The following is a 72,089-nucleotide window of genomic DNA, read 5'->3' as shown; positions in this document are numbered from 1 at the left end:
CCGCGCTGATGGAATGTCAATCCAAGCACGTCTTTCAAGAATATTGACCAAAGTCAACCTTAGGCCAAATTTCAAGGACTAAAGTGCCAAATGGCCCCAAACTTATATTGATTGTCTCGATGCTTGTGCCGACCATGTTACTAGCCTAATTTGGCCATTCCTAAGCTGATGGGACTGTCAAAATTCCGTTCTAAGGTCGTTTTCTAGAGGTTTGACCCAAGTCAATCATTCAGATTCTAAGAGCTCCAAAATAAGGAATCGAGCATAAAACTTAAACGAACGACCAGGCGATCGAACTGCCAACGCCAACAAGTCATATATGGCTTAGGGTCGCTACAGAAAAGCTCTAAACGCTAAAAAGATCATAAAAGGATGAAAATGACTAGGAGGATCATTACATGATCAAACAACACTATAAAATAAAATGACATAAGAATAAAGTCACCCATCTTACACATTTTTAAAGCAAAAGAAACATCAAATCCATAAAAACAAGTTTCTTCTCACTATATTAAGGGAAAATCACGCGGTATGGCAAATCGTACTACTATATTACACATTTAGGGTATAGTTTAAAATAATTATGGCTCGCAGCAAGCATATTTACGCGGTATGACAAATTTTGCTGCCAGATAGACAATATATATGTATATCAGCTATCATTATACAATTTTTCTGACAAATATACATATATAATTCGACAGATATACATATACAATTTTCCTCTCTCAATCTCGCTCTCCTCTCTCCTCCTCTCTCTCAATCTCGCTTGCCATATATACAAATACATATGTATACCAGTTACATATATATAATTTTTTGACAAATATACATATACAATTCGATAGATATACATATACAATTCACCTCTCGCTCGCCTCTCTCTTCCCTCTCTCGATCTCGCTCACCTCTCTCCTCCTCTCTCGATCTCGCTCACCTCTCTCCTCCTCTCTCTCAATCTCGCTTGCTAGATATACAAATGCATATGTATACTAGTGTTTTTATATTTTGGTATATAAATAATTCGTGGATATAGCGTTTGTATAATTCGCTACAACATTTGTATAATGACAAAATTTATGTTTGCCATTATAAGTAATTAACTATACTCATATGAAGTAATTATGCTTAAAAGATTTATCATATCTAAAAATATCACTATATAATATTGATGTTCGTTAAATGACCAACAAAAATACAATATGAATATTGGCAACGTAAAGACAAATCTATTACTGGAACAAAAATGCTCAAATTATACCTCCAAATTTCAAGAAAATTAAGTAAAATTCCACATCTCCTAAGCCTTGAAGGCTTGGACGCTACAATTACTTTTTCATTACATTCATGGCAAGTATGTTCCATCCCAAGACACTCCAAAAAAAAATTATATATATTGGTTATTTTGTTTTCTCTATCTCTAGCACTCAGGTGTTTGAGTACGATCTCTTTGGGGGTCACGGCAATAATCATACACTTTATAGTTTCTTTGCACCCATTCCATGACATCACTTTGCTGGCGGCTCAGCCCGCCAGCCCTCGATGGAGAGCCAGAAGGCGGGCGGCATGAAGGATTATCGTTGGTGGTGCAACCACCTATCTTGAAATTACTGTATCTTCCGACAAAAGGTTGGTACCTATTAGAGGTACATTTAAGTAATTTACTGTGCACCTTCTTATTAGTTTATTAACTTTTAGATGAGATAATTATACAATTCAACTGTACCTATAATCTGCTTTGATCCTTCCATCCTCGGTAGCCCATGATGAAGCATCCCAAATCGAACCATACACATACATTGGCCTTTGTGGAAATGTTGCATCACTTTTCTTAGGGTACCTTCTGATTGGAACATCGTCAACAAAAAATCTACACATCACAATCAAAGAGACAATGTGATAGACACGTTAGAAAAAGAAATAAAAACAACGAAAAAAGATTGTTTTCAATTATGTGTGGGGTCTTAGCTTAGTGCTTGCAGTAATGTGATAGACAATAAAAATTCACTTTTTTGTTTAGGAGAAAGTAACATAATTACCTTATGTTACCTAAGAGGAACTAAAAGAGCAGTAGGCTCTATTTTTTAAAATAATTTTTTCTTAATGATTTTGTAACGTAATTAGGTAGTCGAAAAATTATTATATTTCATTATTGATAAATTATCATGACGGTGAAAAACCTTTTGACGATGAAAAACTTTTTGTAGTACGTATAATGGTTTAGGACATACGTTATATAAGAAGACTTTTTGTAGTACGTACAATGTTCGTGTCACTTGATTAAGTCTAAATTAGTGAATTCAATTGAAGTCGCTCTAAATTGTGCATGAATTAGAGAGTAAAAAGAAATTTAAGAAGATTGAAAAACAAACGTACATAATTTGTTTGGGGTCCCAAAGGATAGCATAATTGTGAAAACCTTTAGTTGGGTCAAACCAAAGGTGAAACTTCATTTCTCTGCCAATAATATGACCATCTCCACTTCCTTTCATGTATACATTTGTTTGCAACACATATGGCTTACCTGGCGTCGTTCCAAGGAACTCAATATCAATTTCATCATGATGCCCTGGATAGTCTTCACTATTCGAAAGCTATATATCACAATAATAATTAAAAAAAATCAATTATTAGAAATGTCATGAGAATTTCAGCAGTTGTTTTTTTTTCCTGTTTATATGGTGTTACGAATTCTCACGTAGAAAGAAGTAATAATTCCAGCAGTGTAACCAGGTTGTAGCTTGACGGATGTGCCAAAATAACCAGATCGATAATCTCGTAGAGATTTAAAGCCACTGCCTGAGTTATGATCAAGCCAAATTGTTAAGGTATCTTGGTTGAGTGACTGATGTTGAGGACCCCATAAGTTTCTAAAACCTTGGCTAAATTGTAAGGATTCAACTCTAGAACTAGGATAGTAGCCAGGAGAAGGTGGACCCTCACAATTGATTGAAGCTAGTAAGGAAAGAACAAGGAGAGAAACAAGGAAAACCATGATTAACAAGTAAAAGACTCTTGAATGAGTGCTTCAATAATTATATGGCATTGCTTGAGAATGATGATGAATGCTTTTGGTTTAAAATGATAATAAGTAGACAAGGGTATATATAAGGAGATTTGAGTGGTCCCACAAAAGAAGTGATGAGTAAGTATACGTAGAGACAAAGAAGCAATTTGCTCATTAGCATCTTTTTTATTTTTATTCAAGATCTAGAAAAAGTTTGTCTGTTGGGAATTTTCATTATGTTTTCTCCGGTACAAACACCGCCAATGGATATGGTGGGATAGATTTCTTCACTATGTAATTGTCTGGTATTCAAGCTGTGAGAATGAAAATATTCCTATAGAAACCTTAAATGGGCCAAATGCAACATGAGGTCGGATGGATTAGATCATTCATTTTAAATTAAATGTCTCGAATGATAATATTCTTCGTTTAGATTCCAAATTTGTTAAACAAATAAAAACAGTGTAACAAAAAATTTAAAAAAACCAAACCAATAGTATGGATTTTCAAAAAAGATATGAGCCCGTTTGGATGGGTTTTAAGTTGGTCAAAACCAACGTAAAACCCTTTTTAGCTTTTGGACGTGTTTGTCTAATGCTAACTTTAAGTCATAAAGTTCTTAAAGTCAGTCAAAAATGAAAAGTTAGGATTCCTAGAGCCCGTTTGGATTGGCTTTAAGTTGGTCAAAACCAACTTAAAGCCCCTTTTCAGCTTTTGGACATGTTTGCCTAATGCTAACTTTAAGCCAGAAAGTTCTTAAAGTCAGTCAAAAATGAAAAGTTAGGATTCCTGACTTTTTTTTTCCTAAGTGCTTAAAGTCATTTTCTTTGACCATGGAAATTACTTTTAGATCCCTTATATTTTAACTAAATTCCCAAACTACCCTTTTTATTCTTTTAACCCTAAAGTTCACATAATTTTCCTCATTTAAGCACTTTTATCCAAACACTCAACTGCTTATTTATAAAAATAACTTTCAGCACTTTAAAGTTCTAAAAGCACTTTATACATAAAAGTTATTTTTTTAAGCCCATCCAAACGGGCTCCTAACTTTTTTTTTCTAAGTGCTTAAAGCCATTTTCTTTGACCATGGAAATTACTTTTATATCCCTTATATTTTAACTAAATTCTCAAACTACCCATTTTATTCTTTCAACCCTAAAATTCACATCATTTTCCTCATTTAAGCACTTTTATCCAAACACTCAACTGCTTATTTATAAAAATAACTTTCAGCACTTCAAAATTCTAAAAGCACTTCATACATAAAAATTACTTTTTTTAAGCTCATCAAAACGGGCTCATACTCATATTCTCAATCATATTAATGCAACCCCAAAAATGGACAGCGGTAGTGTGCAGGTACTTCAATATTTAGGAGGAGAATTGGGTATATTGTTTGTACTTCCATGTGAGCTTGTTCTCAATATATGAGCTTGTGTTCACCTTATTGATTGTTTGTTCTTTTATGTACTTTATTATCGTACAAATCCATCATATAAATGCGTGTGGTGCTATTTTTTACTAGTGAAACATATATTTATCAATGGAAAAAGCATAAATTTCCCTTGAAGGTGTATCGAAAAGTCAGTTACACACATAAATTATCATGGCGACTTATTACACGCATAACTACTTAAAAGTGAAACTATTACCCCTCTACAACTGACGTCGCAAAAAAAAGCGTCAGATTTTCTCTAAAGTAAAAAAAAATAAAAAAAATAAAATCGCCCCACCCCACACCCTTTCTTCTTCACATCCACCTCCCCTAATCTTCTTCACACTAATCTTCATTTACTCTCATTTTGAATCTTGATTTTTTTTTCTTTCAAAATTCATTAAAGTAAAAAAAATTAAAAGACAAAATCACCCCACCCCCACATCCTTTCTTCTTCACACCACCTACCATCTTCTTCTTCACACTCACCTCTATTTACACCCCATTTTGAATCTTGATTTTTTTTTCTTTCAAAATCCATTAAGAAGAAGAAGAATTCTTCTCCCCATTTTGGTGGAGAAGACGATTGGGGTTTCCGGGGGGGGGGGGGGTCGGATGGGTGGTTAATAATTAATTAAGAGTTATTAGTATAAAATATAGTTAATAAAAGAAAAATCAATTAATAAAGAAAAGAAAAAAAAGAATATACAAAATCGGATAGGTAGTTAATAATTAATTAGGAGTTAATTAGTATAAAAAAAAGTTAATTAATAAAAAATCGGATGGGTGATTAATAATTGATGGGTAGTTAATAATTAATTGGGATTTAATTAGTATAAAATATAGTTAATAAAAGAAAAGTTAATTAATAAAGAAAAGAAAAGAATAGAAATATAAAAAATTGGATTGATGGTTAATAATTAATTAGGAGTTAATTAGTATAAAATATAGTTAATAAAAGAAAAGTTAATTAATAAAGAAAAGAAAAGAAAAAAATATAAAAAATTAGATGTATAGTTAATAATTAATTATGAGTTAATTAGTATAAAATATAGTTAATAAAAGAAAAGTTAATTAATAAAGAAAAAAATATAAAAATTATAATTTCTGACGTGGCAATGACGTGGAGATGACGTGGCAGCAAGTGTAATACACCACATACTATGTGAGTGGGATTATGCGTTCAGGTGTTTAATAGTTTAACTTTTAGTAGATTAAGTATGTAATAAATCGTCATGATAATTTACGTGTATAACTGATTTTTCGATACAACTTCAAGGAAGAATTTATGCATTTTCCCATTTATCAATTTCTTTACTATGAAATGAATCAGCTATATAAATATATCTATTCGTGTTGTGCCAGATTTAATGTGCACCAGCAGGACAAGTAAATAAGAACTTATTTTTGTTAATTGTGACATAATAGCCGCTATATTAAACATATAAATCAATACAACACTATTTGGTTATTTCTTCCCATGTTTTATTAAAGTAAAATCAAATTAAATTGTATGATTTCAAAAAATATAAAATTAAATTAAATTCAAATAAAAATTGATTATTTAATTGATTTTATTCAATTTTTTGATGTGGATTAATTTTTGGAAAAATTTCATATATGACTAATCTTTTAAGCATAATTACTCCATATGGGTATAGTTTCACTAATTACTTATCATGGCAAACATAAATTTGTCATTATACAAACACGGAAGCGAATTATACAAACGATGTACGCATAAATTATTTATATACCGAAATATACAAACATTGCGAATTGTATAGCGAATTATACAAATGTTATACAAAAATTGCGAATTATATAGCGAATTATACAATGCAATACAAAAACTGTGAATTATATAGTGAATTATACAAACGCTATTGTTTAGCAAAGTATATAAACACAGTACACGAATTATATAATAAAATATGTAAATAAATTATAGCAAATCTCTGCAAAATATATCCACAAATAAAAATAAAATAAAACCATACCTATATAAAATAATAAACTAATAATATTTGTCATCTCGTGTAATTTTTCCTTAATTTTTACCCAAATCATGAGCTCATAGATGCAAGAGTAAGCCTATGCATATACTTTTTACAAGCGGCAGGTTTGTCACATGTGGCTGAATGGTGGGAACTCAAGAGAATTAACATAACCGTTACTTGGTAAGATTATGGCATAAGCCACTACTGATATTGTTGCGGTAATAATCATATAATCGAATCAATTTATTTTGAACCAAAACATATGATGGCCTGTACGCTTTTCACAATTAAAACTTGACATGGTCCCTTACTACAGTAAGAACAGTAAATAATAGAAAATAAAAATATAAGTATTTTACGTGAAAACCCTCTGCTCAAGGGAAGAAAAAAACACGACCTGTCTCACAGGATTTCAGCAGATTCTATTATCAAACAAGGAGCAACAATGATTAGAAACACTTGCAATCCCAAAGATTAAACTCTTAATCCTTTCCCATTTACTATGATAACCTGGAATCTTCAACCACTAAACAACAAATCCGCTGCCTACTTAACTAATTTCCTCAGATTAATTTAGACTTCAAAAACTCATCTTAGCTAACTGTAGCTACAGATGACAGAATGAGAAAGAGTCTGATTCAAAACAAAACATCAAGTTCCTTTATAGATCAGGACTTGATTTACATGAAACGAGCAATAAATAAAACTCAGAAACATCAAGCAATGACATTTTTGAGCTCCATTGCTATTCCTTTGTTTGTATTTCTGGAGAGTAAATGTTCTTGCCTTTTTGGTTGTGAAAGAGATGATTTCTTGAAAGGTTGTTTGTGCGCATATAGATGAGACATAATATAGGATGACATGTCCTTTTGGAGCAATTCTATTGATCAAGAGGCCTGCCACACGGGCACATCCCGAACACTCCCAAAAATAGTTACTGGCACTATTGTCAGCTATCACTTTCAGTTGCACAAAGCGATTTTATTCTAACGTGGGATCAGATCCCAAACATGATCCTAGTTTGTCAAATCATCAAAATTACTCCCTCCGTTCCTATTTACTTGTCAAATATTTCCTAATTTGATTTTGTTTTTTACTTGTCAATTTAGATAAATCAAGAAAGGATAATTTTTTTCATCCTATTATACCCTCAATTTATTAACATTGAGTTAATGTCTTTGAAAAATATAGTAAGTAAATATATTTAAAACTCTATCAATTAATAGAGGTAAAATAGTAAACTCACTATACAAATTATTGCTTTCTTAATAGATGTGTCAAATCAAAATTTTGACAAGTAAAATGTAACGGAGGGAGTACAATCTAACAACATTGTTATTGTTGTAAGAATTGTAGAACCACAGATTCAAAATTGTAAATATGCTGGTCAATGCTCAACAATAAATGCTACTTACTGCTTTAAGGAATATGATTACAAGAATACGGTATTAAAGTTGGTCTGTGCTAAACAAGTTGCCTACAAATTATGATTCAAATAATTGATTTGGTAGACTATAACTTTCAATATATCTACTAAATCGCATGTATTCACAAGCAACACCGTCTAACCCCACATGTGTAAATTATTTGTTATAATCAGTTACAAAATAAATAAGAGAAATATGTATATATTTTTAAAAGTTATTTATAAATATATAAAAAAATTGTGATAAAAAATACAACTAAAGACAAATTTATTTTAACCTACAAAACCAAGCTTAGTGTGGAAATTGAGACAAACAGTCTGTTTAATGGTGTATGTAGGTACGGCCATCCCATGACCTACTTGATGAATTTCTTGGAATTAGGGTCCTCTATGCCGACAGTTATAGGAGATCTGGCCATGATTACCTAGTGGGAACGCTCAACAGATTTTGTGGCACCAAGACAAAATCATATTAAAATGCTCTTAAATTTATCTTATAAAATTTGTACACTATCAAAAAAAAATAATTATAATTATAGTTGTAATTCATTCGATTAAATAGCCTTCATCAGTGAATATGTCAAATAATTCTTTTTAAAAATCTCAATATGTTAGATTAAACAAAAAAAAAAATCGATACATAAATGCTTTTGTGTTCATGCAATTTCAGAGAAGATGCTATTATTGTATATAACTTAGTTCTTATATAAAAAGGATAAAATTTAAAATAAAAGTGAAATAAATATACTAATTAATAAATGAAAAAAATTATCATAATTTATGAATTTATTGATAAAAAATAACCTCAAGCAAATAATAAAAAAATATACTGTAATCAATTTTATAATAATAATAATAATAATAATAATAATAATAATAATTTAAAGTAAATTTGAGGCTCCAAATTTTTTCGGGCGCAAGGCAATGGCTTCATAGCCAAGCCTTAGAGCCACGCCTAAATTACCTATGCCATATATTTTATTATAATCATACCAAATTGGGAATTGTTGACTCCCTCTTTCTTGTCATCTTTTCAAAAGGAATTAAAAAACAAATTAACGTCTCTGCATTCTTTTGTAGGGATCATAAATACAGTGAGATTATAAGGCGGAGTACCATGTTTCAAATGACATGCGCAGTTCAAATAGCCTAGAAAAAAGTTTCTAAAAATACCGAAGGAAATTCACTTAAATATATTATATTTAGAAAATATTTATCATTTATAATTAAATAATTTATATATATATATATATATATAAATTTTATTTTTAATAAATAATGTAAATTTTTTATCAAAATAAGCCTAATACATTTTAAAATATTTATAATACATCTATATTGCATGCAAATTACTTTTATACATAGTGAAATACATTTATATTATATGCATAATTAGTTTTTAATACATAATATAGTTTTTTGTTAACAAAACAAGTATAATGTATTTTAATACATTTATAATACATATATAACACATATATAATTCACTTTTAATATACAGGACAATTGCTATAAATGGTAAATATTTTCAAAATATGATATATCTAAGTAATAAATAAAAAATATGTTTAAAAACAATAAATATTTTATAAAAGGAACTCCAAAAGTAACTATCCCAATACTGAATGTAGATAGAAATAGGTGTACATGGACTGGATTGGTTCAGATTTTTTAAATACCAAATCAAATTATTTATTTTGGATTTTTAAATTTATAAACCAAACTAAATTAATTAAATTCGACTTTTTCGACCTCCGATTTTTTGGGGGTTTTCGGATTTCTCGAGTTTTCAATTTTTTTCAAATTTTTCGAGTAAAGTATTCATACAAACATATAATTAACTTGCGTTTCAAATATTTCTTTAATCTTACCTAATTATAATTATCTAAGGCGATTCTTAAGAAAATAATACAAATATGATATGAATGATGACATTAAAATACTCCACAAATATAATAATGTAATCGCATAAAACAAATATTGCAAATATAGATAGGTCAAAATGAAAATGATTATAATTTTAAAGCACTAGATCATGCTAAAATAAGTCTAATAAGTATTAATTATATGACGAAACATTAAAGAAAAATGAAATTAACTTATGTATTTTAATTATCCAAATCAATATATAATTATAGAACAAAGATTCAACATTAATTATTGTCAATAATTCTTATTATTGAGTTGATTTTTCTGGTTAACAATAGTATTGATTTGATTTTGATTTGACCTTTATTAGAGTTACTAATATATATTATTGACGAAGTTTTAAATTTTATTAAGGGTGTCCAAGATTTAATATACATTTATGAAAAATAATTTTTGACTGATATATTTCGTACAATTTTCTATATACATAATATAACTTTTCGACGAAGGGTGTCCGATTGGCCACCCTGGGCTATGTGTGGCTACGCCACTGATATATATGAAATATAATCTTTATTAGACTATTCAAAATTCTAAATCAAACTTGAAATAACATTGTCAAAAGATAAAAACTATGAAAAAGTATAAAAAATATTTATAAATTATGTCAAAGTAAATATTTTATGTATAAAATAATTTTTAAAAATTATATATATGATGTCGGATTGATTTGGTCTCGGATTGACTTTATATAGTTAAAACCAAATTAACCCAATATAGTCATATTTTTTTTTCTTCAATATTAAATTAAGTCAAATCAAACTACTAGTCAGGTTCTTTTTTCTCAATTTGTGGTTTGATGCAGATTTTTGTTCGATTTTGTTCACCCCTAGATAGCATGTTTGAAGAAAAGAATAACATAGTGTAAGGTTTCAAGCTTATGTCATATATGTATTTCGATATAAACGGCTGGGCCTGGACAATCCTTAAATCGAAAAGGATCCAACCAATTTATGCATCAATACACTTATACAAATCATGTCACTGCCCTCTAGCATAAGCTCTATGTGTTCTTGCATGTTTTATCACAAATACATCAAGGAGTCCGCATAAAGCACATCTACAAGTCCTACAAACACAACATCTACCTTTTTGTTTTACTTCAAAAATTGGCGTATAATTCGCTAAAATTTCCACAAGTGTTAATTCTGCCGATGGTTTCATTTAATCAAAACAAATAGATATTAAGATTTTAGAATATAGTGGTCAATACAACTGAAATTTTACGAGCTCCTGAAATTTATGTGCTTATCTAAAAGTACTACAATACCTTTTACGTTACTGCATGTTGAAATACATCCTCTATCAGTAGTAACTCAATAAAAAGTTCTTATCATACATTATTATTTGATAAATTTGTGATTGAAATAGAAAATTTAGGATGTTAATCAAGTTTTGTCAACAAGAAACTTTATTAATCTGCGAAAAGTATATATGTATTCAAGATTTTGGGCATGAAAGTATAAATAGATCAAATCCATTGACTTTTAAGTTTGATCACCAAATCAGCTCATGTGTTTGCTATATGTAGCACTCAAATTTTCCATCAATGGAGCCACAGTCTAGAAATTTTACAAATTCATTTATTGTTTTGGGGTTTTTTTTCCTTAACGATTATTCTTTTGTCCCATTGTGGGACATTAGGTAGAAAAATGATTTTGGCTTACAAGATTTGTCTGTAGGAAGTTATGAAATGAGGCAAATGTACGGAGAACTCCTATTCAATGCATGGTCAATGTTTATATGCATTGGCAATTTGAACTTATTAGGGCACATCCAATTCAAGCGCCAAATTCGATGTCAAGACTATTTTTTAATGTAAATCAACTCTAATTTACTGTATCAAATTTTATATTAAAAATGAATAGTTTTCTCTCTTTTTATTATTATATTATTATTTCTTACTTTATTTATATTTTCTTAAAATCTGCACACCCACAGAACCTCTGTCGTTGCAGCCCCGCAGCACCTCCACCAGCAGTGCCCCTCAACTTGCGCTCACAGCTCACTACTTCTTCTTCTTCTTTCTTTTTCTTTTTCTTTCCTTTTGCTTGTTTTCCAACGAATACCTCCAGATCTGTTCAGATTTGGCCTAGATCTATTGATTTCCGGCGTCGTCTCGCGGTTTTCCATTTTCCGGCGTGAACAATATTTTCCGGCGTGAACAGTGTTTCCGGCGTGAACAGTGTTTCCGGTGTGAACAGTGTTTCTGGTGTGAACAGTGTTTCCGGCGTGAATCAGGTTCTTTTCAACTGGAGTTGGTACCTCCGGTTTATCTATATTTTTGTTCATACAATTATCGTTGCATTTTGCTAACTTTAGATTTTTGAATAATTTATTAATTCCTACATATTTTCGTGGCTTTAGATAGTGATGGTAGATTAAGGTCATGTTCTCATTCAGGGACGGGGTCGGGGACGAGGGTAAGGAGGGGTAAGTGGGTTAAAGGAGCGTCTAGACTGAGAGTTGGTTCTTGGAATATTGGAACGTTAACGGGCAAATCCATAGAGCTAGTTAAAATTCTAAAGAAGAGAAAGATTAATATAGCTTGTGTCCAAGAGACCAAATGGGTAGGTTCTAAAGCTAGGGAGGTAGACGGGTATAAGCTTTGGTTTTCAGGTAGATCGAAATATAGGAATGGGGTAGGCATTTTAGTAGACAATGATCTAAGGGATCAGGTAGTGGAGGTTAGGAGAGTCAACGATAAAATGATGTCGATTAAGGTGGTCGTTGAAGGGAGCACATTCAACATTATTAGTGCTTATGCGCCACAAGCGGGCTTAAGAGAGAAGGATAAGAGGCGCTTTTGGGAGGATTTGGATGAGTTAGTGGGAGGTATACCACCTACTGAGAAGCTTTTCGTGGGAGGAGATTTCAATGGGCACATCGGGTCTATTTCAGGAGGGTATGATGATGTGCATGGAGGCTTTGGCTACGGGGTCAGAAATGTAGGAGGCCTTTCACTTTTGGAATTCGCAAGAGCTTTTGGGTTGGTCATAGCCAATTCGAGTTTCCCAAAGAAGGAAGACCACTTGGTAACATTCCATAGTTCGGTGGCTAAGACTCAGATAGACTTTTTACTCCTGAGGAAGGTCGATAGAGGTCTGTGCAAAGACTGTAAGGTCATTCCGATAGACAACCTTACAACCCGACATAAGCTTTTGGTGATGGATTTAGGATCAAGATGATGAGGAATAAGAGGGTCGGGGATGATCGATCTAGGATCAGATGGAGGAGTTTGACCACTGCAAATGCCCTGGAGATGGGAGAGAAGTTGAAGGCCATGGGGGCCTGGGATAGTAATGGGGATGCAACCAGTATGTGGGATAGGACGGCTAGTTGTATTAGGACTGTGGCAAGGGAAGTGTTGGGAGTCTCGACTGGTAGTCGTAGTCGGCATCGAGGAGACTGGTGGTGGAATGGAGAAGTGCAAGAAAAGGTGGAAGCAAAGAAGATGGCGTACGCAAAGTTGATAGAAAGCACAGATGAGGTGGAGAAGTGGACGAATAGGGAACTTTATAAAATAGCGAGAAAGGAGGCGAAGTCGGAGGTTTCGACGGCAAAAACAACAGCTTTTGAATGCCTTTATGCTGAACTAGAAGAGAAAGGTGGGGATAGAAAATTGTTCAGGCTAGCCAGGGCGCGGGAGAGAAGGGTACGCGATGTGGACCAAGTGAAGTGCATTAAGGACGAGCATGGAAAAGTATTGGTAGACGAGACCCTCATTAAACAGAGATGGCAGTCCTATTTCCATAAACTCTTGAATGAGGAAGGGGACAGAGACTTTGTGTTGGGAGATTTAGAACATACAGAGAGGCGTTGCAATTTTGGGTATTGCAGGAGTATTAAGGTCGAGGAGGTTAAGAGTGTCGTTCGTAGGATGCGCTGGGGAAGAGCAACCGGACCTGACGAGATTCCTGGGGAATTTTGGAAGAGCACGAGTTCGGTAGGTTTGGAGTGGTTGACTAGGTTATTTAATGTCATCTTTAAAACGGCAACGATGCTCGAAGAATGGAGGTCGAGCATAATGATCCCTCTATACAAAAACAAAGGGGATATCCAGAGTTGCAAAAACTATAGAAGTATTAAGCTACTAAGCCATACTATGAAACTGTGGGAAAGAGTGGTAGAGATGAGGGTGAGGAGAGACGTGTCTATTACAGAGAACCAGTTTGGATTTATGCCAGGACGCTCAACTACAGAAGCCATCCATCTTATGAGGAGACTGGTGGAGCAGCATAGGGAGAGGAAGAGGGACTTGCATATGGTATTCATCGACCTAGAAAAGGCTTATGATAAAGTCCCAAGAGAAATACTATGGACATGTTTGGAGGCTAAAGGTGTACCTATGGCATACATTAGGGTGATCAAGGACATGTACGAGGGAGCCAAAACCAGGGTAAGGACAGTAGGAGGGGACTCAGAGCACTTCCCAGTGGTGATGGGGTTGCATCAAGGATCAGCTCTTAGTCCTTTTTTATTTGCCTTGGTGATAGATGGATTGACGCGACAAATTCAAGGTGCGGTGCCATGGTGTATGCTTTTCGCGGATGACATAGTCCTGATTGATGAGACTCGCCGCAGAGTTAACGCTAAGCTGGAGGATTGGAGAAATACCTTGGAGTCTAAAGGGTTTAAGTTGAGTAGGACAAAGACAGAGTACTTAGAGTGCAAGTTCAGTGAGACACCTCAGGAGGTTGACGTTGAAGTTAGGCTTGGTGCTCAGGCCATCCAAAAGAGAAGTAGTTGCAAGTATCTTGGGTCTATCATGCAAGGCAGCGGGGAGATTGATGATGATGTCACACATCGTATTGGGGTAGGGTGGATGAAATGGAGGCTCGCTTCCGGAGTGCTATGTGACAAGAATGTGCCACCAAAACTTAAGGGCAAGTTCTACAAAGTGGTGGTTAGACCGGCTATGCTGTATGGGGCGGAGTGTTGGCCAGTTAAGACTTCTCACATTCAAAAGATAAAAGTTGCTGAGATGAGAATGCTGAGATGGATGTGTGGGCACACCAGGAGCGACAGGATTAGAAATGAGGCTATTCGGGACAAGGTAGGAGTGGCCTCGGTGGAAGACAAGATGCGGGAAATGCGACTGAGATGGTATGGACATGTGAAGAGGAGAGACACAGATGCCCCAGTGCGGAGGTGTGAGAGGCTGGCCATGGATGGTTACAGAAGAGGTAGGGGTAGGCCGAAGAAGTATTGGGAAGAGGTGATTAGACAGGACATGGCGCAGTTACAGCTTACGGAGGACATGACCTTAGATAGGAGGGTGTGGAGGACCCATATTAGGGTAGAAGGCTAGTTCATAGTCTCGTTATTCTTCTCTATTCATAGGTGTAGTAGTGTATTACGATCTCTTGCGCTTTGACTTCTGATTTCTGTTATTTCTGTTATTATTTATTACTTTCTATGCTTTGATTACTCAATTTTACCTGTGACGCTTTCATTATTTATTTAATCGTTATTTGTTATTAGTATTTATTTATTTGTATTTATTTGTTATCTATTCGTTATTTGTTTGTTGTTTTTCTCATAAAACTTTTAATTTTCTATTCTTATCTAACATTTTTTATGCATTTATGCTTTTACTGAGCCGAGGGTCTCCAGGAAACAGCCGTCCTACCTTGGTAGGAGTAAGGTCTGCGTACATTCTACCCTCCCCAGACCCTATGTTGTGGGATTTCACTGGGTTGTTGTTGTTGTTGTTGTTGTATTTATATTTTCTTATTTCATAAAATAAAATTATTTCTAAAACATTCACTATATATAATTTTCATATTGTTTTCTTTTACAGTCGTTTAATATAAAATTATTTTATATCATAATTTTTTAAATAATATAAATTGCTAGCAAATATTATATATTATACATAATAATAGATAACACTGTAATAACCTAGCTCGTCGTTACTAGAAATATCTACGGTAAAGATATACGAATATCTTTCGTCATAAGACTAGGAACAAATCCTTGGCATGCGAGTGCATTAGTTGTGAATTAAAGTCATACTATGCTCCTATCTCAAAGTTGAGTTGAAAGTGTCTTTCCGATTTAGTTTTGGACTTGAGTTCAAACTAGGGTCAACTTCAATCGACTATATCTCTCAACCTATAATGAATTAGGTGGCTCATGATCTATACAATTAAAGGCCTATGATTCTTCTTTCCAACACCACTAAAGTTTCCTCATTCGGAGTTTGGAGTAAAACATTATGCCCTTTTTACTGAGCATTGTACGTGCTGAGCCGTCGGAGCAGGATTTGGCCGCTTGAGCAGTATTCGACGGGACAAAAATTAAAAATGACGTATTTTTATTATCTCAATCTTCCTCTAAGTGCCAAAATAGATGAGGGTTACCCTAGAAACCCCCCATGAGGCTGTTCTAGTCTTGGAGAGAAGGGAAAAATAGCTTCCTAGCGCGAGGAAGACTACAACCCATGAATTTCAGGCCCGTCTTCATAGTTTCTTCCTACGAAAGTCAGGGATCATGCTATAATCCGTTTACAACTGCTTGACGCCACGGGACTACTACATCTATCTTTGTTCTTTATAAATTTGTATATTATTTGTTTACTATGTTGTTCGAGCTGCCTATTACTTCGTTACTTACATACTTCTTCATTCCTATTCTCAGGTAGACCTCTGTTTGCTATGTTTTTGCCATTGCACTGCGTTAGAAAAATATAAAATAATATTGCACAAAACAGACACATGACGCTCGATATTTCAACAAGGTACATCACGACTAACAACACTCTTTTCTTACTACGATGTACATCACCAATTTAAAATGTTTCTCCTTCCAACTGCAGGTATTTTGTCAACTATAGCGTCGCATCAAAATAACCTTTTTTGGCTGCCTTGAAGAATATGTACATACATAACACATACAGGCAGTGCAACTACAAATGTATTACCCCGTACCATATTAGATGGACATCTTACTAAAAATATTTGTCCCATATTATTTGATCACTTACTAAATCGAGATAAAATTTATTAAATTTTTCCTATTTTACCTCTACAATTAATATGACTTTTTGAATGTAAACAATTCTCAATACTAGTTATTTCTATACTCTATGTATATTGCATTGATATAAACAAAGGACAAAAATGTAAAGTCTTTCAATAAATTAATAATTTCTTAATCACCGTGCAAAGTTTGAAGTGTCCATCTAATATGTAACGAAGATAGTAATATAAAAGCAACATATGCATGTATATATTATCAATCTATGTATATGTTATCAACCTCTTACTATTAGTCACCTCAATTTTCGTCGGAATATGTTGGGCCCGTGCGCGCACAGGCAACCACGTCTAGTTCTATATTAGAAGAGTGGGTTTAGGGGAGGTAAATTAGAGTGGGTTTAAGGGAGGTATCAACATGTTAGTTATTTGTCAAAAAAATTAAAACTGAGGATTGTTTAGTTATGTATAAACTAATATATTAATGGTAGCTAAATGGTGGTGGCTTATATTCAAGAGCCATTGGCCGTGGAAATATATTATTACTACTTTGCCATCGCATGTCTCTACAAATGAATTATTACTACCTTGCCACCGCATGGCTTTGGGAAAATCCTCTATGTTGAATTATTACTATTTCCTTTATCTTGTTATAAGATAAGAGGTAGATGTCCTTGTAGAAATTCATCCATCTTTTTCACATATTAATCATATTTTTTTTTGGTGATTGAAGAATTATTATACTGATTTGGTTTTGGCTATAAATAGCAATGGTTTTGTTCATATATTGATACAGATAATACTCTCCATTCTCTCTTTCTGTATCTGGCTTCTTTTTTATTTTGCTAAGTTAATTTATTTCATAACACGTTATCAGTAGGAGACTTCATCACTTTGAGCTATTTTAAACAGGTAATAAAAGGGTAAGAATTTTATTTTTTAAAATGTCTAATATCTCTAACTTTGAATTTGTTGCTCTTGATATATCTGAAAAAAGGCTACTCATCATGGACACTAGATGTTGAAATACACCTAGAATCGATGGGTCTGACATACACCATCAAAGATGACAATAAGACATCTAGTCAAAATCGTGTCAAAGCCATGATATTTCTCCTCCATTATCTTGATGAGGGGTTAAAATTATAGTACCTCACATTAAAAGACCTCCTTAAACTATGGAAGAATCTAAAAGAAAGATATGACCTCGAAAAGTTGATCATCCATCCACAATCATATCATGATTGGCTCAATTTGAGATTAATGGATTTTAAAAATATTATTGAATATAATTTTGCCTTGTTTCTAATTATAGAACATTTAAATTTATGCGGAGAAGAAATCACTGAGCAAAACAAATTTGAAAAAACATACTACACATTTTTACCCGCGAATATGCTCTTGTAGCAGCAATATAGCGAAAAGGGTTTTAAAAAATATTCTGAATTACTTTCTCACATTCTTATTGTTGAACAACATAACAAACTTTTAATGAAAAATTATGATAGTCGGCCCCGTTGGTTCTTTGTCATTCTCTGAAGTGATTCAGACAAATTATAACCAACGAGAAAGAGGTCATGACCAATCGTGGTCATGATCGAAAAAGAAATTATAATCATGATGCTCGTCTGACACCGAAAAATAATCAGGAATACAAAAAGAAGAGTGAAAAGCAAGAAGCTATATCAAAAAAAAATTCAGAAAGTATATGTCATAGATGTGGAGGTATGGGCACTAGTCACAGACTTGCCGGTCATCAAAACGTCTAGTTTAGCTATATCAATCATTCTTGAAGAGAGCAAAAAATAATTCAAAGACAAACTTTATCTTTGAAAACAATATTAAGCCTATGCATCTGGGTGTAGCTGATTTCTTCAATTTCTCAGAAGGAAATATGAATATTGATAAGCCTGATAATATATAAATAATTTTCTTTTCTTTTTTTGTACTAAATAATATGTTTATATTTTTTTAATTCATGTAAATAAAATTAAATTTGTATAATGAACCATGTTTTAATTATAATATTTACTTTATTTCTTTTTGAAGAAAAATATGGATATGCCTCAAATTTTATTTGGATCAATAATCAATCGCGAGGATATTTGTGTAATTGATAGTAGAACGACTCATGCCATTTTTAAAGACGAAATATTTTTTCTACTTACTTAGAAGAAAAGCAAATGTTACTATAATTTTTGGTAATTTGAAAATGATTGAATGCTACGGAAAAACTACTATATTTCTGCCTAAGGGGACAAATATTATTATAGAAGATGCACTGTTCTCTTCTAAATCTCCAAGAAACTTGTTAAGTTTTAAATATATCCGCAGAAATGCATATCATGCTAAGACACTAAATGAAATAAATATTGAATACTTTGGTATAACCAAGAGTGTCTCAGGCCAGGAATATATTTTGAAAAAATTACCAACTTTGTCGTCTGGCCTATATTATGTAGAAATTAGTGCAATTGAATCACATTTGATCGTAAACCAGAAGTTTACTGATCTAAATACATTTGTGCTATGACATGATCGAATCGGTCATCCTGGATCAATAATGATGAGATGAATTCTTGAAAATTCAACTGGACATCCATTAAAGAACCTGAAGATTCTTACGAAATAATGAATTTTCATGTGCTGCTTGTTATCAAGATAAATTAATTACCAGACCATCAATCCTGAAGGTTGGCATCGAATCTCCTGGCTTTTTATACTGTATACATGGGGATATATGTGGATTTATTCATTCAGATAGTGATTTTTTTAGATATTTTATGGTCCTAATAGATGCATCATTAAGATGGTCTCATGTTTGCCTCTTATCATCTTGCAACTTGGCATTTGCGAAGTTATTAGCACAAATAATAATATTAAGAGCGCAATTCTCAGATTATCCAATTAAATCTATTCGCCTTTATAATGCTTGAGATTTTACATCTCAAACTTTTGATGATTATTGCTTATCAATTGGGATAAAAATTAAACATTATGTTGTTCATGTTCATACTCAAAATGGCCTTGCAGAGTCATTTATTAAGCGTATACAATTGATAGCAAGACCTCTACTTATAAAAACAAAATTGCAGATTACTGTTTGGGGTCATGCTATCTTACATGCAGTAGCACTTGTATATTTCAGACCAACAAATTATAATAAATACTCTTCGTCACAATTAGTATTTGGTCATGAGCCAAATATAGCCCATCTACAAATTTTTGATTGTGCAATATATTGCCCGTAGCACCATCACAAAGTACAAAGATGGGCCTTCAACGAAGGTTGGGCATATATGTTGGGTTTGACTCACCCTCCATAATTTCGACCTTGAATCATTGAAAGGAGGCTTATTTACTACTCGATTTGCAGATTGTCGATTTGATGAAAGAACTTTTTCGCAATTAAGAGGAGATAAAAAAGAACCCAAAAGAGAGAGAAATTATGTGGAAAGATTTATCACTATCTCATTTTGATCCACGCACCCGTACATGTGAGCAAGAGGTCAAGAAGATCATCCACTTATAAAAAATAACAAATAAAATGTCACATACAAATACTAATTTGAAACAGATAACTAGGTGTAATGACCTTGAGGGTGATTTTCGAAAATTTGTACAAAACACGCGTGAACAGTAACACGCGTGAACAGTAACTTTTTAGGCAGAAAATGCCCCTTTCTTCCCATTTCAATATTTTTCATCATTTGTTTGAGTTCTTGAACTCCTTGAGGTGATTTGAGAAGAGATTTTTGAGGCAAAGTGTTGGGTAAGTGGTTTTTGACCTAAAACCTTCCTTTTTCATTAAGTTTTTGACGATTTTAACTCTTAAATTTTAGTTTCAAACCCCAAAAATCTTTGTTTCTTCCCTAATTCGAATTTAAGGAAAATTGTGATTTCCAACTCGTTTTGAGCTCTATTTTTATGGATTTTTCAACCATGAGTTCCTTATTACCAATAGAATGGGATTTTTCAATAAATTTCCAGATTTGACCCTTTTCGAAAATAGTTAATTTTCGGACCATTTTACCCCCGGTTCCGAAATCTATCAATATGAGTGTTATTGGACTCCTTGTGACGTGTATGTTTCATTGATGATAGTGGGTTGTCATTCCGAGCGCTGAATTCGAGAGTTGCTTATCCGGTGGAGGTATTCGAGTGCGGTTTCGACAATTGAGGTAGGTTTGACTATCTTTCTTTGAGATTGAGATGGGGTAATTAGTCATTCATATGTTATAGACTTTGGGATGAGGTTGTAGTATGAGTTGAGAATGTTATATATATTGTGATGCCCGTGTGGGGGCTTATTTATTAATGTGTTGCCGTGTGGGGGTTTATTCGTAATACATAGCCCGTGTGGGGGCCTTATTTGTTATCTTATTTGCTTTGAGAGCATGTGATTTGTGATTTGCCTAAGAGAGAGGCTTGAGTATATTATTTGACTTGTGATGCCGCCTGAGAGATTGAGTTGGTTTTTTTTTTAGCATACTTGAGTATTGAAATATTATTGAGAAAGGGGTGAATATTTAAAAGAAAGTGTTTCCTTCCCGTTACTATTTATTGAGGGTGAATATCATGTGTATGTTAAGTTTTGAGAACTTTGAACCTTATACCACATGTGAGTTGAATATTACTTCCATGCCATATGTGTTTTGATGCATTCATCCTCATTCATCATATCATGAAACATGGGAAGTTGAGAAATATGGAAATTCTTTTTGAGAAAGAAAATGAAACTCCTTTAAACCTTTGTATCTTGAGTCCCTGACTGAGGCAGTTTTCCGGCAGGGTAGTGGATGCATTGTGATCTCAACCTTTGTATCTTGAGTCCCTAATCGAGGCATTTTTCCGGCAGGGTAGTGGATGCATTGTGATCCCTTGACCACGAAGAGGTGGCAAGGATAATGAGATATTATGATTGAGGTATATGGTCTGCGAGACCCCCATAGGTCCTGCTTGGTAGCACAGCTCAGCAGGTGTATACGATAGTCTGTGCGACAGTCTTGATTCCACCGTACCACCACATCGTTGCATCATCATATTGCATTGCATTGCATTGATATTTGTGCTGCTTGAATTATCTGGTTAATTATGATTATGAACTGTTATTATGGATTTACTTTACTCGCGTCAATATATATATAAACTGGCGGCACCGATGCCAAAGTGGGACTTTTCTGTATGCAAGTGGAAGCGTTCCTTAGTTTATTTCATAGGTTTGATTAATTCTTTATACTCAGTCAGCTAAAACCTACTGAGTACATGTGAATTATACTCATCCCTACTTCTATGTCCCTTTTTGATGCAGATACTAGTCGGGGTACCCCACGTGGCAGTTAATATTCTAGCGGATTATGTATTCTCAGATTAGTGGTGAAGTCCCAGAATTCGGATCGTCACTAGTCTATCTTTATTTTTCAGTCTTTTGTATAATTCAGAGACTTATGTTGTATCTTCAGATTCGAACCTTGTATTAGATGCTCTTTATACTTATGACACCAGGTTTTGGGATAATTTCTTCATTGTTTTTTTTTTATTTAAATCGTGGCATCACTTTCCCCTTTGGGAGTCTTGTATGAGTTTTATTTTTAGGGTTACACATAAAATTAGGTTTTGAGATGTGTGCCATCACGACCTCAGTTTTTGGGTCATGACAATTGGTATCAGAGCACTAGATTCACCGGTCTTATAAGTTAAAGAACATGGTGTCTAGTAGAGTCTTGCGAATCGGTACGTAGACGTCCGTACTTATCTTCGAGAGGCTACAAGATACTTAATAGGAGAATTTCTTTCTTTTTACTCCCTTCGTGCGATTTATTCATATCAAGTGTTGTATACCTCTGATCTATTCCTTCTGCGCAGGTGGTGAGGACTAGAGCCACAATTACTGAGGGTGAGGCTGCACCTGCTGCTCGAGCCCCTATACGCGGGTGAGATAGAGGACGTGGTAGAGTCAGGGGACGAGGCCGAGCAAGGGGAGCGGTACCTGCTCGTAGACGAGCTAGAGAGCTATCACCTGAGCCCATGTATGAGCATGAGGATGACTTAGAGCAGAAGACTGAGGAGCAGAGGACATCCCAGCCTTCTATGGTTCCCGATAGTGCTCCGATTCTTCAGGAGCTACTGGTTCGATTATTGGCTAGACTGGATGGTGTTCCTACCTCTGGTATTATTTCAGGTGCTGTAGGTTCTCCTATCATAGTTGGTGCAACACCGCCAGTTCAGGGGCCTAGTGTAGGATTTCAGACTCCTAGTTCATCTTCAATGCCTTCTATTGCACCTCCGAGATTTGCAGCTCTGCCAATTTCTGCTAATGCTGCTATGTCGGTAGTTGAGCAGAAGAGTTTCGAGAGGTTTGTTCGATTGGCGCCTCCAAGGTTTGATGGTAAAGCCAGAGAGAAAGCCTATGACTTTTTGACTGAGTGCCAAGACAGATTGTTCAACCTAGGCATTTAAGAGGCACATGGAGTTGCTTACACTTCATATCAATTTGTGGGAGTGGCCAAAGAATGGTGGAGGTCAGTTCTTGCTCGTAGACCTATTGGTTCTCCTATGATGAGTTGGGAACAGTTTACTGAGGTATTCCTTGAGAGATTTATGCCTTATAGCCTTCGTGATAAGCGTAGGGATGAGTTTGACAGACTAGAGCAGGGCTCTCTATCTGTATCTGAGTACGAGACTCGTTTCCATGAGTTATCTCATTATGCTATATCGAGTATTCCCACCAAGTTCGAGCGGATTCACAAACTAGTGAAGGGATTCACCGGTTATCTCCAGGAGGCTACATCCTCCCTTGTATTGTCTGGGGGTACGTTTCAGAGTATTATTGATCATGCCAGGATGATATAGAGTATCCTATGTGTTAGACAGGGCGGGGCCAAGAGGTTCCGTCGGCAGGGTCAATTCAGCGATCATTCCTCCAAGGGTAGAGAATATTCGGGTTCAGGAACCCATGGTTATCAGGGCAGACCAGTCCAGGCAGCTATTCAGGGTTTTTCGAGCTCCAGAGGTCGTTTTGACACTTTTAGTTATTCCCCACGGAGTTCAGGTCCTCGAGGTTGTTATGTGTGTGATGAGTTTGGGCATAAGGCCCAAGATTGCCCCAAACGTGCTCCTTCTACTAGACGGCCAGAGGCACCAGTTGTTTGTTCTACAGATGCTCCAGCTGTTCGAGGTTCTTCACAGAATACTAGAGGTGGCACCCATGGTGCTAGGGGTAGAGTACGAGGTGGTGCTCGTGGGGGTTCACAGGATAAGGGTGACCGTCAGTTATGCTATGCTATACCGGGTAGATATGAGGCAGAAGCCTCTGATGCAGTTATTACAGGTATTGTTCCAGTTTACCATCGTTCTGCTTCAGTGTTATTTGACCCAGGGTCTACCCATTCTTATGTGTCGACTTATTTTGATGTAGGTATTGATTATGTGAGTGAGTCCCTTATTGTGCCTATTACTATTTCTACCCTAATAGGTGATTCTTTAGTAGTGTATCGGGTATACAAGGGATGTTTGGTGATATTTTCGGGTAGAGAGACCCGTGCAGACTTGATTTTATTAGACATGCTTGATTTTGATGTGATACTGGGTATGGACTGGTTATCTCCTTATCATGCTATATTAGATTGTTATGCAAAGATCGTGACCTTAGCTTATCTCGATTTACCTAGCGTGGTATGGAAAGGTAATCCGAGTTCATATCTTAAGGGGGTGATATCTTATATTCGTGCTCGTCTCTTGATGGATAAGGGTTGTTTGTCTTATTTGGCTCATGTACGTGATCTCACCACGGAGTCATCTCATATAGAGACTACGAGGGTGGTGAGAGAGTTTATGGATATATTTCCTACAGACTTGCCGGGAGTTCCTCCTGACTGTGATATCGATTTTGTGATTGATTTGGAGCATGACACTAAACCCATCTCTATTTCTCCTTATCGGATGGCTTCGGCAGAATTGAAAGAGTTAAAAGAACAATTGGAAGATTTATTGAAGAAAGGGTTTATTAGACCTAGTGTATCACCGTGGGGTGCACCGGTTTTATTTGTGAAGAAGAAAGATGGTACTATGAGGATGTGTATTGACTATCGACAGTTGAACAAAGTCACTATCAAGAACAAGTATCCTCTTCCTCGCATTGATGATTTATTTGACCAGCTTCAAGGTGCATCGGTGTTCTCAAAGATTGATTTGAGGTCGGGTTACCATCAGTTGAGAATTAGGGAATCTGATATCCCAAAGACTGCATTCAGGACTCGTTATGGGCATTATGAGTTTATGGTTATGTCCTTCGGGTTGACTAATGCCCCGGCTGCTTTTATGGAGTTGATGAACCGGGTATTTCGACCTTATTTGGACTCATTTGTGATCGTGTTTATTGATGACATCTTGGTTTATTCGAAGAATGAGGCGGATCATGTTAGGGACCTGAGGACAGTCCTTCAGAGATTGAAAGAGGAGAAGTTGTATGCAAAATTCTCCAAATGTGAGTTTTGGCTTGAGTTAGTGACATTCTTGGGTCATATAGTGACCAAGGATGGTATTATGGTTGATCCAGCCAAAGTTACAGCAGTTCGTGATTGGGTTAGGCCTACTTCGGTTACCGAGATTCAGAGTTTTATTGGGTTGGCAGGCTACTATCGTCGGTTTGTTCAAGGATTCTCTTCTATTGTAGCCCTATTGACTAGGCTAACTCAAAAGACCGTGGCATTTCAGTGGACTGAGGAGTGTGAAGCGAGCTTTCAAAAGCTCAAGGAATTATTGACTTCAGCACGTATTCTAGCCTTACCCGAGGAGGGCGTGACATTTATTGTGTTTTGTGATGCTTTGGGAGTCGGCTTGGGTGGTGTATTGATGCAAAAAGGTAGAGTTATAGCTTATGCTTCTCCACAGTTGAAGGTACATGAGAAGAACTATCCTACCCACGACTTAGAGTTAGCAGCGGTGGTGTTTGTTCTGAAGTTGTGGAGGCATTATCTCTATGGTGTGCATTGCGAGGTCTATACTGACCACCGTAGCCTTAAGTATATCTTTTCTCAGCCGAATCTGAATATGCGGCAGCGTAGGTGGTTAGAGTTATTGAAAGACTATAACATTACCATACTTTATCATCCGGGAAAAGCTAATGTGGTAGCGGATGCCCTGAGTCGCAAAGCATCTAGCATGGGTAGTTTGACCTTTCTTAAGACTATGGAGAGGCCTTTGGCATTGGAGGTTCAGTCATTGGCTAGACAGTTGGTCCGACTTGATATTTCTACACATCATGGTATTTTGGCCTTTGTGGAGGCTAGGTCTACTTTGATGGACCAGATTCGTACACATCAGTTTGAAGATGAAAACTTGAGGGCCATTCGAGACAAAGTGTTAAGTGGTGAAGCAAAATTAGCCTCTCTTGATTCGAAAGGAGTTTTGAGGATTAATGGTCGCATTTGTGTGCCCAAGGTTAGTGAATGGGTACGTATGATATTGGAGGAGGCTCATTGTTCCAAGTATTCGATTCACCCGGGAGTGGCAAAGATGTTTCATGACTTGAAACAACACTATTGGTGGTATGGCATGAAGAGAGACATTATTGATTTTTTGGCTAAGTGTTTAAATTGCCAACAAGTGAAGTATGAGCATCAGAAACCGGGTGGTCCTATGCAAAGGATGCCCATTCCTGAGTGGAAATGGGAGCGTATCACTATGGACTTCGTGTCTGGATTACCCATGGCATTGGGTAAGTATGACTCTGTCTGGGTGATTGTGGATTGATTGACCAAATCAGCCCATTTCCTTCCGGTGAAGACTAGCTACAATGCGGATCAGTTAGCTAGGATCTATCTTCGTGAGATTGTTAGCCTGTATGGGGTGCCTATCTCTATTGTATCGGATCGGGGTTCAGTGTTCACCTCTCACTTTTGGAAGTCATTATAGCGTGGTATGGGTACGCGGCTAGAGATAAGTTCAGCATTTCATCCCCAAACCGATGGTCAGTCCGAGCGGACTATTCAGGTGTTGGAGGATATGCTTAGGGCCTGTGTGATTCATTTTGGTGCCCGATGGTACCAACACTTGCCCTTAGCAGAGTTTGCCTATAATAACAGTTATCACTCCAGCATTCAAATGGCACCATTTGAGGCATTGTATGGTCGTAGGTGTCGATCACCCATTTGATGGTTTGATTCTGTTGTGGTTGATGCATTGGATACTGACTTACTTAGGGATGCTATGGAGCGGGTACGTTTGATTCAGGGTTGACTATTGACAGCTCAGAGTCGTCAGAAGAGTTATGCTGATAGAAGGGTTTGTCCCTTAGAGTTTATGGTGGGTGATTGTGTGTGGCTTAAAATATCGCCCATGAAGGGTGTGATGAGGTTCGGAAAGAAGGGCAAGCTTAGCCCAAGGTTTGTTGGCCCGTTTGAAATCCTGAGGAGAGTAGGTGGAGTGGCGTATAAGTTGGCCTTACCCCCTAAATTGTCAGTTGTCCCTCTGGTGTTTCATGTTTCCATGCTTCGCAAGTATATACCGGATGAGTCTCATGTGATTTCTTATGATGCGGTAGAGTTGAGTCCGGATTTGACTTATTAGGAGGAGCCGACAGTTATTCTAGATAGGCGGCTTCGTAGACTCAGGACCAAGGAGGTCTTTTCGGTCAAGGTGCAGTGGCAGCATCGTCCTACTAAGGAGGCAACTTGGGAGTTAGAGTCTAATATGCAGTCTCGGTACCCTCAGCTTTTTGAGACCCCAGGTACTTTATTTTATCTTATGTTCGAGGACGAACATCCTTTTTAGTGGTGGATATTGTAATGACCTTGAGGGTGATTTTTGAAAATTTGTACAAAACACGCGTGAACAGTAACACGCGTGAACAGTAACACGCGTGAACAGTAACTTTTTGGGCAGAAAATGCCCCTTTCTTCCCATTTCAATATTTTTCATCATTTGTTTGAGTTCTTGAACTCCTTGAGGTGATTTGAGAAGAGATTTTTGAGGCAAAGTGTTGGGTAAGTGGTTTTTGACCTAAAACCTTCCTTTTTCATTAAGTTTTTGACGATTTTAACTCTCAAATTTTAGTTTCAAACCCCAAAAATCTTTGTTTCTTCCCTAATCCGAATTTAAGGAAAATTGTGATTTCCAACACATTTTGAGCTCTATTTTTATGGGGTTTTCAACCATGAGTTCCTTATTACCAATAGAATGGGATTGTTCAATAAATTTCCAGACTTGACCCTTTTCGAAAATAGTTAATTTTTGGACTATTTTACCTCCGGTTCTGAAATCTATCAATATGGGTGTCATTGGACTCCTTGTGACGTGTATGTTTCATTGTTGATAGTGGGTTGTCATTTCGAGCGCTGAATTCGAAAGTTGCTTGTCCGGTGGAGGTATTCGAGTGCGGTTTCAGCAATTGAGGTAGGTTTGGCTATCTTTCTTTGAGATTGAGATGGGGTAATTAGTCATTCATATGTTATAGACTTTGGGATGAGGTTGTAGTATGAGTTGAGAATGTTATATATATTGTGATGCCCGTGTGGGGGCTTATTTATTAATGTGTTGCCGTGTGGGGGCTTATTTATTAATGTGTTGCCGTGTGGGGGTTTATTCGTAATACATAGCCCGTGTGGAGGCCTTATTTGTTATCTTATTTGCTTTGAGAGCATGTGATTTGTGATTTGCCTAAGAGAGAGGCTTGAGTATATTATTTGACTTGTGATGCCGCCTGAGAGATTGAGTTGGTTTTTTTTTAGCATACTTGAGTATTGAAATATTGTTGAGAAAGGGGTGAATATTTAAAAGAAAGTGTTTCCTTCCCGTTACTATTTATTGAGGGTGAATATCATGTGTATGTTAAGTTTAGAGAACTTTGAACCTTATACCACATGTGAGTTGAATATTACTTCCATGCCATATGTGTTTTGATGCATTCATCCTCATTCATCATATCATGAAACATGGGAAGTTGAGAAATATGGAAATTCTTTTTGAGAAAGAAAATGAAACTCCTTTAAACCTTTGTATCTTGAGTCCCTGACTGAGGCAGTTTTCCGGCAGGGTAGTGGATGCATTGTGATCTCAACCTTTGTATCTTGAGTCCCTAACCGAGGCGTTTTTCCGGCAGGGTAGTGGATGCATTGTGATCCCTTGACCACGAAGAGGTGGCAAGGATAATGAGATATTGTGATTGAGGTATATGGTCTGCGAGACCCCCATAGGTCCTGCTTGGTAGCATAGCTCAGCAGGTGTATACGACAGTCTGTGCGACAGTCTTGATTCCACCGTACCACCACATCATTGCATCATCATATTGCATTGCATTGCATTGATGTTTGTGCTGCTTGAATTATCTGGTTAATTGTGATTATGAACTGTTATTATGGGTTAACTTTACTCGCATCAATATATAATATAAACTGTCGGCACCGATGCCGAAGTGGGACTTTTCTGTATGCAAGTGGAAGCGTTCCTTAGTTTATTTCATAGGTTTGATTAATTCTTTATACTCAGTCAGCTAAAACCTACTGAGTACATGTGAATTGTACTCACCCCTACTTCTGTGTCCCTTTTTGATGCAGATACTAGTCGGGGTACCCCATATGATAGTTAATATTCTAGCGGATTGTGTATTCTCAGATTAGTGGTGAAGTCCCAGAATTCGGATCGTCACTAGTTTATCTTTATTTTTCAGTCTTTTGTATAATTCAGAGACTTATGTTGTATCTTTAAATTCGAACCTTGTATTAGATGCTCTTTATACTTATGACACCAGGTTTTGGGATAATTTTTTCATTGTTTTTTTTCTTTTTATTTAAATCGTGGCATTACTTTCCCCTTTGGGAGTCTTGTATGAGTTTTATTTTTAGGGTTATACATCAGATTAGGTTTTGAGATATGTGCCATCATGACCTCAGTTTTTGGGTCGTGACACTAGGTCACATATCCCTATAGTGAATGTGCCTATTCGGATTGATGTCCCAAAAGAATCATCTACTAGTATCATAGTTTCTGAATCCCAAACACGCCTGAAGCGTGGTAGACCTTTGGGTTCAAAGGATAAAAATCCTATAAAGAGAAGCATGAGAAGAAATAAAGATGATACTACAAAAGAACCTCCTAAAGAAGGTCAAGATTTGAGTAATCCTGATATTCCTAAAGAAATCAGTAAATTCGAGACTCAAGTGAATAAAGAACTTTCAATAAGTTCTACCGATAATGAGATAAATTTAGATCGATCAAAAATTATGATGGATAATGTTTTTGCATATAATATTGCTCTTAACCTCATGCAAGATAGTGAAAGTATTGAGCTTAAATTCATCAAAGAATGTCGACATAGATGTGATTGGCTAGAATGGAAAAAGGTAATTCAATCAGAATTAGACTCACTTGCTAAATACGAGATTTTCGGACTTGTAGTCCAAACCCCTGAAGGTGTAAAACCAGTTGGCTATAAATGGATTTTTGTGCAAAAATGAAATGAGAGAAATGAAATTGTAAGATTCAAGGCACGCCTTGTTGCACAAGGATTTTCTCAAAAAGACCCGGGGTCAATTATGAAGAAACATATTCACTTGTTTTAGGATGGAATAACTTTTCGATATCGGATTAGTTTAGCTATACATAAAAATCTTGAAATACATCTAATGGATGTAGTTATAGCTTACCTTTATGGTTCACTTTATAATAAAATTTACATGAAAATCCCAGAAGAATTAAAATTGCTTGAAACATGTAATAAGTCTCGAGGTATGTACTCAATCAAATTGCAAAGATCATTATTTGGTATGAAACAATCAGGGCATATGTGGAATAATCGCCTCTGTGAGTACTTGATAAATGAAGGTTATATAAATGATGTCATTTATCCATGTGTTTTTATTAAGAAAACGAAATCAGAGTTTGTTATACACGCCGTTTATGTTGATGGCATAAATCTCATTGGAACCCTTGAACAGGTCCAAAAGGCAATTGAATATCTAAAGAAAGAATTTGAGATGAAAGATCTTGGAAAGACAAAACTTTGTTTAGGTCTACAAATTGAACATTTAGTAGATGAGGTCTTTGTACACCAATATGCCTACAGTGAGAAAATCTTAAGACGATTTTACATGGACAAAGCACATACATTTAGTACTCCAATGATTGTTTGATCACTTGAAGTGGATAATGATCCATTTCGACCTCCAGAAGAGAATGAAGAATTTCTTGGTCCTGAAGTACCATATCTCAGTACTATTGGTGCACTTATGTATCTTGCTAATGCAATAAGCCTAATATAATATTTTCTATTAATTTTCTGGCAAGGTATAGTTCATCCCCAATGCGAAGACATTGAAATGATATCAAGCATGTTTTGCGATACCTAAAGGGTACTATTGATATGAGTTTGTTTTATACTAACAAAGGCTGTGCAGACCTTATTGGTTATGCAGATGGAAGTTATTTATCATACCTACATAAAGTTCGATCTCAAATAGGCTATCTATTTACATACGGAGGAACTGCTATAGCATGACGATCTACAAAACAGTCTATTGTTGCTACTTCTTCAAATCATGCTGAAATAATAGAAATTTATGAAGCAAGTAGAGAATGTGTGTGGTTGAGATCAATGATACAGTTCATTAAAGAAAGATGCGGCCTGAAAAATGATGTCAAAGTACCTATAGTTATATTCAAAGACAATGCTACGTGCATAGCTCAATTGAAAGATGATTTCATAAAAGGAGACAAAACGAAATGTATTTCACCAAATTTATTCTTCACACATGATTTCCAGAAGAATGATGATATTGACGTACAAAAAGTTCGTTCGAGTAAAAATCTTGTAGATTTATTCACAAAGGCATTACCAACATTAACTTTTGAGAAGCTAAGATATAAGATTAGAATGCGTTGTCTACAAAATATCAAATGAATTTTTCATCAGGGGGAGTAAAATACGCGATGTACTCTTTTTCCCTTAACCAAGATTTTGTCCCACTGAATTTTTCTGGTATATTTTTTAATGAGGCAGCACTCAAGACATATTATCAGATATGTGTACTCTTTTTTCTTCAGTAGGTTTTTTCCTACTGGGTTTTTTCTAGTAAGGTTTTAACGAAGCACAACATCTATGAGTGTTCAGGATAACTATATATATTGTTTCTTAAAAGTTTTTAATGATGCACATTATACGTGGACATTCAAGGCAGAGTGTTATAAGATAAGAGGTGAATGTCCGTGTAGGAATCCATCCACCATTTTCACATACCAATCATATTTCCTTTTGGTGATTGAAGGATTATTATACTCATTTGATTTTGGCTATAAATAACCATGGTTTTGTTCATGTATTGATACAAATAATACTCTCCATTCTCTCTTTCTATATCTGTCTTCCTTCTTGTTTTGCTAAGTTAATTTGTTTTATAATACATTTCATTTTATTTGATACTTTTTTCCTTTTTAGTCCATTTCAAAAATAATGTCATTTTATTATAATTAGAAATAATTTAACTTTAAAAATTTTCTTTTATCTTTACTGAAATAATTTACAATTACACAAATGTCCAATAATTATTTTAGACCACAAATTTCAAAAGTTTTTTTTTTAAAAATATCGTACCAAATCAAATGCTACATAAAATGGGACGAAGGGAGTACTATATAGAAGTTGACATGTCTTCTTCTGGCCGAGGTTATTTTTACATTTTGTACTCTCTCCGTCTTAATTTGATTGTCTTATTTTTTTAATTTGTTATATATTTTAAAAAAAACGTAAAAAATTCATAAAATCACAATAATTAATAAATTAAAATATGTAAAAGACATATAAAAAATATAAATGATACTCGACATTCTATTCATGCCACATAAGTTGAAACATATATATTTATTTAAAAATTATGTGAAAGGTACTATAAATCAAAATAATTAACAATTTAAAATATTTAAAAGTCATATAAGATTGGAGTAAAACATATGTAACACCCCTCAAAAATTTTCCCTAGAATTCAAACCCTTCTTGTATACGGGTAGGATCGAACTCGAGTATTGAGGATCATATGCATGAGTTGAGATGAGTCTTTGAGAATTTGAGCAGCGTTAGAGGTGAGGTGGGTCATGAAGGACCCCTACGATCAAATTAAATCCAAAAGATTCGTCGTGGCTAAATTTGGGTAGGAGTTCGCATAAAGGGTCGACTTCTAACGAACCTATCTTTTGAAAGAAGATAATATCGGTGGCCCACGACCCATCAAATTAAAGGTCATTGTGTCTTCTTTCTAATGCCACCATGAATGTAACTTTTGGAGTTCGGAGTCGAAAGGTATGGCGATCCTAAGATGAGCGAGCACAACAGAGATTTTCAGGCCTGGGGTTCAACTACTGGAAATCTGGGCTTGGCGCCGCAGTGGCGCGACGCGCCACTATCGCGCCAGGAACATGCCTCAGTAGTTTGTCCCCTGGCGCGACGCGCCACTAAAAGTTGTGCAGGGTTTTTCAGGCCAAATTCCCAGAACTCAGAACATTGGCCTTGGCGCTGTAAGGGCGCGATGTGCCACTATCGTGCCAGAAACATGCCTCAGTAGTTTGGTCTCTGGTGCGGCTCGCTTCTACGAGGTGTGAAGGTTTTAGGCGTATTTTAGCTTGGCGCTGCAATGGCACGACGCGCCACTATCGCGGTAGGTGCATTTTTAGCCTATTTTCAGAACTTTTGAGGCGGAGAAATTTGGGAACTTACCCAAATTATATATGTATTGCCTTTGGTCTTTTGGGAACACATTTCTCAGCCTCACTATCTCTCTAAAAAGCCCTAGGATCTTCTCTCTCTCTTGTTCTTCCCCATTTCCAACAAGAAGAGTTCCAAGAGCTTCAAGATTTGAGTTCTCCATTGAAGACCCAACATCAAGGTTTTCTTCAAGTCTTCACTAAGGTATGTAAGGCTATCCAAAACATGGGTTGAGTCCACCCATGTGCCCTACTCTTGCCTTGAGGTTAGATGTTCATGGAAATAGAGTTTCTTGGTATGGTTTATGTTTGTATGAACTATGTCTCCTATTTATTTGATGCTATATGTGTTGATGTTGTTGAGTTAAGAAGTCCCTAAAATCCTTCATATTAGTATGAGTTGATGGAGATGACTTGTTGTTACGTCTTGTTGACCTCTTTAGCCATGTGATTATGTCGCTTAAGTCAATTTCCTTAAATGTGCTATTCTGCTTGAATTGTTGAGCGGAAGTCATAGAGTTGTGCTGAAGCTTGAGGAGATGTCATAAATGTTTAGCTAAATGAGGTTTGATTGAGTTGATTTGAGGGTGGAATTGACGAGTGGACAAGGTCCTAAATGAGACTTTCCATTATGACTTGATTGAGTTGAAATGAGAACCGAGTTGATGAGGTGGCAATGTACCACATGAAATTAGCCGTGAGGGATTGTTTGAGATGATTAGAGGAGTTTTATGAGCAGAGAGTCATGGGAGGAGTATCGAGCACCGAGGCGGGTGAGAGTACAGTCCATACTCGAACCCTAGACACTACACTGCTAATGTAGGTAGGGATGGAACCATTAAAGTCGGATGCTTCCCTTGGGATCGAACCGTTAAAGTCGGATGTTTCCAATTTTTATTGTCCTGAAATGATAGGACTTGACTAATCGATGGTCTCCATGATTAGGGAGGCGTTCATGCCTTGGCAAGGTATGGACGGACGTGGCAACAACGTCTGATTATTGTACTATCACCGGCTCATAAGTGATGGTTGTCGATTAAGAGAAACTCCTATTTAGGTCTTGATAGTGCTCTGAGTCGGTTGAGTTAAGTGGTTTATGAGTTAGTCCCGCCTAAACTATTCTTGTTAGACTTAGGACATTTGAGTGGGTTGTCCTATATTTATATATATATGTATGAGTTGAGGTGCTGAATTGATGTTGGTGTCTTCTTGATGTTTGTTTCATCCGGCCATTTTACATACTTGTACATTCCATGTACTGACGCCATTTGGCCTGCATCGTTTCATGATGCAGAGACAGGTACTAGAGATCATCAACCGGCGCTCCGTTGAAGATCCACATACACTTCCAGCTAGTTGGTAAGTCCTCCTAGTTCCTCGAGGATATTGAGCCTTCTTGTACAGTTTTGTTGTCATTTCTTTTATTTTGAGTGTTGGTAGCCATGGACTTGTCATCGGTACCTTCTAGACTTTGATAGAGGCTTCATAGACTAGAGTGTGGGAAGGTTTGACTGTTATTTTGAGGAGTCCTATTTTACTTGTTTTGTTAGAGTTGAATATGTTTGGCCTTCGGCCCTGTAATGTGAATAGTATGCTATGATTGACCCCTCCTTTGGGTGAGTGTGATTGAATAATAAGGTGAATGAATCAGGTGGTTCGCTTGAAGGTCAGAAATGGCTTTCAAGTGCCGGTCACGTCTAGGGTACCCTCCCGGGGCATGACAAACATGGTATCAGAGCACAGAGTTCAAGTGTCCTAGGGAGTCTATGAAACCGTGTCTAGTAGAGTCTTACTTATGGGTGTGTTGTGCACCACACTTATAAGCAGGAGACTATAGGACATTAGGACTTATTTCACCTCTTTCATACTCTGACTTTGTGCGATAGAGTTAAACTCTATAAAACTCCTTTCTAATTCGTGCGTTTATACGTTACAGATAATGCCTCCTAAACGTACCATTAGCCAAAGGAATATTGATAATGCAGGGATGCCACAGTCAGGGGTACGCCCAGCAAGGGCTAGAGGCCGAACTACGAGATATGCGGAGACACCTCAAGTGCCTGCTACTCCACCTACACCCACGTTAGAGGCAGAATTTAGAGGAGCAATTGCAATGCTCACGCAATTAATGGCTGCCCGAAATGGTAACCAAAGTTCGCCGACTCTCAGCTCTAGCTCCCAAGAGCCATCTGCTGCCACTAGAATTAGAGATTTTCTGAGGATGAATCCGTTGGCATTCACGGGTTCTAAGGTGGATGAAGATCCCCAAAACTTTATTGATGAGATGTGGAAGATTCTGAAAGCTATGCATGCTACAGAAATCGAGGGGGTCGAGTTGGTGTCTTATCAACTCAAAGATGTGGCAAACATTTGGTATAACCAATGGGAATAGGGTAGGGGTGAGGATGCTGAACCTACTAGATGGGATGAATTTGAGGGAGCCTTCCTTGACCACTTCTTTCCCCGAGAATTGAGGGAAGCGAAAGTGGAGGAATTTGTGAATCTAAAACAAAAAGGCATGACCGTTAAGGAGTATAGCCTGAAGTTCATCCAGTTGTCCAGGTATGCTCGAGAAATGATTCCTGATGTGAGGTCAAAGATGAGGAAGTTCATCTCCGGATTAGGGAGGCATGTGAAGAAGGAGTGAAAAGCACCATTGTTGATCTCAAACATGGATATTTTGAGACTAATGGTGTATGCTCAACAGGTGGAGGATGAGAAAAGAAAAGACAGAGAGGAGCATCTGAGCAAGAAGGCAAAATTAGCGGGCCCTGAGGGTGAACTGAGGCAAAGCAAGGGCAACAGGTCCTTCTTCCATAAGAGGCCTCCCAATCATGCTTCATCTACCGCCAGCGCACCTATGCCGCAGAACAGGTATGATCAGCAGGGATAGAGTCATCGGAATTTTAGACCCCAGGGTTCTCAATCGTAGGCTAGTGTAAGTCAAGGTGCGAGGAGGAGGCCACCATGCAGTAAGTGTGGTAAGCTCCACTTGGGAGAATGCAAAGCGGGAAGGGTTGGTTGTTATAAATGCGGCCAAATGGGCCATTTTCAGAGGGAGTGTCCAACAAGGGGAAATAAAGTCTAGCATTCTGCTACCGCACCGCCGGCTAGAGGTAATCAGAGGGGCACTACTTCAGGCACCAGTGGAGGTACAAACCGTTTATATGCCATGGGTAGTCGCCAAGATCAAGAGGACTCCCCAAACGTCGTGACGGGTATGATTCGAGTCTGTTCTCTTGATTGCTATGTTTTGATGGATCCGAGTGCCACCCTATCTTTTGTGACTCCTTATGTGGCTAGTAAATTCAATAAAGTTCTTGAATATCTTCGTGAGCCCTTTTGCGTAGCTACTCCTATCAGTGATTCTGTCTTAGCTGAGAAAGTCTATAGAGATTGCACTGTGTTGATCCATCACAGGGACACCTTGGCCGACCTAGTTGAGTTGGACATGGTCGATTTTGATGTGATTCTTGGCATGGACTGACTTTATGTCTGTTATGCCTTTATTGATTGTAGAACTCAGGTTGTCAAATTCAAATTCCCGAATGAGACTGTTATAGAGTGGAGGGGTAGTCCTGTTATGCCTAGGGGTAAGTTTATTTCTTACCTTATGGCCAGGAAGTTAATCTCAAAGGGGTGTATTTATCACCTTGTCCGAGTGAAAGATGACAATACTGAGTCTCCATCCCTCAAGTCGGTTCCGATTGTCAACGAATTTCCGGATGTCTTTCCTAAAGATCTGCTTGGAGTCCCTCCTGATAGGGAGATTGAATTTGGGATTGATGTTCTTCCTGATACTCAGCCTATCTCGATTCCTCCTTATAGAATGGTCCCAGCTAAGTTGAAAGAGTTGAAGGAGCAGTTGAAGGGCTTGTTAGATAAGGGATTTATTAGGCCGAGTGTCTCACCATGGGGTGCTCCGGTCCTATTTGTTTGAAAGAAGGATGGGTCCCTTAGAATGTGTATCGACTACAGGCAGCTGAACAAGGTCACTATAAAGAATAAGTATCCTCTCCCCAGAATAGATGATTTATTTGATCAGCTTCAGGGTGCCACGTGTTTCTCAAAGATAGACTTGAGATCCGGTTACCACCAGTTGAAGGTAAGAGAATATGATATTCCGAAGATTGCTTTCCGGACTCATTATGGCCTCTTTGAATTTTTGGTCATGTCCTTTGGATTGACTAATGCCCCCGCAGCTTATATGGATCTCATGAACCGAGTGTTTAAACCATATCTTGATATGTTTATGATTGTATTCATATATGATATTCTGGTTTACTCCAAGAATGAGGAGGAGCATGCCCATCATCTTCGAGTCGTCTTGCAAACTTTGAGAGACCAGGTATTGTATGCGAAGTTCTCTAAATGTGAGTTTTGGCTTGCATCAGTGGCCTTCTTAGGCCACATTGTATCTGGAGATGGTATTCAGGTTGATGCTTAGAAAATTGAAGCTGTGAAGAATTGGCCTAGACCCATATCCCCAACAGAGATAAAGAGCTTCCTGGGTTTGGCCGGGTATTATCGAAGGTTTGTAGAGGGATTCTCATCCATATCATCACCATTGACTAAGCTGACCCAAAAGAAGGCTAAGTTCCAATGGTCAGATGCTTGTGAGGAAAGTTTCTAGAAATTGAAGGCCAAGCTAACCACTGCTCTTGTCTTGACTCTGCCCGATGGGACAGAGGGCTTTGTGGTCTACTGTGATGCATCTAGAATTGGGTTGGGTTGTGTGTTGATGCAAAGGGGGAAGGTGATAGCCTATGCTTCGAGACAACTTAAGGTTCATGAGAGGAATTACCCAACTCATGACCTTGAGCTGGCAGTTGTTGTGTTTGCGCTAAAAATTTGGCGCCACTACTTGTATGAAGTGCATGTTGATGTATTCACCGATCATAAAAGCCTGCAATATGTCTTCAGCTAGAAGGAACTCAACCTAAGGCAAAGAAGATGGCTTGAGCTACTCAAGGACTACGACATGAGCATCCTCTACCATCCAGGTAAAGCTAATGTTGTTGCTGATGCTCTTAGCAGGTTGTCCATGGGTAGCACTGCCCATGTGGAAAAGGGAAGGAGGGAATTGGCGAAGGAGGTACATCAATTAGCCCGATTGGGAGTTCAACTCGAAGAGAACAATGAAGGTGGAGTAAACGTTCGAGATGGGGCCATGTCCTCACTTGTAGCAGAGGTAAAGGAGAAACAAGATCAGGATCCCATCCTCCTCCGGCTAAAGGAAGTTGTTCACAAACAAGGGGTGATGGTTTTCACCAAAGGTGGAGATGGTATGTTGAGGTACCAAAGTAGATTATGTGTACCCGATGTCGATGATGTTCGAAAGAGGATTATGGCCGAAGTGCATAGTTTTAGGTACTCTATTCATCCAGGCTCCACAAAAATGTATCATGATTTGAGGGAAATCTATTGGTAGAGTGGGATGAAGAGGGATATTGCAGAATTTGTTTCCAAGTGCCCGAATTGTCAACAGGTAAAGGTTGAGCACCAAAGGCCATATGGTTTAGCTCAAAACATAGAAATTCCGGAATGGAAGTGGGAAACGATCAACATGGACTTTATTACAGGTCTACCGAGGTCTCGAAAGCAACACGATTCCATTTGGGTGATTGTGGATAGAATGACGAAATCAGCTCACTTCTTGGCGGTTAAGACTACTGACACCGCAGAAGATTATGCGAAATTATACATCCAGGAGATCGTCAGATTGCATGGGGTTCCCTTGTCTATTATCTCAGACAGAGGAGCTCAATTCACTTCCCAATTTTGGAGATCTTTTCAGAAGGGGTTAGGTTCGAAGATGAACTTGAGTACAATCTTCCATCCTCAAACAGATGGCCAGGCAGAGCGCACCATCCAAACATTGGAAGATATGTTGAGGGCCTGTGTACTTGACTTCAAGGGAAGTTGGGATGACCACTTACCTCTCATAGAGTTTGCATATAATAATAGTTACCATGCAAGCATTCAAATGGCTCCTTATGAAGCTTTGTATGGTAGGAGGTGTAGATCTCCCATTGGGTGGTTTGAAGTTGGTGAAGCCGAGTTGATTGGGCCCGATTTTGTTCACCAGGCCATGGAGAAGGTGAGAGTTATCCAAGATAGGCTAAAGACGGCCCAAAGCCGCCCAAAATCTTACACCGACGTGAGGAGGAGAGACTTGAAGTTTGAGGTGAGTGACTGGGTGTATTTGAAAGTATCACCCATGAAGGGAGTCATGAGGTTCGGAAGGAAAGGGAAGCTTAGTCCCCGATATATCAGTCCTTACCAGATTTCGAGGCGGATTGGGAGTGTTGCTTATGAGTTGGAGTTACCCTAGGAGTTAGCTTTTATTCATCCGGTGTTCCATGTTTCGATGTTGAAAAAGTGCTTGGGTGATCCCTCGTTGGTAATTCCTATTGATAGCGTTGGAATTAAGGATAGCTTATCCTATGAAGAAGTTCTGGTCCAAATTCTTGATCGCCAAATTCGCAAATTGAGGAACAAAGAGGTCGCCTCAGTCAAGGTCCTGTGGAGGAATCAATTTATTGAGGAAGACACATGGGAAGCGGAGAAAGCCATGAGATCTAAATATCCCCATCTATTTGTGCCTATCGAGAAGAATGTTGAAGGTAACGAGATTTCCTTGACTTGAATTCATTAGTGCATTTTGAGTTTTGATTGATAATTGTTTGAAAATTTGATTGATTGAATGACTGAATATTGATTGTGATCTGTACCCTGAGTCCATTCTTGGCCACTCGTCATTCGAGGACGAATAATTCCAAGGGGGAGATAATGTAACACCCCTCAAATATTTTCCCTAGAATTTAAACCCTTCTTGTATATGGGTAGGGTCGAACTCGAGTATTGAGGATCGTATGCATGAGTTGAGATGAGTCTTTGAGAATTTGAGCAGCGTTAGAGGTGAGGTGGGTCATGAAGGACCCCTAGGATCAAATTAAATCTAAAAGATTCATCGTGGCTAAGTTTGGGTAGAAGTTCGCATAAAGGGTCGACTTCTAACGACCCTATCTTTTGAAAGACGATAATCTCGGTGGCCCACGACCCATCAAATTAAAGGTCGTTGAGTCTTTTTTCTAACGCCACCAATAATGTAACTTTTGGAGTTCGGAGTCGAAAGGTATGACGATCCTAAGATGAGCGAGCACAACAGAGATTTTCAGGCCTGGGGTTCAACTACTAGAAATCTGGGCTTGGCGCCGCAGTGGCGTGACATACCACTATCGCGCCAGGAACATGCCTCAGTAGTTTGGCTCCTGGCGCGATGCGCCACTAAAAGTTGTGCAGGGTTTTTCAGGCCAAATTCCCAGAACTCAGAACAATGGCCTTGGCGCTGTAAGGGCGCGACGCGCCACTATCGCGCCAGAAACATGCCTTAGTAGTTTGGTCTCTGGCGCAGCGGTCCACTACGAGGTGTGCAGGTTTTAGGCGTATTTCATCCTAGCGCTGTAATGGCGCGACGCGCCACTATCGCGCCAGGTGCATTTTTAGCCTATTTTCAGAACTTTTGAGGAGGGGCAATTTGGGAACTTACCCAAATTATATATGTATTGCCTTTGGTCTTTTGGGAACACATTTCTCAGCCTCACTCTCTCTCTAAAAAGCCCTAGGAGCTTCTCTCTCTCTTCTTCTTCTTCCCCATTTCTAACAAGAAGAGTTCCAAGAGCTTCAAGATTTGAGTTCTCCATTGAAGACCCAACATCAAGGTTTTCTTCAAGTCTTCACTAAGGTATGTAAGGCTATCCAAAATATGGGTTGAGTCCACCCATGTGCCCTACTCTTGACTTGAGGTTAGATGTTCATGGAAATAGAGTTTCTTGGTATGGTTTATGTTTGTATGAACTATGTCTCCTGTTTATTTGATGCTATATGTGTTGATGTTGTTGAGTTAAGAAGTCCCTAAAATCCTTCATGTTAGTATGAGTTGATCGAGATGACTTGTTGTTATATCTTGTTGACCTCTTTAGCCATGTGATTATGTCGCTTAAGTCAATTTCCTTAAATGTGCTATTCTACTTGAATTGTTGAGCGGAAGTCATAGAGTTGTGCTGATGCTTGAGGAGATGTCATAAATGTTTAGCTAAATGAGGCTTGATTGAGTTGATTTGAGGGTGGAATTGACGAGTGGACAAGGTCCTAAATGAGACTTGCCATTATGACTTGATTGAGTTGAAATGAGAATCGAGTTGATGAGGTGGCAATGTACCACATGAAACTAGCTGTGAGGGCTTGTTTGAGATGATTAGAGGAGTTTTATGAGCAGTGAGTCATGGGAGGAGTATCGAGCACCGAGGCGGGTGAGAGTACAGTCCATACTCGAACCCCAGAAACTACGCCTCCAACATAGGTAGGGATGGAACCGTTAAAGTTGGATGCTTCCCTTGGGATCGAACCATTAAAGTCGGATGTTTCCTATTTTTATTGTCCTGAAATGATAGGACTTGACTAATCGATGGTATCCATGATTAGGGAGGCGTTCATGCCTTGGCAAGGTATGGACGGACGTGGCAACAACGTCTGATTATTGTACTATCACCGGCTCATAAGTGATGGTTGTCGATTAAGAGAAACTCCTATTTAGGTCTTGATAGTGCTCTGAGTCGGTTGAGTTAAGTGGTTTATGAGTTAGTCCCGCCTAAACTATTCTTGTTAGACTTAGGACATTTGAGTGGGTTGTCCTATATTTATATATATATGTATGAGTTGAGGTGCTGAGTTGATGTTGGTGTCTTCTTGATGTTTGTTTCATCCGGCCATTTTACATACTCGTATATTCCATGTACTGACGCCATTTGGCCTGCATCGTTTCATGATGCAGAGACAGGTACTAGAGATCATCAACCGACGCTCCGTTGAAGATCTACATACACTTCCAGCTAGTTGGTAAGTCCTCCTAGTTCCCAGAAGATATTGAGCTTTCTTGTACATTTTTGTTGTCATTTCTTTTATTTTGAGTGTTGGTAGCCATGGACTTGTCATCGGCACCTTCTAGACTTTGATAGAGGCTTCATATACTAGAGTGTGGGAAGGTTGGACTGTTATTTTGAGGAGTCCTATTTTACTTGTTTTGTTGGAGTTGAATATGTTTGGCCTTTGGCCCTGCAATGTGAATAGTATGCTATGATTGACCCCTCCTTTGGGTGAGTGTGATTGAATAATGAGGTGACTGAATCAGGTGGTTCGCTTGAAGGTTAGAAATGGCTTTCAAGTGCCGGTCACGTCTAGGGTACCCTCCCGGGGCGTGACAACATATTATTGAAAATTATGTAAGAAGTACTATGAATTACAATAATTAACAACTTTAAATATCTAAAATTCATATTAAAAAATTGTTTGACTCTCCAAATTTTATTTTTGTCACATAAACTGAAATAAAAAATAGTAATAAATATTGAGTTTATGATCGATATTGTGGGCTCCTGTATATCTAGCTAGCTTTTGGCCCCAAGTTCCCAAATATTCATGGCAAGTAATTTTTGCGTGAAGTTTTGGTGAAGTTTCACCATGTATTTGACCACAAATTTTCCAAGAATATTTGCCTGTTTCAAAAAATATTATTTTGTATTCGTAAGTTCTAAAAATGATTAAAAATACCCATAAGTTTGTGTTATCATTTTATAATAAACACGTTTTGTTTAAAAAAAATCTTATAACATAATTGATAATAATCAACAACAACAAAATAACAATATGGGCAAGAGCAATACATTAGTCAAATTATAAGCAAATTAATTTTTTCCCAATCTTGTCATTCAAACTATTCTTTTCTGAAGGAGCTAATAAAAAACTATTCTTTTATAAAATCTTCCCACATTGTACGAATATTCTCTTCTTGACAATAAATGATGGGTGTTTTAATAAAATATATGCCTTAGCTCCAAAGACACATAAAATAAGGTTTCTCATTCTGATAGAATCTTGAGCAAAATGATAATATGTTATAAGAGAGGACTCCTCGCTTAAATTACGTACATAGTGAGTAGAAAATATAAGATTGTAAGAATATGAAAAGAGTCAATAAGAATTTTTAACCATTTTCGAAATAGAAACTACCCTTCTTGATCTTGGTTCAAAAGTGAGCATAGCCATGTAGGTCATTCTTCTGTAAAGCTTTAGTCTTCCTAGATAAGTCTAGAGCTGTGTGAAGAATCACTCATGCTCGTTCTTAACCCCAATATTTGGCATCAAATTCATGTTTGGGTGTGGAAATTTCCACAAAATAAAATTCAGCCTACGTGGCCATAAAAGAAAAGAGCGGTGGAAATTGGAGATTTGAGCCCTAATCGTAGGAAATTGAAATCACCGATTTGAGAGTTGACTCTGAGTAGAATTGGGTTAAATTTGACATTCTTGATCTATGAATGATAGGTAAGCCGATTGTTTGATAAATTTTCAGATTCAACCTCAGGGGCTCAGAGTTGAATTTTGAACTAAAAAACTTAATATCAATATTAGTGTCTATAAACTCGTATGATTATGCAGCTTATGTATTTGAACAAATTAGGATCATTCAGAGGTTTTAAAGAAATGCAAGGTCTTTTTGTTAGTTTTTGAGCTTTGAATCAAGGTATGTTGAAACTTTCTAGACTCTATTATTGAACTATTTTGTTGATAATTACTTAATTATTAGTCTATTGGTATGGGGGTGACATATGTGGTGAGCGCCTATATGTGTAATCGGGTGACATGACGGGGCATTTTAAGCTTGTGAATTATATGCTTTGTTGGATCCCATGAAAATTGATTCAGTTCATGTTGAGTATAAAATTTAGCACCTTGAGATAGTCTGTGCAGGTTATATGACTTATATGTTTCATTTATCCTATAATTGCTTGAATTTTCTGATTAACTGATACAAAAAAGGGGATTTTCATACTAAGAGGATATCATGTAACTATTATTACCATGATGATGGGCTACGTTTAAGGCTAAAAGAAAAAATGATGATACGTATATCTGATGTACTTCCTATTTGATATTGATATTCCATAATTGACATGTGATTGCATATATTTGAGCTTAAGTTTGAACATGTAGAGACCGTCTGTGTTGAGATTGAATTGAAAGTATATTAAAGATGTCTGTACTAGCACGTGAAGACCGTCTTTGTTAAGTATTTGACCTAGTGAGTGTCCCATTTGTCACATGATACCTACTGTAAGAATGTATGCATACGTGTTGCATTTGTTTACTAGATTACATTTCATTATTTATTTATGATTCAATGAGCTATTGAACTTGTTATTGGATTCTCAGTTGCTCCCTCATTATTTGTTCTAGCACTTGATTTCTAACATTTAGATAAACTGTGAAATTATTTTCTCTCTTGTTTGTCGTAAGTACATATACATTCCTATTAAAATGGAAACTAATGATTTGTGAAAGTGAGCAATGAAAGAGGGTCCCACTAATTCTCTGAAGATTACACCTATAAAATGATGTTACACTAATGTAGTCAAATACAGTACAACCTTGTTGGGGTTGAATTACACGAGGAATAGGCATGAAAAGGTACAAATTAGATGAATATTTGACTGGCGGTCTATTTTCTATATATCGTGAATGATGAAAGATTTGATTTAGAATTTACTAATAAAACAACTAAATTAATTTGATTGTAAAACTATTATTATTGAAGAACTAAGGTTGTGTCCCATTTTTAGGGAAGGCAGTGACCTAGGATTACACGTAAATTCAAATAATTGAGTTATTCTAGATATGCTATTATGCATGATCTATATACCATCATTCAATCTTTTTCAAGTGTTGAACAATTTATATTTAAGTGATATTCCCATATACACTAGAGCTACTAATTAAGAGTGATGAATATATGCCAAGTAAATTAAACTTATCAATAAGAGAATCTATTAAATGAGGGTAAGTATCTCAAGTTCTTGGTAATCATTTCTATCAAACCCTAGTCCGCTTTTTCCAGTAAAACCATTGTATATAATGTAGGTTAATATTTGCCACAATCAACCTACAATAAAAAAGAGAAATAATCTTATGCCCTAAGATCCAACGATCATGCAATTATGAAAATGCTAGGCACACTAAATCAATATTTGGTCCACAACCTCAGTACTCAGTAGATAGTTTAGCTACTTATGATGGAGTAAATATTACAATGATTTGATGAAGAAAATATAATTACTTACTAAAAAAAATGTAAAAAAGAATTCAAGATCGTAATGTAAACTTTGTAAATATGACAAGAGAGTATTCTATGCTCTAACTTGTTTGTACACAATAATTTTATGAAATTTGACCAAGTCTATGCTCAAAAAAACTACAAAAAGTACCTATATTGACACACAACGTCGGAACTCGAATGTTGTCAAAATACCCTTCGGCCAAATTCATAGACTGTATACGGTCATGGATCTCTTTTGCTTAGATGTAAATGATTCAGCTCAGGATTCTTGAACTCCACTGTAAACCTATCTACGAACTGTAAATGTGACATTCAGTCCATCGATTAAAATCGTAAGCTAGTTAACTAGATGACCTATGCTGCTTTACTTCCTTCATGGTTGACTTATGAATCGTGAAAGTGATCTACTATCTCAATCAATGACACCATGTTATTAGATCCACACAAGTACACAAGGCTTATAATTCAAGAAGTCCTTTATTTTTGCTACTTTAATACAAGATTCCTCGCATACACGAAAGAAATTTCACAAAACAATACATGTATATATTATAAACAAATGAGACAAAGAGCCTAAAGAGAAGAGAAAATAGTCAACACTTAGAAAGAAGTTCATATGCCACACATGCAGATGCAATAGTGTAAGACCCCAAAAGTTGGATAGTCGGAAATTGAGGTTCAAAAGAAGTTTCCAAGAAAATCTCAGCATTTGCACAAGCTGACCTCCACTAGCTTATCAATTCACGAGTCGTGAACACGAGTACGGGCCGTACTGCCCATCGTAGTGGAGGCCTCATAACTCAATGGATCATGGGTGTGGACCACGAAAGGCACCATGTGCCATGGTGGCCCCTGTGGTAGACACTCACCTCAGACACCTAGGCAGCCTTCTCACCAAGCCTACCACCACGGGCCGTGGTGATCTTCACAGATTGTAGTTGGTCTCAAAGAGGAACCCTTGCAAAATCTTTGTTTAAAACCACCAATTCAGTTACCACGACCATGACCACGGCCTGTATGGGCCATCACGGGTCGTGGTGGAGGCTCGTCCAGGTGCTCGAATCTAGTTTAAGTTGGGAATATTTTGGTCATTCCCTATGTTTTGATTAATGAATCTTGACGGGTTTTGAGAGTTATTCCACTCTATTAACTAACCTAAAGCCCTCCTAACTCTCTCATTCTCACCATAACACTAAGTCAAAATCTTTTCTCTAAAAGTGTGCTCTCCAAGTCTCCCTTTTCCTCAAGTAAATTTTAAGGATTTCTTCAAGGTCAAGCTTCAATTCTTTGAAATTTAGAATTTCTAAAGGTCGAGGTATGTGGGAACTCATCCTTGGGCCCTTTCACCCATGGAGTCCGAAAGATTTCTTCTCAAAATCTCTTATGATTTCTTCTTTTAAAAGCCTTAATTTCATGATTTGCATTGGATCTTCTTAATTATGATATATTTCAATGATATTAGCTTAATTATGCATAATTCACATTACATTGCATGAGTTCAAGATGAATTTGAAAGACCTATGGTATATGCTAGTTTCAAGTATGCTTTATGAGTTATCATTATAATTTTCAAGCATGATTTATGAGTTGTGGTCATGATGTTCAAGTTATTTCAATGAAAGCTTTATGAATGATGTTTCAATGATGCTATAAGCAAAGAAGTTATGGTGCAATAAGGATAATTCTTGCACAATTATGATAAAAGAGGTGATAAGGACAATTCTCACCGATTCATGGATTATGAATCAAGCAAGTTAATGAGCTATTCTTATGATTTTTCTTTGATAAAGTTTATAGATGATAAAATATTATGTTATCTTTATAAATATGGATTGTTATCTATTATTATCTTTCCTAATGATGTTAATGATTATGTTTTCATGAAACTTCCATTGGGATAAAGACTTAGCACTGAGAGGACTTTAAGGTGGGCTTCGGTCTGATAGCCATTATAGCTACCCAAGGAAATCCTAGTAGCAAGATTTAGTCCTAAACTACATTACCTACCTAGATTTAAAGATGCCATTATGGCAAAGTTAGTGGATCCACATATAACACAGTTAAAGAAAGTACTATGACGGAGTCTACCCTGACAAGGTAGCCTCTCCCTTCTCGATGTGGGGATCATCAAATTCCATATAATAGCTCGCATGGTCTTAAGTTCCGGTTAAGATCCTATCCCACACAAGATAAAGAAAAAATTATGAAGTTCTCATGACGATAATGTTTTGATGCATTGACCAATGAGTATGATGTTTTAATGTTTTCATGGTTTCACTCATGTTTTAAGATATTGGTCTTGCATACCATGATACATGTTGATTATTTCCTATGTATATTTTTCATGCATACTTTTTACGTACTTAGTGAATTCCATGTACTAACTCATACTTTTACCTATATTATATTATAATGTAGGAACGGACGATCATTACACACCTTCTATTCTTGAGTAGAGTTGCGCCTAGTCTAGTACTTGTAGTGAGTCCTCATGCTTCGAGGCCATTATTGTCATTTGCGTTATTTGACTATTTTGTTCTATTATGTTGTCATGAGTGATCTAGGAGCTTGTCTTACGCCCCCATCTAGTTAGTAGAGGCATGTTGGATGTTTAGAGTGTATGTTGTCCTTCATTCCATATTTTGAGACTTATGCTATTTATTGAGATTATGCTTTCATATCTATGCTTTAGATTAATTGCTTATTTAACTTATGTACGCTTATGAGGGATATGCTAAGAGGCTTGATTGGGGTCCCTCGGAATTCTAATTGTCGTATCGCATCAAGGGTCTAGCTTGGGTCATGAAAAACTTGGTATCAAAGCACAAGGTTCAAGTGTCCTAGGGAGTCTAACATGCCGCATCAAGAAGAGACTTGTTCATCATTGTGAAGTGTTCCACATTTATGAGTAGGATTCTATGAGGTGTCTTAGAAAATCTTCACTACTTTCATGATCTATGTAGTAGATAGAGTATACTCTGTCTTTTTCCTCTAACTATTGTTCTTTGTGATTTTCAGAAAATACCTCCAAGAAGAGCTCCAATCCAAAGAGGGAGTCAATGCTAATGAGGAACACGTCCCTCAAGCTCATAATAATCCTCTAGCTAATCAAGTTACTCATACCAAATTTCGCACCACCATATCTATGTTAGGCCAAGCCATGACTACTCAAGTGAACCAAGGGGTAGTGGCTCCTCTAAATGTATCTATACCGGCTTCAAGGGTTAGACAGTTTTATAAGGTTGAACCCTCTTGAGTTTTATAGGTCTAAAGTTGATGAGGATCCCTAAGATTTTATTGATAAAGTGCATAAAATTCTTGCTATTATGGAGGTTTCTTTGGAGAAAAAGGTGGAGTTAGCGGCCTACCAACTCAAGGGTACTTCTCAAGTGTGGTTTAGTCAATGGAAGGAAAAAAGGATTGAAGAGGGTCCCATAGGTTGGGAGAACTTTAAGGTTGCATTTCTTTCCCTCTTCTGCCCACTTGAATTGAGGGAGGCGAAGGAGTTAGAGTTCATCAATCTCAAACAAGGTAATATGAGTGTGAAGGACTGTGCCATCAAGTTCATAAAGTTGTCCAAGTATGGTCCTTCTTTGGTAGCTGACTCTCATGCCCGAATGAGTAAATTTATTTGGGGAGTGTCAGACTTGGTGATGAAAGAATGCTGAATTGCTATACTCATCAAAAAGATGGATATTTCTAGGGAAATGACATATGCCCAACAAATAGAAGGGGACAAGCTTAAGGAGTAGTGAAAGAGGAAGTCCAAGAGGGCTCAGACTGATGGTGGGAGTTTCTCTCATGGTAAGTCCAGGAATGGTGGTCGTCCTCAATTTCACCAAAGGTATTCTAGTGAAGCTTCATCTAACCCTCCGGCTCTGAAATTTGAGAAAGATAAGGTGCCTAATCCTAAGGCACGAGGTGGAGCTCAGAGTGGTCAAGTTGTTCCCTCGTGCAATAAAAGTGAGAAAAACTATAGAGGAGAGTGCTCAGCAGGATTGGATATATAATACAAATGTGAAAAATTGAGTCATCATGCCAAAGAGTGTAGGATCAATGCTAGACCCCAGACTCAGATTACCAATTGCCTAAATCAGCATGCTACTACTTCTGGTGGCGGTCAACGCCAAAATATATTTTATGCCCTTCAGACTTGTTAGGAGTTAGAGGATTCTCCCGATGTTGTGACAGATATATTGAAAGTCTTCGACCTTGATGTTTATGCATTTTTAGATCTGGGTGCTACTCTATCATTTGTTACTCCCTATCTTAATAAGATTCATTGTTAGTCCTGAGATCTTGTTAGAGCCTTTTTTAGTCTATACCTTTGTTGTTGATTCAGTTGTGGCTAAAAGAGTCTATAGAAATTGCCCAATTTTAGTTTTTCATATAATCATCTCAGTTGATCTTGTAGAGCTTGATTATGACCGGTTTTAATGTTATTCTCAGTATGGATTGGCTTCATGTGTGTTATGCCTCTATATGTTGCAGGACTTGTGTGGTCAAGTTTCAGTTTTCTAATGAGCCATTTCTAGAATGGAAAGGTAGTAATTCTGTTTAAGGGTCAATTCATCTCATGCCTTAAAGATCAAAAAATAATTTTCAAAGATTGCATTTATCATCTAGTCCGGGTTAGAGATACTAATTTCGAAACTCCTATTCTTGAGTCAGATTCAACTGTTAATGAGTTTCAAAAAGTTTTTCTCGATGACCTTCCAGGAATTCCTCCCAAAAGGTAAATAGACTTTGTTATTGATCTTATCTCCAATACCTAGTCTATCTCTATTCCTCCTTATCAAATGGCCCCGGTGGAGTTAAAAGATGTAAAGGAACAATTGAAGGATTTATTGAATAAGAGTTTCATTAGATCAAGTATCTCTCTGTGGGTTGCTCTGGTTCTCTTTGTAAGAAAGAAGGATGGTTCTCTTAGTATGTGTATTGACTACCGGCAGTTGAAGAAGGTCATAATTAAGAATAATTATCCCATTCCAAAGATTGATAACTTGTTTGATCAACTTCAAGGAGCAAGCTACTTTTCCAAGATTTTTCTTCAATCTGGTTATCATCAACTCTGAGTAAGGGAATGTGACATATTGAAGATGACTTTTGGAACTCAGTATGGTCACTTTAAATTCTTGGTTATGTCTTTTGGACTAACAAATACTCCTGCAGCTTTTATGGATTTGATGAACTGGGCGTTCAAACAATACTTGGATGTATTCGTGATTGTGTTCATTGATGATATTTTAATCTATTCTCGGAGTGAGAAATAACCATGTCGATCATTTGAGGATTGTCTTGTAAATTCTCAAGAATCATCAGTTGTTTGCTAAGTTTAGTAAATGTGAATTTTGGTTGAGGTCAATTGCTTTTCTGGGCCATATTGTCTCTGGTAAAGGTGTTATGGTTGATCCAAAGTAGATCGAAGCGGTTAAGAATTGACCTAACTATTGTCTCCTTTCGATATTCAGAGTATCTTGGGCATAGACGGATATTATAGACGGTTTGTGGAAGGTTTCTCTCCCATTGAATCACCCTAGATTACTTTGACTCAAAAGAAAGTAAAATTCCAATGGTCCGAGGCATGTGAGAAAATTTTTTAAAAGTTGAAAGATAGACTTACTTCTGCTCTAGTGTTGACTTAACTGAAAGGTTTCGATGAGTTTATTATCTATTATGATGCTTCACGAGTTGGTATCAAATATGTGCTAATGCAAAATGGTAGCCTATTCTTCTTGGCAACCCAAGGTGCATGAGAAGAATTACCTGACCCATAACTTTGAGTTAGCAACTGTGGTATTTTCTTTGAAGTTGTGGATACACTATTTATATGATATCAATGTGGATGTTTTCATCGATCACAATAGTTTTCAATATGTGTTTACTCAAAAAGGAATCTTTGACAAAGGAGATGGCTTGAACTGTTGAAAGATTATGACATGAGTATGCTATACATACTGGGAAAGGCAAATGTGGTTGATGAGCTCTTAATAGATTGTCCATGAGTAGCGTTGCCCATGTTGAGAATGAGAAAAAAGAGTTAGTTCAGGATGTTTAGAGATTGACTTGTTTGGGTGCTCGATTTGTTGGCTCCGAGGATGGTAGTGTTACTGTACAAAATGGCTCTGAATCGTCTCTTATGGCAGATGTTAAGGAAAAATAAGATAGTGATCCTACTTTGGTTGAGTTAAAGAAGGCGCTTGATGAAAAAGCCATTGAGGCTTTCTCCCAAGGGAGAGATGGTATTTTTAGATATCAAGACAAATTATGTATTACCAATGTTGACTGTTTGAGGGAAATGATATTCTGCAAGGATCATAGTTTGTAGCATTCTATTCATCTGGGTTCCACAGAGATGTATCGTGATTTGATGGAAGTGTATTGGTGGAATGACATGAAGAACGATATTATGGAGTTAGTGGCTAACTGTTCGAATTATCAACAAGTGAAGGTTGAGCATTAAATACTAGTAGGTTTGGCTCAATACATTGAGATTCCTACTTAGTAGTGGGAATCCTTAAATATGAACTTCATTACAAGTTTTCCTCATACTCTTAGGCAGCACGATTCAATTTGGGTGATTATCGAACTAAGTCGGCTTATTTTCTTACTGTTAAGACTTCTTATTCAGCTGAAGATTTTGTTAGATTGTATACCCGAGAGTTGGTTAATCTTCATGGTGTTCTATTGTTTATTATTTCTGATCGAGGGGCTTAGTTTACATCTCAATTTTGGAGATCTTTCCAAAAGGGTCTTGGTACTCAAGTGAAGCTTTGTATAACTTTTCACCCACAAATGGATGGTGGTCAGGCCAAGTGTATAATTCAAACTTTAGAGGACATGTTGAGAGCCTGTGTTATTGATTTTAATGGTAATTAGGATGATCATTTTCCATTGATAGATTTTACCTATAAAAATAGTTATCATTCCAGCATTCAGATGGCTCCATGTTGGCCCATATCAGTTTTTGAGGTAGATTGACAATGTGGCATATGAGTTGGATTTGCCTTCTAATTTGGCATCGGTGCATCTGGTGTTTCATGTTCCTTGTTGAGGAATTTTATTAGTGATCCTAGTTCTATTGTTCTATTAGACAACATTGATGTTTAGAAGAGTTTCTCTTATGAGGAATTTTCGGTTGAGATCCTAGACCTGTAAGTTAGAAAGTTGAGGAACAAAGAAGTAGCTTCAATTAAATTAATATGCAGGAACCAAGAGGTAGAGGGTGCTACATGGGAAGCCGAAGACAATATGATGTCACAATATCCTCATCTCTTTCCTTTTGTGCCTACTTGAGGCATCCAGTTCCTTTATGATCCATCAACCTAAGTTTTGTGTTTCAGTCATTCTCATGTTGTCATATGCATTCATGTTCATGAAATGAGTTTTTTAAAGTCTTGTTATAGCTTGAGATTAAGTATTTCATGTTTTATGCATTTTCGAGATGTTTTGCATTCATGTAGGGCTGCTATGTTCCTTTCCATTCTATTCATGCTAACTTGAGTCTCATTTAAGGACGAATGTTTCCAAAGGGGAGATATTGTAAGAAACCAGAAGTTGGAAAGTCAGAAAATAAGGGTTAAAAAAAGTTTTCAAGAAAATCTCAACTTTTGCACCAGGGACCTACATGAGCTCAGTTCACAAGCTGTGAACGCGAGTACGGGCCGTATTGCCCATCGTGGTATAAGCCTCAGAGCTCACTAGATCATGGGTGTGCCAAGAGAGGCACCACGACCATGGTGGCCCTCGTGGTGGACACCCCCATCATACCCCTAGGCAGCCTTGTCACCATACCTACCACCATGGGCCGTAGTGATCTTCATGGATCATGGTGGGTTTTTTGGGAGCAGCCCTTGAAAAAACTTTATTTCAAAACACTAAGTCAGTCACCACGACCATGACCGCAATCCATATTGGCCATCATAGGTCGTGGTGGAGGCTCGTTTAGGTGCCCGAATCCAGTGTAAGTTGGTGGCATTTTGGTCATTCCCTATATTTTCATTAATGAATCTGGACGGTTTTTGGGAGTTATTCCAATCTATTAACTAACCTATATCCCTCTTAACTTTTTCATTCTCAATATAATACCCTAAATCAAAATCTTCTCTCTAAAGGTGTGCTCTCCAAGTCTCCTCTTTCCTCAAATAATTATAAGAATTTCTTCAAGGTCAAACTTCAATTCTCAATAATTTAGGATTTCTACAGGTCAAGGTATGTGAAAATTTGTCCTTGGGCCCTTTCAGCCATAGAATCCCAAAGATTTCTTCTTCTAAAAGCCCTAATATCATGATTTTTGTTGAGTCTTCTTAGTTATGATATATTTCAATGTTATTAGCTTAATTATGTATAATTCACATTACATTACATGATTTCAAGATGAATTTCAAAGACTTATGCTATATGCTAGTTTTTTGAAGTATGCTTTATGAGTTATGATTATGATTTTCAAGAATGATTTATGAGTTGTGGTCATGATATTTAAGCTATTTCAATGAAATCTTTATGAATGATGTTTCAGTGATGCTATCAAAAAGAAGTTATGGTGCAATAAGGACAATTCTTGCACAATTATGATAAAAGAGGTGATAAGAACAATTCTCACCAATTCATGGATTCTTTATGAATCAAGAAAGTTAATGATCTATTCTTATGATTTTTCTTTGATAAAGTTGATAGATGAGCTAATCTTATGTTATCTTTATAAATATGGATTGGTATTTATTATTATCTTTTTTAATGATGTTAATGATTATGTTTTCATGAAAGTTCTGTTGGGATAAAGATTTAGCACCAAGAGGACTTTAAGGTGGTGTTCAGTCAGGTAGCCATTCTAGTACCCAAGGAAATCCTAGTAGCAACCTTTAGTACCAAACTACATTGCCTGCGTACGTTTAAATATGCCAATATATTGAAGAAAGTGAATCCAAATAAAGTACAGTTAAAGAAAGCACCATGACGGAGTCTACCTTGGCAAGGTAGCCTCTTCCTTTTCAATGTGGGGATTATCAGATTCCATATAATAGATCGCATGGTCTTAAGTGTCGGTGAACGTCCTATCCCATACTAGTTAAATAAAAGTTATAAATTCCTCATGATGATGATGTTTTGATGCATTGACCAATGATAATTATATTTTAATGTTCATGGTTTCACTCATATTTTAAGATATTGGTCTTGGGTCTCGTGATACATATTGATTATGTCCTATGTCTATATTTCATGCATACCTCTCACGTACTTAGTGTATTCAAGGTACTAACACATACTTTTGCCTACATTGTATCATAATATAGGGATTTGTGAGTAGAGTTGAGCCTAGTCTAGCACTTGTGGTGAGTCCTCATACTTCGAGGACAAGACACTTTATTTTCATTTGTGTCATTTGACTATTTCATTCTCTTATGTTAGTATTGGATATCTAGGAGCTTGTCTTATGCCCTCATCTAGTTAGTAGTTGCATGTTGGATGTTTAGAGTCTATGTTGTCCTTCATTTTGTATTTTGAGACATATGCTCTTTATTGAGACTATGCTTCCATGTCTATGCTTTAGAATAATTACTTATTTACTTTATGTATGCTCATGAGTGATATGCTAAGAGGCTTGGTTGTGGCCCCTCGATATTCGAATCATAGTGTCGCACCTATGGTCTAATTTGAGTCGTGAAAAATAGGCTTCTCCTTAGTTTCTAATGCCACTATATTTGCTCGGTTGAGATCTTAAATCTTCTAAGCTTATGACATAGGTTCGGGGACAAGTAGGACAAATATTAGGAAAAATAGTGACTATGCCTTCCTTGAACACTATACTTTATTCATCTTTTCTATCTTCCTAAGTTAATTCCCATTTGTTCCATTTTCTTTGCTTTCATTAAGCCTAGTGCAGTGTTTTTATCTTTTATCCTACAATTTATTCTTCTTTCTCTTTTTTCTTTATTTTATCATTATTTACATTCTTTTTCCCATCTAACACACCAAATCATGGCTGATACATAACTTCTTAACTACCCTGACTTTGTCTTGAAGCCTCGCTTATAGCTGTTCTTTACCACTCACTCCAACTTAAGCCTTTATGTCTAATTGTCATTAATAGTGTCAAGGAAAAAAAATGCAAACATAGAATTACTTATACACAAGGATTAAGGTTTAATTATGACTAGCCAAGTAAAAGAGGAGAATCTTAAAATGAGAGACTATGAAGGAGTTTATCACGTTTGGTAGGCTCATATAAGCTAGTGGGGCTTTACTACTGCAAAGACGACCTAAGTTCATCTCTACAATCTAACTACTCTTATACAATCGGGCTTTAATACGTTTCTATTATTTTATTAATGTATGTGGACGTTTTTGGGACTAGATTCATTATAAAAATATCCTAAATACTTCTAAACCTATTATGGTCCCTCATTAATTTCAATCAACATTAAGACTTCTCTCTCAAGGTTCATTCAAGGATTCATCTTCTTCATCAAGCTTGATTAGGTTTCTTTCAGACCAAGTCTCCTTTTTCAATTCTAAGGTCAAATTCAATCGAGGTATGTAGAGATTGATCCATGGGTCCCTTTCACCCATTGAGCCCCAAGGTTTCTACTCAAAATTTCATGTATTCCAATTGGGTTTGTAACCCTAATTTGATGAATTATATTGGGCTATTTTAATTGTATTTTAATCATTATATATGATCATTATAAGTATGTTTCTACATGAATTACAAGATTTTAAGTTGAATTATGATTGCCCATGCATGAAGCCTATTTTCAATGATGATATTATGGAGTATGATTATGAATCCTAGAATTTCAAGATATTATCATGACTTTCATTCAAATTAACTATGTCTATGAGTTTTACTCTAAATTCAAGTATGAATTATGATCATGAATGATATGTACGTTTAAGATACGAATTATGAAGAAAGGTGACTTAGAGCCCTATGTGGTGACCTAGGACATAATGATATGAATTATGCAAATATAATTTGTAATCATGAAAGGACAATTCTCACATTGCAATTATGTTATGAAATGAGCTATTCTATGAAGTATGAAGTTTATAAACAAGTTATGATATATGCTAATTATGTTCACTATGTTATGTATTTTGTGGGATTTGACTTAGCATCGAGTGGACTTGAGGTGGGCCAAAAGCCTTAGTAGTAGCCTCATGTCTTTTAAACTACATACCACCGTAGGTTGCCTTATGGCTTAGCTAGTGGATCCACATATAGCGTATATACATCACCCCCCTAGCGGGGTAGAGTCTGCATTGACAGGTAGAATCCCCTTTCTTCCGGTGTAAGGGTAACATCAAAATTCTATGTTATGGATCGCATAGTCTTATTGTCGGTTATGATTCTATCCCACAAATGTATGACCTCTTTTGTACTCTTGTGATTTCAACTATGCTTTTCAAATCTTTGATCATTATGATTTTCCCATGACTTTACTTATCTCTTTTCACCATGTACTTTACATGATCATTGCGTCTTATTATTTACATTGCATGTCATGTCCTCATACTTAGTACATTCAAATGTACTAATGCATATTATTGTCTACATTATCTCATAATATAGGGGTTGAGGTTGAGGATCACGTCCATCCACGTGGTTAGTTGAGCTTTCCTATCCGGCAAAGTTGTGGTGAGTCCTCATCTATCGAGGACTAGTTATTGAGTTGATTATTGTTTCCAAAGACTTTTGTTATCTTTCATTTTGAGGGTAAGCTAGGGGCACCTCTTAACCCCGTGATTAGAGGCATTAGTTGGACAAATGTTGTTAGTCTATGTTGTCAAGTTATCTTCTTCGTTTATGATAGACTCTCTTATATTGATTCCACATTTACTTTACCTTATGTATGCTTCATGATATGTCAAGAGGCTTGGTTGGAGCCCTATCGGGGTTTCGATCACCTTGTTATGACTAGATCCTAGGTCGGGTCATGATAAGTCATGAGTAATTAAATCTGAACATGTAAAAGAACTAAAATCACTGGGCGTAAGCATAATTATTGAATACTGGTTCAGTATATTTTTGAACAAAATTTTCTATACAATAACTGCAATCTAAAAATAATCAGGAATAGAATAAACTGAATTCAACAACTCTAACTAGTTATCTAGGAAGCCTCTACTAATACTGATTATAGTTAGCCAAAAATTAACCCCTGCTCCCATTAATCAATATACGTGAACAAAAATAACATAATAGAACTATAAACTGGCTTGAGTAGTCAAAATAAGAGGACTCATCGCCTGCTGGTTGGAAGCTGTGATCCAACTAACTAAGATCTTGATAGTAAGAATTTGAATCTGCATCATATGAAAAGTTTAGGCAAAAGAGGTACGCGATCAATACTTTGATTATACTGGGTATGTGATATATGCATGATAATACGAAAAACTGGACATGATTAATCTAAGATGCTAAATTGAATATGGAACTGAAATGCATGAAGTAATGCAATGACCAAGTAGTAAAATATGCAACTAATAGATACTAAAATTAAAATATCATGCAAGGTCAAATCAATAATCTAAAATAAAGAATTGTGGGAGATACTAAAATTGACATAAATCATGCGAGTTAGTATATGGAGTTCAATGTACTGCTCCCACACCGAAAGGAGAGTTTCACACTTACCAAGGTAAGGTCTATGATACCTGAGCTATGGTGGATCCATTAGATAAAGTCTATAAAGACAAATCCTATGGTTTCACGTATCTCTGGGACTTAGGGATTGCTACTAAAGGTCCAGATGCGAAACGAAAACCTTCATTCCTAAAGTCCATTCGGTGTTAAGTATACTCCCAACGGAAAAATGAATAAATCTGAAATTAGTAATGATATGATACTACCGAATCATACTGATAATTTTTACATACTGAGTAGCTCATACAATTATGATAACTGAACATACTATAAAAGATAATTTATCTAAAAGAATCTAAATTATGATATTTGAAAATATACTGAGAGATACTTTATCTGAAAGCATCATAATTCATGAAAATCTACTAATCTTGAATATTCACATGAAAATAGCATAATATTGATCATGAAAATACTTGCATGCTATGGGTTCATGAAAATATCATTATAAACATTGAATTAAAATCAAAATCATGCAATTAAATACTAATCATGAAAGGTAAACTGAATTTCAATAAGAACCCATGAAAATCATAGATTCCCTAGTTTTTTTGGAAAAATTATAAGTTGAGAACTTGGGGTTTCATTGGGACTCAATGGGTGAAGGAAAACCTATCAATGAAGTTCCCACAACTTTTGATTTTTTTTGTAGAATCGCTGAACTTGAAGCAAAATATAATTTCTTGAATTCTTTCATAAAATAATGCACTTGAAATTATAGAAAATAATATTTTTTTGAAATACTTGTTGAAAATCTTGAAGTTACTTCTTTCATGAAAACAATGCATAAAAAATACTATGGCTAGATTTTCAAATAACTTTGATTAAAAAGAGATCCATATGGTATAATAAACATGAAACATGAATCAATAATCATTAATGACATGAAGTACCATAATTTTGATGATAAAATTAAGAATCATCGATAGGATATAAAAGTAATTCGAAATCATATACTTTGGGGGTAAAAGCCCAATTTTGATCTTACTAACTGAAATTGTAGACGTAGGGCGTGAGGAAGAACTAAGTCCCGCACTATGATAACATTACACCTAAAACACTCCATGTCTTGAAAAACAATCAAGAAATCTTTTCTTGAGATTCTTGAATTAGTTTCTTAAAATTCCTATGACCAAGGTCTAAAATTTCTATTAATTATTCATGATTATATTAAGAAATTTGAGTTGGAAAGAGTGAAATATTTGGAGAAGGAATTACCTCGAAGAATAATCTTGATAAAAATTTGAAAGAACCTTGATTGGAAGTCTTATGTTTTGATTTTTCTTAAAGTTTTGACTTAGAGTTTGACAGAGAGAAGAAGGGAGAATTAAGAGATGAAAATATGATTGTTTAGGGCTTTATAGGAGTTTTAAAAAAATCTGTTTTAGGGTTTTTCTGGGGGTATAAGGAGAAAAATGACATTTCATAGTATTTTCTGATCAACCAAAATGAAACTGCACTTTGTCATGTTAGTAAAATTCATAACTCTTTACTCTGAACTCCAAATGATGCAAACTTGGTGACGTTATAAAGAAGACTCTTAGACCTTTAATTTGATAGGGTATGAGCCACCTAACTCATAATATTCTAACAGATATGATCATTTGAAGTTTACCCAAGTAAAATTTTATATCGAAACTTAATCAGTAAAAAAACTTTTAACTCAACTTTGTGTTAGAGGATTCTTATTACCTTAATTCATCGCCAAATCTATTCCACACTAAATAATAGACCTTAACACCTATGAATAATTAAGAATCATCCGGTATGAATTTATACACATATGAAGAATGGTTCAAATTTTAGCTTAGAGATTTTCGGGGTGTTACAATATATCCCCTTGGAATCATTCATCCTTGAATGATTGTCAAGTTGGAATAAAAGAGAATGAGGTACTTCTTCTATCTTTGTGACTTCTCAACTTCCCCATTAACATAGATAGAACTGATTTATGTTGGGAGTTTGAAAATTAACTAAAGAACGCTTGGCACGAATGTTCTGTAACACCCTATAAAATTTCTAAGTTTGTATCAAGTCTTAAAAGAACTTAAAGAATGGCAGGAGTAAAGCTCTCCAAATTTATTCGGCGACTCACCAAAATGACTGCACGCTTGCCTAAATATTAAGAGAATTTGGCTCAAGACTTGAGTAAGTTAGGTGAGAAAGATAGGATCAACAACTCACAAAAACAGGTTTGGCGAGCTAAGGGATGATCTCCAAAAAATCCTAAAAGTCCTGACACATATGGAAGCCAAGTTGGCATGAGAGGATAAAAATGTGGGGTGCGTTCGGTACTTGCCAATTAGGTCAGCGAGAATGACTTATCTCACCTAGTAGGCTCCAACAATTATTTTTATCAAGTCTATTTCAGTCATTTTCTATCAATTTAAATCCTAAGCTATGTCATTTTAAACCTAATAATGAGATCTATAGCTACTTTTACTCTTCAAATTTCCCCCATTCCCTCTCATTCACTTAAAATCCCTAAAGACTTTCAAGAAATTCTTTTTCAAGTTCATCTTCTCTAATCTAGCTAGGATTGAAGGATTCAAGTCTCCTCTGTCAAGTTTCAAGCTAGATTTCATTGAGGTATGTAGAAATTTCATTCATGGATCCTTTTCCATCCGTGGAGTCCCAAAGTATTTTCAATTCCCCTGTACGATTTCTTTGTAAACTCTAGGTTTTTGATGATTTTGCATTTGGTTCAATCTACTATGATTTTATTCACTCTCAATGATCTTATTATGCATGATTTAATTTTAATTACATATTTTTGATGAATTTCTCATGAACCATGCATTATGCCTATTTTATGACTGTGAACTATATTTGAGAAATTATGCATGCATCATGAATTTGTGAAATTATGGTTCTCAGGATGCTTTTACACAAAGTATCAATTATGATTTTATGAAAATAAGGTTGCTTCAAAAGTTAAGTATTATTATCATGAAGGATTTCCATGATTTTCTATGAACAAGCTTATCATTATTTAGATGATTAGATAAGTGTCTTTTATGAATATGTTATGAAATCATAATTTGTTAAAGGAGCTATTCTTATGTTTCAAGTATGTTATTTTGAATTTGATATTGCTATATTTTTATCATTTTCAAAGACTATGATATGCTTATGACTATTCTTGTTGAGAGTATTATCTAGCATAGAGTTTGTAACACCCCAAAAATTTGAAAGTCAAAGTTAAAGGAAAAAGTTGTAGAAAAGTACTGGTGCAGGCTCCTATAAGCAACCTACGATCCGTAGAAGGACCTATGAGCCATAGGAATGTAGTCGTAGGTGAACCTGATACTTGAAAGAAAAATTAAAGTCTCAGATATGATCTATAAGGGAGATCTACATACCATATAAGGTCATATAGTCTGTAGATGGGGTTCGTGGGAAGGACCCTGAGTTTAGTAAAAACATGAGTCTTTGAATATTTCCTACGGGCTAATAAAATGGTTCATATAAGCTTGAATAGGCCATGGAAGGTGTTCATAGAGGGAGATTCAGAAACTAAGTCTTGGAGTTGTATAGGACAAGGAGGGTCTATGACCCGTAGGCTACTCGACGACTCATAGGTTAAAGTCGTAAGGACAAGGTACAACTTCAGTAGCTACTATTTTGATACATGACTTCCACAGACAAGTTCTACATCCCGTAGGACTATTTATGGCCCGTAGGACATGGATCATAGGATTGAGGTGATATTCCAGTGACCATAATTTTGGACATGGGTTCTACGAACCCTTTTGATGGATCATCTAAGAACCTACGATCCGTAGATCCCAATCATAGGTCATCTCTGATAGTTTTAAGTGAAGGGTATTTTGGATTTTTTCCATTCTTTTAATTACTAAACAACATCGTTTTGGACCTATAACTAACCCTATAACCTTTTTTATCCTTAAAACTACCATATTCCCTCTCATTCACTCAAATTCTTAAAAATTTCTCTTAACTCATCTTCTTCAATTCTCTCTCAAGCTCAAGGAAGAAAAGTTAGGGTTTCAAGGTTAAGTTCAAGTCTCCATTACTAGACTTTCTTTTAGGTCTTTGATTTTCAAGGTATGTGAGAATTTACTAATGGATTTTCCTTCATCCATTCGGTCCCAAAAGATCTCACTATTTCAAGTTCTATTTTTCCCAATTCAAATAGGGTTTTATGTATATTCGCATGGGTCCTTTTTTATTCAATTGATGTTATTCTGATTTATTATGCATGAATTTACTAAGATACATGATTTATAATTGATTTCATATGGACCCATGTATTATGCTTATGAACTATGAATTATGATCATGAAATTGATGAAGGATTTATCTATGTTTTATGAAAATGATAAAATATGTTTAATGTTTTTGAGTAAGTATCAATGATTTATGAAATATTTTCTCACAATATGGAAGAAATCATGATTTAAATACTTAGAAAGGTAATGTCTATATGAAATATGTTATGAATCACTATTTGCAAGGAGCTACTCTTATATGAAATTATGATGTGGGTTAGTAAATGAATATTTCCTTTTCTAATGATAAATTTTGATAATTGACTTTATCTATTTTGTTGGGATCTGACTTAGCACCAAGAGGGCTTGGTAAGGGAGTCTCTAGTAGCAACTTCTAGTCCCAAACTACGTGCTCTCATAGGTTGTCTTAAATGACTCATCTAGTGGATCGCAAATAGCTCATGATGAAATGATACGGAGATTAGCTTGGCAAGAAACCTCACCTTTTTCGGTGTAGGAGTTACATTGGATCCCATGTTATAGCTAACATTGTCTTATTGTCAGATACAGTAAATATTCCATAAAATGAGTATTTGTTTCCTCAAAGATTTTCACAATGTCTTTTCATAATGCGTTGACCTTATCTCATGATTTATGATGTACTTTGAAGCTTATCAAGGATTTTTGGTCATGTATTTCATATTTACGCCTACTATGATATCATGTTTTATGTTATACATATTTCTCATATACTTAGAACATTCAATGTACCAACACATATTTTATTGCTTATATTATTTCATAATATAGGTCACGATGCTCCTTCCCATCCCCGTGGCTAGTACATGTACCCATTGATGTTTCTATTTTTGGTGAGTCCTCATCATTTGAGGGTGTAACCACTATGTCATCTCCTTATTTTCAGATTATTTAACTTTCATATATTTTTGGTGAGCTAGGATTTGTCCTACTCCCCCGTGTATGTTAGTAGAGGCATTGTCAGATTAGACTAGTATGCTTATGTTCTTTCATATGTTATGTTTTGAATTCATTTTTATTGAGATTTCTAAGTTTTGAGACTTACCTTCTGTATTTAATATTTCTCTTGATTTCATGTTATCTTAGGTCAAGCTAAGAGTCTTGATTATTGTCCCTTGGGATTCTAATTTTTGTGTCACATCTAAAGTCTAGCTTGGGTCATGACAAACTTGGTATCGGAGCATAAAGTTTAAGTGTCGTAGGGTGTCGTACATGCCACATCGAGTAGAGTCTTGTTCATGGTTGTGAATCGTACCACATTGATGTATATCAGGCTATGAGGAGGACAAGAAACTTCACTTCTTTCATCAATCTTAAGTTTTGCGATAGAGTTGAACTCCATAAGGTTTTCCTTCTAGCTCTTATTCTTTGTGGTACAAAATCATGCCTCTTAGAAGTTCCTATGTGAGAAGAAATGCGAATGTGAATATGGATAACGAGAAACAAGCTCCACAAGATCCAACGGACTCTTTGGCTGAACAAGTTACACATGTTGAATTTAGGCAGATTTCCAAGGGCTTACCCAATTTATGGAGGCACAAGCCAATTGAGAAGTGGTAGCTCCTATGAACCCAAATGTGGGTACAGTGACTACTAGGGTGTGTGACTTCACAAGGATGAACCATTCAGAGTTTCATGGGTCTAAGTTGGATGAGGAGCTACAAGAATTCATCAAAGGAATTCACAAGATCGTCGATATCATGGGAGCTATTCAAGTGGAAAATGCAGATTGGGCTTTATATCAACTGAAGGGTGTGCCCCCAATTTGGTTTGACAAATAGAAGGGAGAAAGAGATAGGGATGCGGTCCTTTGATTGGGAAGAGTTGAAGGATGCTTTTCTTGACCATTTCCTTCCCCTTGAGTTGATGGAGGTCAGAATCCAAGAGTTCATCAACTTGATATAAGGTAACATTAGTGTGCAGAAATATATCTTGAAGTTCACTCAATTGTCCAAGTATGCTTCGTTCATGGTTACCGACTCGAGAGCTCATATGAGCAAGTTTGTTTTGAGTGTTTTAGAATTAGTGATGAAAACGTTAGAACCTCCATGTTGATCAAAGAGATGGAAATCTCAAGGTTGATGACTCATGCTGAGCAAATCAAGGAGGAAAAACATAAGGAGAAGGCTAGCGAGTCAAATAGGGCAAGACCACTTTTCATATTTGAGTTCAGGTAATGGTGGTCGTTCAAAGATTCGCCTAAAGTTCTCCGATCAGAATTCTTCTAGTACTCAGGCATTGAAGTTCAACAATGATAGGGTGTCTAAACCTAAGCTTCAAGGGAATGCTCAGAGTGGTCAGGCTATCCTTACATGTAGGAAGTATGGGAAAATCTATCGAGTAGATTATTTGGTGGGCTCTGATATTTGTTATGGGTGTGGTAAGATAGGTCACAAAGTGAGAGATCGTCCCTCATATGCTAGTCGAGGTGGTTGTTGTCGATATCAGATTCATACTAATTCAGGTCGTCCGGCTTAGTATAGCACTTCATCAGGATCTGGTGGTAGTCAAGACCAAAACATATTCTATACTCTTCAGACTCGACAGGAGTTGGAGGATTCTCCCGATGTGGTCACTGGTATGTTACGAGTTATTTAGTTTGATATTTATTCTTTGTAAGATTCGGGAGCGAATATTTCTTTTGTGACTCTTTATCTTGCTATGAAGTTTGATGTCAATCCTAAGATATTGTTAGAGCCCTTTTCAATCTATACTCTTGTTGGTGACTCATTTTTGGCTAAACGTGTCTATAGAAATTATCCGGTCTCAATTTTTCATAAAGTCACCTCATTTGATCTTGTAGAGCTTGATATGACCGATTTTGATATTATTCTTGGTATGTATTAGCTTCATGCATGTTCTGCCTTGGTTGATTGTAGATCCTGAGTAGTTAAGTTTTAGTTTTCTAATGAGCTAGACTTAGAGTGGAAGGGTAATGATTTTGTGGTTAAGGGTCATTTTATCTCATGTCTTAAAGTTTGGAAAATGATTTCTAATGGTTGCATCTATCATCTAGTACGGTTTAAGGATATGAATTTTGAAGCCCCTTTTCTTGAGTCAAATTCTATTGTGAATGAGTTTTTGGAAGTGTTTCCCAATGGACTTCTGGGTATTCCTCCCGAAAGTGAAATAGACTTTGGTATTGATCTTCTCTCTTATACCAATCCTATTTCTATATCTCTTTATAGAATGACTCCGACAAAACTGAAGGAGTTGAAGGATCATTTAAAGGACTTGTTAGATAAGGCCTTCATAAGACCAAGTCATTCAATCTTATTTCAGCGCTGAGAGACTAGCTCGTATCTACATTCAGGAGGTAGTTTTTCTTCATGTGGTGCCGGTGTTCATTATATTAGATAGGGGTTCTCAGTTCACTTTAATATTTTGGAGGACCTTTAAGGATAAGTTGGGTACTTGTGTTGATCTTGGAATAACTTTTCATCCGTAGACCGACGGGCAGTCAGATCATACAATTCAGGTTTTGGAGGATTTGTTACATGCTTTTACATTGGAGTTTGGAGGTTAGTGGGAAAGTTCATAACCTTGGTGGAGTTTGCCTATAACAACATGTACCACTTGAGTATTCAGATGGCCTCATAAGAGGCCTTGTTTGGTAGGCATTGTCGCTCTCTAGTTAGTTAGTTTAAGTCTTTGGAACCTAGGCCGCGTCGTACCAATTTTCTTTGGGATGGTATGGATAGAGTTTGGGTGATTCATGATAGGCTTAGGTCATCACAGAGTAGACATAAGAGGTATGCAAACTATGGGCATCGTCCTTTTAGTTTTAAAGTTAGTGATCTGGTCTTTTTTCGAGTATCTCCACGGAAGGGCATGATTAAATTTGGGTGGTAGGGTAAGCTTAGCCCAAGATATATAGGGCCATTTGAGATTCTTGGGACTATTGATTATGTCGCTTATATGTTGGCCCTATCTCCTACATTCTCATATGGTTTTCCATATTTTGATGCTTTGCCAGTATGTTCTAGCCCCATGTGTTCGGTATGATTTAGTTGAGTTGGATGACCATTTGACCTTCGTGGGGAAGCCAATTGCTACTTTTCACGACCCAAGCTATACCCATACATGACACGACGAATAGGATCTCTAGAGACCCTCAACAAGCCACTTAAAATAATCATGACTCTAAAGTAAACAACATAAGCACGCAATTTGGAAAGCGGAAAATAAGACTCAGAATAACAATCTCAACATAAGGAGAATCTAAGTATAACAACTGATAATATAGAAATCATACTAAGTATGACATAGCATCTTCTGTCATACTAAGTAGGACAAGCCCTAGCTCATGAAATAATCTGAATATTGAAAAAGTCTAAAAAAGACATAAAAGAACTCATAATATGGCCATGCCCTCAAACCATGAGGACTCACCAAAACAGTATACGCTGACATGATCCAATACTAATTGCGGGTGTGAGATGAAGCATCATGACCTATATTATAAAACAATATAGATAAAAGAAGTATGGGTCAGTACTATAGAAGGTACTGAGAATGGGGAATATGCAATTCATGACATAAAATATGATAGCGTAATGACCAAGCTAAAACAAGACACAATCTCTTTAAAGCATTGTTGGAAACATGAAACATGGTCAATGCAAAAGTCATAAGAAAATAATAAGGTTGATATAACATAATTGAGAAACATAAGTCTTTGTGAGAGATACCATTAGCTGACATAAACCATGTGAGCTAAAACATGGAGTTCAGTATCTTTCCCATACCGAAAAGAGGTTGTCCTACTTGCTAGGTAAGGACCATGACATGCGCTATATGTGGATCCACTAGATTAAACTTATTTGGCCAATTGGGACATCCTACGAGGGCACGTATTTATGGGACTAGGGTATAGCTACTAGATAGCCAATCTCTACTAACAGGAGAGCATCCATTCCAAAGTCTTCTCATTGCTAAGTTAATCTCAACGGAATATCATACATAATATATCATAAGCTTTGAAAATATTTAGAATCTAGTAATACCAAATTCATCATAGCATACATAAATCATAAGAATATCTCCTTTCACAAATCATGATTTCATAATATATTCATAAAGATACTTATCTAAAGCATCTAGATCATGATAAGCTTTTTCATAAAAATCATGGAAATCCGTCATAATGAGAACATTTCACTTTGAATCAACCTTGTTTCATAAAATATACTTGATACTTTATCTAAAAGCATCCTTGAATCATAGCTTTCTTAATCATGATGCATGAGTAATCTCAAAGCATAGTTCCTAATCATATAATAGGCATAATGCATGGGTTCAAGAGAAAACCATTGAAAATATGAAATTAATATCAAATCATCCATAATAAAATCAAATAAAAACATAAATAATTGAACCCAATACATAATTACCAAAATCTAGGATTTTGAAAGAAATCATAAAAAGGAATTTTGAGGATATTTTGGGACTCCGTGGATGGAAATAAATGCATGGATGAAATTCCACATACCTCAATGAATCCTAGCCTTGAAACTTGAAATGGAGACTTGAATTCTTGAACCCTATCTTGATTGGAGAAGAAAACCTTGAGAGAGAACTTCTTGAGAGCCTTAGCGATTTTGAGTGAATAAGAGGGAATGGGTAATTTTTGAAGGGTAAGGGTAGTTATACAATTTAGGAATAGAGGGAAAAAGACAAGAGAAACCACAAGAATTTCAACTCTCAAGGCATACTAGCAGGGCTTGACTAGAATCGTAGAAAGAAGCACTTGATGACGTTAGTAATGCTCGCCGAGCAGATTTACGAATCACTGAACGTGCCGTGCATTGTCGATTTGCTTAAGTTATGAGCAGTAATATCTAATCTTTTAGACAATGTCACTTGTTCTTATGGACATCAATTGTCGAGTCTCCCATTCCATCTTCTCTTGTGTACTTGGCTTCAATTTATGACAAGTCTCTCTGAATATTTTGGCGATAATCTCTTAGCTCGTGGAACCTGCTTGGTGAGTCGTGATTTCTTTACTTCCTCACCAAAGTTGATTGAGTCTTGAGATAAACTATATGAATATTTAGTTGAGCTCGCATGGACTTCGATGAACTTCAACTTCGCTCTTCTTTTGAGTACTTTTAAGACTTGATCCAAACTTAGAAATTTTTCAAGGCATAATAATATACCCTTGGGAACATTCTTCCTCGAATGGAACTCAGGATAGCACGAATAGAGTAAGGAAGGAGATCTAACAACCTAATATGAATACAAAACACATAAAAATGTATAAAACCAATGAGTAGTCAAGTCCAAGCTAAACATGGCTTTAAAAACTGATTTTATGGGCATGTATAAACATGAGAATTGCCGAAATGCATGAATCCAAAAGAGTGAACATGAGGAACTAATACCTCAAGATGAAAACAAAGAGGAGAGAAAGATATGAGGATACCGGGGTATCATATCGGTTTCGGCCTCCCAAGTAGTAATCTCAACTAACTGATTCCTCCGAAGAACTTTCATGGAAGCAACTTCTTTATTTCTCAACTTCTAGACTTGACGATCAAGAATCTTAATTCGAACTTCTTCATAGGACAGACTTTATTTCACACCAACACTGTCTAATGGCACAATCGAATACACTTTTTCAACAAGGAAACATGAAACACTGAATGCATCGATGCCAATTTTGAAGGCAAATCCAACTTATAGGCCACCTTACCGAAATGCCTCAGAATCTTATATGGGACTACATAACGGGGACTAAGCTTCCCTTTCTTACCAAAATGCATCATACCCTTCATAGATGAGATTTTCAAGTAAACCAAATCATTAACTTAAAATTCAATCTCTCTGCTTCTAACAAATACAAAAGATTTTCTATCGGCTTTGGGCTGTCCCCAACCTCTATATGATGAGTCGAGATTTCTTCATAGCCTCATGAACTGACTTAGGCCCGATCAAATCAACCTCACCAACTTCAAACAAACCTATAAGAGACTTACACCTCCTACCATAAAGAGCCTCAAACCGAGCCATATGAATACTTGAGTGATAACTATTGTTGTAAGAAAAATCAATCAATGGCAAATAATCATCCCAATTACCCTTGAGGTCAATCACACAAGCTCTAAACATATCCTTCAAAGTTTATATAGTATGCTAGGCTAGACCATCGATTTGTGGGCGGAAAGTTGTAGTAAGCTTAACTTGAGTACCAAGACCCCTTTGAAATGATCTCCAAAATTATGAAGTAAACTGAGTACCTTTATCAGAAATGATAGACAATGGAACATCATGCAACTTAACCAACTCACAAATATAAAGCCTAACATAATCCTTGGTTGAATAAAAGTCTTAACATGAAGAAAATGTACTGACTTAGTCATTCGATCTACAACTTTCATGGCCCGAACCGACATCCTAAACATGGCCGCCACTAGGAAAATATTGTTGGTCCTGAGAGAACCCTTGACCTGGATAACTACTAAGTAAAATACTAAACATACATACATAAGCTTTATGAAGTGAATTTTTAAAACATTTACGTAAATCTCATGCAAAAGTTTGAATAAATCTAAATATAAATAATAATAATAATAATACTAAGAAAAATGTTAAAAACTTCTAAATATAAAAGATAAAACTGGCTCACTAACTTTCTCCATGAAGGCTCTACTAAATTGAGATAGGTACCGGGACAAGACCCACGACTACCTGAGTACTCCACTAAAATGACTAGTAATAAAATAAACTGGACTAACTAAACTAGAGACCTCCTAAAGCAAGGAGGTCTCACCAACTGCTGATGGAAAGAGATCCTATTGAAGTATCTACGATAGTGGGTACTTGAATCTACATCATAAAACAATGTAGAGTCTAATGACATCAATAAATGGAATATACGGTATGTACTAAGGCTGAATGAGAATGTTGAACTGAAATAAATACTCATACTGAAAGGAATACTAAAAGTAACTTGACTAAAAGTAGAACATGCAAATATAATAAAAACCTCAAAGTTTTTGAACCGAAATAAGGCAATAAATACAATCTTAAAATAATAATAGTAACTTTTGTTGGGGTGTTTCTCTAACCGACAATCATTATTATGAGCCTTGTGATGATACAACATAATGCTCACATTTCCATAGTCGTCCATTACCTTTCCAAGATAAAGGACACAAACTCAACTCAGGGATACATATAAAAGTCTTTATCAGCGACTGAGGTATGGAGTAGCCCTAATCAACGACACAATTCTATCCTACGCTGGCTATATAGTTTATAGGGTTTGAGCTAATTAGAAGAAATAAAACCCTAGGAGAGTTATCTTTTTGTGTTCCTTCATCAAAACCTTAATTAAAAACTGAATAGACAAAATACAAGTGGACTATTTATAGCCTTGAAAAATGCGAAGTTGCAATCCCTGAAGCGAAGTCTGCGATGCAGAGGTTTTTCTGCATAGTGCAATTTTTCATTTTTTTCTTTGGAAATATTTGTTCTATCCAGAACCAAGTTCGCGTTTCCCTCGGTTCATTTGAAAATCATGGTAGTCTATTCATGGAGATTATTGGGAACGGAAATGTGCCTGGGGTTAAGAACAAAAATAATCTAATTTGATCACTGTACATTTCTAACATGAGAAAATAGAATAATCTAGAATCTCGAGTAACTGGCTAAGCCGCTAAAGGGGGGTTGAAGGTTATAGCTAGTCGAAAAAGTGATAAGAAGGTCTACTCATGCTACTTTATTTGTATGCTTAACACATGCAAGTTGATCAGTTGACCCACCTTTTATAACAAAAAAAGATAGAACGAAGGATGAATTTCTCAATTTGGCTGGAGAAGCCAGGCTGTTGATACAATAGTCAGGAAAATCCTCGCGGACCTGGCGCGCATCACACTGTTATGTTAAATAAACTTCCAAGTGTTGGAATTAGTTTGATGAATCTCAATGCGCGAAGTGGACACACTCCAATATGATGCATTTTATTCACATTTGTTCCCAACTTCTCCTTTAAGATTCACTTTCAATCCAACCATCTTTTAAGTATCCATTTTTCCTTGTTTAGACCTGAAAGTGTCCAATCATGTTTGTTAGCTATATTCGTACACAAGTCTTCTAAAAATGAATTAAAGTATAAGAATTTTATATCAAACTCTACTATGAATAGGATTATTTTGGCTATTAGATGCATAAATCCACCCAAGATCAGTGCCCCAGCAGCGTTCATAGAGTTGATGAATAGAGTGTTTCGGTCGTATTTAAACTCCTTTGTGATTGTTTTCATTAATGATATCTTGATGTACTCCAAGATAAAGGAGGTTCATAGAGTTGATGAACATAGTGTTTCGGTCGTATTTAGACTCCTTTGTGATTGTTTTCATTAATGATATCTTGATGTACTCCAAATGAAATGACGTTCATACTTGGTATTTGAGATTAGTGCTTCAGAAATTGAGAGAGCAGAAGTTGTATGCAAAGTTCTCCAAATGTGCGTTTTAGCTTGATTTTGCGGTATTTCAAGGACACATAGTGTCCAATGAAGGTATT

At 36.3% G+C, this 72,089-nt stretch overlaps 2 protein-coding genes across 2 annotated transcripts; one reads left to right on the top strand and one right to left on the bottom strand.

Annotated features, from left to right (window-relative positions):
- Positions 1-1,190: 1,190 nt before the first annotated feature.
- Positions 1,191-3,061, bottom strand: LOC129900125 (probable xyloglucan endotransglucosylase/hydrolase protein 32). Its single transcript, XM_055975077.1, has 4 exons — positions 2,699-3,061; positions 2,377-2,594; positions 1,727-1,870; positions 1,191-1,637 (listed from the first exon to the last, which is right to left on the bottom strand). Exons 1-4 carry the CDS (start codon positions 2,993-2,995, stop codon positions 1,421-1,423), a joined length of 876 nt encoding a protein of 291 aa, XP_055831052.1. The 5' UTR covers positions 2,996-3,061; the 3' UTR covers positions 1,191-1,420.
- A 19,746-nt stretch (positions 3,062-22,807) lies between these two features.
- Positions 22,808-65,849, top strand: LOC129899876 (uncharacterized). Its single transcript, XM_055974877.1, has 7 exons — positions 22,808-22,934; positions 23,079-23,160; positions 23,410-23,591; positions 23,880-24,047; positions 64,735-64,941; positions 65,056-65,139; positions 65,578-65,849. The coding sequence occupies exons 1-7, from the start codon at positions 22,808-22,810 to the stop codon at positions 65,847-65,849; spliced, it is 1,122 nt and encodes a 373-aa protein (XP_055830852.1).
- Positions 65,850-72,089: the final 6,240 nt, after the last annotated feature.

Source organism: Solanum dulcamara, chromosome 8 (genome assembly GCF_947179165.1).
Source record: "Solanum dulcamara chromosome 8, daSolDulc1.2, whole genome shotgun sequence".
NCBI lineage: Eukaryota > Viridiplantae > Streptophyta > Magnoliopsida > Solanales > Solanaceae > Solanum > Solanum dulcamara.
The sequence above is the reverse complement of the archived record's forward strand: the minus strand, read 5'-3'. Positions and strand labels throughout refer to the sequence as shown.

What these genes read in the sequence shown, in the direction of transcription:
- LOC129900125 (XM_055975077.1), bottom strand. Translation starts at nt 2,995, where the DNA reads ATGGTTTTCCTTGTTTCTCTCCTTGTTCTTTCCTTACTAGCTTCAATC. An exon ending in TGGGACCCCAAACAAATTAT is followed by an intron (nt 1,871 to 2,376) that starts GTACGTTTGTTT and finishes TGTGATGTGTAG; the next exon opens with ATTTTTTGTTGACGATGTTC. An exon ending in AGGATCAAAGCAGATTATAG is followed by an intron (nt 1,638 to 1,726) that starts GTACAGTTGAAT and finishes TACCTCTAATAG; the next exon opens with GTACCAACCTTTTGTCGGAA.
- LOC129899876 (XM_055974877.1), top strand. Translation starts at nt 22,808, where the DNA reads ATGTATGAGCATGAGGATGACTTAGAGCAGAAGACTGAGGAGCAGAGG. An exon ending in GTTCGATTGGCGCCTCCAAG is followed by an intron (nt 23,161 to 23,409) that starts GTTTGATGGTAA and finishes TGATAAGCGTAG; the next exon opens with GGATGAGTTTGACAGACTAG. An exon ending in CTCCCTTGTATTGTCTGGGG is followed by an intron (nt 23,592 to 23,879) that starts GTACGTTTCAGA and finishes ATAAGGCCCAAG; the next exon opens with ATTGCCCCAAACGTGCTCCT.